The 72,089-nt window shown below is 46.2% G+C and overlaps 1 protein-coding gene across 1 annotated transcript; it reads right to left on the reverse strand.

The window, feature by feature from the left end:
* Positions 1 to 14,809: 14,809 nt before the first annotated feature.
* On the reverse strand, positions 14,810 to 55,758 carry SLC15A4 (solute carrier family 15 member 4). Its single transcript, XM_069756041.1, has 8 exons — positions 55,131 to 55,758; positions 34,267 to 34,553; positions 32,380 to 32,542; positions 29,166 to 29,237; positions 26,543 to 26,711; positions 24,934 to 25,089; positions 20,541 to 20,699; positions 14,810 to 16,619 (listed from the first exon to the last, which is right to left on the reverse strand). Exons 1-8 carry the CDS (start codon positions 55,689 to 55,691, stop codon positions 16,477 to 16,479), a joined length of 1,710 nt encoding a protein of 569 aa, XP_069612142.1. The 5' UTR covers positions 55,692 to 55,758; the 3' UTR covers positions 14,810 to 16,476.
* Between the last annotated feature and the right edge of the window lie 16,331 nt (positions 55,759 to 72,089).

Consider the following 72,089-nt stretch of genomic DNA (forward strand, 5'->3'; position numbering starts at 1 on the left):
TTTCCTTGCCATTGCTTCGGTCTTCCGACTCTCGTTTAGTAGTTGTAGAAAAGTACACTGCATTAGGCCTACAAAATGGGTATGGGGTGGAGAGAGATGGTGTGTTACACTCCAAGGTGTTCCCCAGGTTGCCTTTCCTGAGCTTCTATCTTCAGGCTCTCATTAAAGGGAACCTGTCACCCCGTTTTTTGAGATTGAGCTATAAATACTGTTAAATAGGGCCTGCGCTGTGTGTTCCTATAGTGTATGTAGTGTACCCCGATTCCCCATGTATGCTGAGAAATAACTTACCAAAGTCGCCGTTTTCGCCTGTCAATCAGGCTGGTCAGGTCGGGAGGGCGTGGTGACATCGGTGGTTCTTCCTCAGCTTTACGTTGGTGGCGTAGTGGCGTAGTGGTGAACAAGCAGCGCGCGATCTGCGCTGTAATCCCTTGCATCGGTGGGGGCGGCCATCTTCCTGGGGCCGCGCGTGCGCAGATCGAGTGCTCTGCTGCACGGGGCTTCAGGAAAATGGCCGCGGGATGCCGCGCGTGCGCATTAGAGATCGCGGCGGCCATTTTCCCAAAGCCGAGATGCAAACTCGGCTTTGGGAAAATGGCCGCCGCGATCTCTAATGCGCACGCGCGGCATCCCGCGGCCATTTTCCTGAAGCCCCGTGCAGCAGAGCACTCGATCTGCGCACGCGCGGCCCCAGGAAGATGGCCGCCCCCACCGACGAAAGGGATGACAGCGCAGATCGCGCGCTGTGTCTTCACCACTACGCCACTACGCCACCAACGTAAAGCTGAGGAAGAACCAGCGATGTCACCACGCCCTCCCGACCTGACCAGCCTGATTGACAGGCGAAAACGGCGACTTTGGTAAGTTATTTCTCAGCATACATAGGGAATCGGGGTACACTACATACACTATAGGAACACACAGCGCAGGCCCTATTTAACAGTATTTATAGCTCAATCTCAAAAAACGGGGTGACAGGTTCCCTTTAAATTGTGGTTAAATGGAACAACTGCATTTGGCGTACTAGTTGGTTTGGGGCCTACTATCGGTGTCTGCCACTCCTTGCTGTTCTCCTGGTTTCCTGTCCTGAAATTCCATTTTCAGGCTCTCGTTAAGTAGTTGTTAATGTTAGACTGCATTTGGCCTACTAGTTGGGTTGGGGCCTACTATCGGTGTCTGCCACTCCTTGCTGTTCTCCTCCACTGAACAAAGCTGTGCCGCCTGTTTACTACGGTTGCCAATTTTGAACTGCATTTCGACTACTTACTGATTTGGCCCTACTCTCTGTGTCAGCCTCTCATTCCAGTTGTCCTCCACTGCAATGCCCCCTGGTTATTCCTGTGTTACCAATTTTGAACTGCATTTAGCCCACTTTATTCTTTGGGCCTATATCTGTGTTTCCACTTCATCGTGCCCATTGCCCAGCCAGTGATAGATGAGTCTGCTGGTACATTGACCCATAACGCAACATTCCCCGTGCATGCTACACAACAACATTGTGACCCTGCTGAAAGTCAGGTTGCTCTTCCCGCATACCATACCACCTTACACGGGGACAAAGAGGAAGGTGCAGATGAAAGTGCAGGTTCCTTCATCAGGTGGGGGGAGGAATACTAGTTGGTGACGTCACTGGCACAGGGCCTCTCATAGTACGCAAAAGTGTTGCTGCCGGTGTACTTTGAGGGGCCCTGTGCCAGTGCCAATGCCAACAAGTGGGCCCCCCCTGCTTGCTCAGGATCACAGCACTTGCAAAGTTGAAATACTTACCTCTCCCTGCTCCACTGCCGTGACGTGGTCCAGATTTCCTGGGCCCACTAATTACTTGAACCAGCCCTACCCCACACAACTTTAGCCAAATGACCCCCAATTTCAAATGCCTTCCAATTATTATAAGGTAAATTACGCTTGACAAGCTTCATTAAGAAGAATGGATGGTTTTGACATTAAAATGGGCACTCTAGGTGTTTTCCTGGCCCCCACTCACTGCCGACTATGCTGCCCCATTGACTTGCATTGGGTTTCGTGTTTCGGTCGATCCCGACTTTTCGCCATAATCGGCCGATTTCACTCGACCCGACTTTTGAGATAGTCGGGTTTCGCGAAACCCGGCTCGACTCTAAAAAGGTCAAGGTCGCTCAACTCTAGTTAATACCATTTAACACATTTACTTTGTATCTGCATTATTTTTTAAACTTTTTTTTTTTTGCAAGAAAGTTAGATGGGTTACAAGTTGATCAACGATTTCTCATTTTTCCAACAAAATTGACAAAACCATTTTTTTTTTTAAACGGACCACATCACATTTGTAGTGACTTTGGGGGCCTATATGACAGAAAATATCCAACAGTTACACCAATCTAAAACCTGCACCTCTCAAACTGCTTAAGACCACATCCAAAAAGATTATTAACCATTCAGGTGCTTCACAGAAATTAATGCAATGTAGAAGGGAAAAAAAAAAGGTTTTACTTTTTTTCCTTCACAAATTTTTTTATTTTAGCCCCAATTTTTTATTTTTTTATTTTCACAAGGGTAAGAACAGAAAATGGACCCTGAAATTTGTTGCCCAATTTTTTGAGTATGCCAATACCCCATATATGGTGGGAAAACTACTGTTAGGGACCATGGCAGGGCTCAAAAGGGAAGGAGCATCGTTTGACTTTTTGAATGCAAAAATGGCTGGAATCGAGAAAAGATACCATGTTGCGTTTGGAAAGCCCCTGATGTGCCTAAACAGTGGAAACCTCTACAACTGACCCAATTCTGGAAACTTACCCCTCAAAGAATTTATCTAGATGTGTGGTGAGCACCTTGAACCTCCAGGTGCTTTACAGAAGTTCATAAACTGAAAAAAAAAAAAAAAACATCTTTCAAAGAAAAATGTTCCCCAAATAACTACTGTTTGGGTGCATGGCAGGGCTTGGAAGGGAAGGAGCATCCTTTTTAGTATTTGAATGCAAAAATGGCAGGAATCGAGAGCAGCCGCCATGTCACATTTGGAGAGCCCCTGATGTGCCTAAACAGTGGAAACCCCCCCCCCCCGCAACTGACCCTATTTTGGAAACAAGACCCCCTCAAGAAATTTATCTTGAAGTATGGTGAACACCTTGAAGCCTTTAGGTGCTTTGCAGAAGTTAATAAGTAGAGCCAAGAAAAAAAAATGTATCTAATTTTACCCACAAAAATGTTTTTAGCCCCAAGTTTTTATTTTCACAAGGGTAACAGGAGAAAATGGACCCAAAACTTGTTGGACAATTTGTCCTGTGTAAACCTATACCCCATATGTGTGGGAAAACTACTGCTTTGTGCACGGCAGAGCTTCGAATGGAAGGATCATCATTTAACTTTTGAAGCAGAAAATTGGCTGGAATAGATAGCTGACGCCATGTCTCATTTGCAGAACCCCTGATGTGCCAAAACAGTGGAAACCCAACACAAGTGACCCCATTTTGAAAACTAGACCCTTAAAGGAATTTATCTAGATATGTGGCAAGCACCTTGAAACTTCACATAATTTGGATCTGGGAAAAAAAAAAAAGTATTGTTTTAGCCCCAAACTTTCATTTTCACAAGGAAAGCAAGAGAAAAATGGAACACAAAATTTGCTGTGCAATTTATCATGAGCACACAGATACCCCATGTGTGAAAATTACTTTTGAGGCACAGTGCACAGCTCAGAAGGGAAGAGGCGTCATATTGCATTTCAAATTTGTCAGAATGGATGGATGGTGCCATGTTACATTGGCAGAGCCCCTGGGGGGGGGGGGCAAAACAGCAGGAACCCCCATGAATAACCATGTTTTACGAACTACATCCCTCAATAAATTCATCTAGGGGTGCAGTGAGCATGTTGACACCACATGTGCATCACAGAATTTTATATCATTGGGCGGTGAAGAAAGAAAGACTAATTACATTTTACTACTAAAATATTATTTTAATGGATTTCTTTTCCAATTTTTGGGAGGCAGAATTTAAAACCAGAAATTCAGAAATTATATTTTGATTTTTTTTATGCCTTTTCGCGTGACGTAGTTTGTAAACCAACTGTATGCTTCAGGTTAGTGCAATTATAGCAATATAGCATATTCATTTTTCCACTGATTAAGCCACCATACAGCTCATTTTTTGCAGAACAAGATTGATATCCATGTTGCCTTTTGAATACGCGTTTGTTCTTCAGTTGGTCAAGAATAGAGATTAGCGAATATACTGGTTACTCGAGATTTCCCCGAGCACGCTCAGGTGTCATCAGAGTATTTTTTAGTGCTCGGAGATTTAGTTTTCATCACCGCAGCTGAATGATTTACATCTGTTAGCCAGCATAAGTACATGTGGGGGTTGCCTGGTTGCTAGGGAATCCCCACATGTAATCAAGCTGGCCAAGATGTAAATGATTCAGTGAGGTGATTAAAACAAAATCTCCGAGCACTAAAAAAATACTCAGAGGACCTCCGAGCATGCTCAGGGAAATCTCGAGTAACGAGTATATTCGCTCATCACTAGTCAAGAACCATGCACTATTGTCATACAAGTCAAACGTTGATTTTTGAATGGCTGATATTTGCCTCTTACATTAGCTCCTACAGATTGTCTGCTATCTTTTCAAGACAGTGAGGAAGGGTCATTCTTTGCTTAATATGTTGATTGACTCTTGTATGGGTCCTGTGGCTTGTTGAATTTTTTTTATATTTAATAAACCACCATTAATTCCTTCACTACGTCTGGCTTTGAATTGGTTAGCAGCGCGGACATAATCCACAAATCTTCCTTTATAACATTCCTGTTATGGTTGCGTGTCGACCCGTGGATCTGCGGCAGCCGGCATATACACGCTTTCACTACACCATGATCAGGTGAGCAGCTCTTTCCTAATATGACACTTGTAAATCGTGAGATAAGACCCTATCTGTGCTTTTCTTTTTCCTGCAAGTTTTTATTTCATCTTCCCCTTGACATGACTTGAGACTCCTTCCAAAACCACAGCCAGGAACAATCTACAATACAGCATCCAAGACACCATGTGTTAGGGGTCGAGTTCCCGCTTCTGCACAGCGAGAATCTCGGGCCGCTTCTGCTGCGGTCTCCCATTCTTCTCCTGCCGCAGGTAAACCTGCTCAGCGGAGACGTCGGTCCTTGCGTCTGGCTCAGTCTCACTCTGTGCTTAGGCTTGCTGTTGCTTCTCCAGCTTTTGCCATTAAAGCCAGTGCTGGGCAGCAGCGAGCGGACGCTTTTGGGACTAAGTCCTCCTTTTTCCCTTCTGAGCATGCCCAGGGTGAGATCTCCCGTTGGAGATCAAGGGTCACATGCTCAGATGCTGCAGTGGTTCCCATTGGTCCTCCTGGCAGGTCCTGAAAGGGCTAACTTCTGTGGCAGCTGCCCATTGTTCCTTTATTGGAAGGTCCTGAAAGTACTACAGCTATATAAGCTTCGCATGACCGCACGGCCATGCGCTAGTGTACAATTGTATACGTGTGTTTGTTGTGAGTGCAAGTCGTTCATTAAATACCCCTACCCTATTGTATGACTGTTCGCGTATGGAGTATGGCTGCTATCTAGCGCCCGACTAACCACTCGTGTCACACACGTATCAGCGTCTATTGCTGTGTCCGCCAGTGCGGCGCCATGCGCCAGTAGTGCGCTTCCTGACCCACGTCTGGGTGCTTAGGTGTGTCTGCCAGCACGGCACAGTTCGCACTTCGGTGCTCTAATTATAATAGTTACCTAACACACTCAGTTGCGGTGTTGTGTCAGCAAGTGGTCTAATCGGACTTCAATCCTGAGTCTTGGGGTTGTGTTCGCTGACTCCTTGCTTGCACTCTTTAGTGCGGTATTGCGGACCTGTGGTTTTACCGGGTTCGCTTCCACCGCCATATTACACTGCCATTTACTAGCAGCAGGTTTTCACCTGCACGGTGGACCCCGGACTGCGAACGCATCTATTACATCTTTCTTGGTGCGTTCCGCCAGTCCTAACACCATGGCTCCATCACAAGGGACACAGATTTGACATTCTACAGGATGCAAGCTTATTAGACCACGGCTGAAAACCAAAAAAAAAAATAGATCTGCTCCATTGAGCCCCATGGATATGTTTGTGAAAGCTAGGAATGGAACTCACCCGGCACCTGGCTTGTACCTTAATGGAATGTCAGTTTCCTAAGCTTCTCTTTACCTCTGTGCATGCCAGGTGGGGGTAGTTGGCCCTGGAAGCTCTGAAATCACAGTTGCTCTTATCCTGGCGAGTCAGCAGAAAAGGTGAGACTCAGTAATTTTCACAGTCTTGGGTATTTCGCTTTGACGGTTCTATATGTATTTGCCAGTTTTGTGGTTCAATAACATCTTGCCACACTGTTTTACCCTCACCCTGTTTTGTCTGGGTAGTATTATGCGCAAGGTTAAAGGAGAGCGAGCGTTCGGTGGGATGAGCCCTGGTCCATCCGGTCTTGAGTCAGAGGACCAGAGCACCTGCTGACCTCCGTGTCTCCACAGGGACATTCAGCAATTGCCAGAGATGGCAGGGCATAAACCCAAATCAGGGACTGTCTAATGTACCCATGACAGTTAGGACTAGAGATGAGCATCGATTTATGAGACTCTGGTTCAGCGTGCAGATCAATGGTGACGGAATGAGACACTGCACATCGCTTACATTCTAATTGACTGCGAAGTCGTCAATGCTCGTTTCATGACAAACATGAATAGCAATCAAATGGGAGAGCGGGTGGAAGTAGGAAAACGCTGGAGTCAATTTCTGGTAACAGCAGCATAAAGATACAAAAGATTAAATCACTTTGAGAACCACTCCACAAGTCTCTGCGTATTTTTAACCCCTTTACCCCCAAGGGTGGTTTGCACGTTAATGACCGGGCCAATTTTTACAATTCTGACCACTGTCCCTTTATGAGGTTATAACTCTGGAACGCTTCAACGGATCCCGGCGAATCGGACATTGTTTTCTCGTGACATATCGTACTTCAGGATAGTGGTAAAATTTCTTTCATATTACCTGCGTTTATTTGTGAAAAAAACGGAAATATGGCGAAAATTTTGAAAATTTCACAATTTTCCAACTTTGAATTTTTATGCCCTTAAATCAGAGATACATGTCACACAAAATACTTAATAAGTAACATTTCCCACATGTCTACTTTATATCAGCACAATTTTTTTAACCAAAATTTTTTTTGTTAGGGAGTTAAGGGTTAAAAGTTGACCAGCAATTTCTCATTTTTAAAACACCATTTTTTTTTTTTTGTTTTTTAGGGACCACATCTCATTTGAAGTCATTTTGAGGGGTCTATATGAAAGAAAATACCCAAGTGTGACACCATTCTAAAAACTGCACCCCTCAAGGTGCTCAAAACCACATTCAAGAAGTTTATTAACCCTTCAGATGTTTCACAGGAATTTTTGGAATGTTTAAATAAAAATGAACATTTAACTTTTTTTTCACCAAAAAATTAATTCAGCTCCAATTTGTTTTACTTTACCAAGGGTAACAGGATTATATGGACCCCAAAGGTTGTTGTACAATTTGTCCTGAGTACACAGATACCCCATATGTGGGGGTAAACCACTGTTTGGGCGCATGACAGAGCTCGGAAGCGAAGGAGCTCCATTTGACTTTTCAATGCAAAATTGACTGGAATCGAGATGGGACACCATGTTGCGTTTGGAGAGCCCCTGATGTGCCTAAACATTGAAACTCCCCACAAGTGACACCATTTTGGAAAGTAGACCCCCTAAGGAACTTATCTAGAGGTGTGGTGAGCACTTTGACCCACCAAGTGCTTCACAGAAGTTTATAATGCAGAACCGTAAAAATAAAAAATAGAAATCACATTTTCACAAAAATTATCTTTTCGCCCCCAATGTTTTATTTTCCCAAGGGTAAGAGAAGAAATTGGACACCAAAAGTTGTTGTACAATTTGTCCTGAGTACGCTGATACCCCATATGTGGGGGTAAACCACTGTTTGGGCGCATGGGAGAGCTCGGAAGAGAAGGAGCGAAATTTGACTTTTCAATGCAAAATTGACTGGAACTGAGATGGGATGCCATGTTGCGTTTGGAGAGCCACTGATGTGCCTAAACATTGAAACCCCCCACAAGTGACACCATTTTGGAAAGCAGACCGCCTAAGAAACTTATCTAGATGTATTTTTTAGCCCCCAGTTTTGTATTTTCCCAAGGGTAACAGGAGAAATTGGACCCCAAAAGTTGCTGTCCAATGTGTCCCGAGTACGCTGATACCCTATATGTTGGGGTAAACCCGTTTGGGCGCATAGGAGAGCCCGGTAGGGAAGGAGCACTGTTTTGCTTTTTCAACGCAGAATTGGCTGGAATTGAGATCGGACGCCATGTCGCGTTTGGAGAGCCTCTGATGTGCTAAACAGTAGAAACCCCCAATTATAACTGAAACCCTAATCCAAACACACCCCTAACCCTAACGGTAACTCTAACCACACCCCTAACTGTGACCAACCCTATTCTCAACCGTAAATGTAATCCAAACCCTAACCATAACTATAGCCCCAGCCCTAACCCTAGCGGGAAAATGTAAATAAATAAATTTTTTTAATTTATGTTTCCCTAACTAGGAGGGTGATGAAGGGGGTTTGATTTACTTTTATAGCGGGTTTTCTAGCGGATTTTTATGATTGGCAGCTGTCACACACTGAAAGACGCTTTTTATTGCAAAAAATATTTTTTGCATTACCACATTTTTTGAGAGCTATAATTTTTCCATATTTGAGTCCAGAGTCATGTGAGGCCTTATTTTTTGCGGGACGAGTTGACGTCTTTATTGGTAACATTTTCGGGCGTTTATACCGTTCCGAAGAATAAAACTGCTTCATCCATTTTACAAAGCGCGGATCAGTACTATTACAGCGGTACCTCATCATTTTTTTAATGTTTTGGCGCTTTTATACAATAAACTATTTTATAGAAAAAAATTATTATTTTGCATCGCTTTATTCTGAGGACTATAACTTATTTTTTCGCCGATTATGCTGTATGGCGGCTCGTTTTTTGCGGGACAAGATGACGTTTTCAGCAGTACCAAGGTTATTTATATCAGTCTTTTTGATCGTGTGTTATTCCACATTTTGTTCAGTAGTATGATAAAGCGTTGTTTCTTGCGGTGTTCACTGAAGGGGTTAACTAGTGGGACAGTTTTATAGGTCGGGTCGTTACGGACGCAGCGATACTAAATATGTGTACTTTTATTGTTTTTTATGTATTTAGATAAAGGAATGTATTTATTGGAACAATATATATATTTTTTTAATTATTTAGGATATTTTTATTTATTTTTTTTTTAATCACATGTCATTTTTTTTTTTACTTTTCCCCAGGGGGGGACATCACAGTAAAGTGACAGATCGCTGATCTGACACTTTGCTGTGCACTCTGTCAGATCAGCGATCTGACGTGCATAGCTCCAGGCTTACAGGTGCCTGCTCTGAGCCACCTCCCTGCAGGACCCAGATGCAGCCCCGCGGCCATTTTGGATCTGGGCCTGCTGCAGGGAGGAAGGTAGGAGACCCTCGAAGCAATGTCATCACACATCTCGTTGCTCCGAGGGTCCCAGGGAAGCCTGCAGGGAGCTCTCTCCCTGCGTAATGCTTCCCTATACCGCCAGAACACTGCGATCATGTTTGATTGCAGTGTGCCAGGGGTTAATGTGATGGGGCTGTCCGTGACCGCTCCTGGCACATAGTGAAGGATGTCAGCTCCGATAGTCAGCTGACACCCGGCCACGATCCCCTCCGTGAGCGCGGCTGATCGCACTGGACGTACTATTCCGTCCTTGGGAAGTAAGGCCCACCCCACATGGACGGAATAGTACATCCAATGGCAGAAAGGGCTTAATCACTGATGTACGGATTGTTATGATTACAGGGTCACAAAATATGTCAGTGTAATTTGCTGACTTGAGAGAAAAGAAAAAAAAAAAGCACATTAAAAATGACAATATTTAAAGTGTTTAGCTTTTTCTTTTGTAATTTTATAGAATAAAAACAGGGATTTGTGTACTTACCGCAAAGTCCTTTTCTCCGAGTGCTGCCACTAGGAGGGGACAGGGCTGTTGTCCAGCTTAAGCCTGGCTTCAGAAGGGGGTATATGGAGGTGACACCTGTTTGGGGAGCTCGGAACACTGAAGGGATCCATCGCCCTCTAATCCATGGGGGGAAAATTTTTTTTTACCAGACCCATGTGCCTGCCTCCTATGGACACCAAGCATGAACCCCTTCAGGCTGGAGCCAGTGTTAGGTGTATAGTGCAGAGGAGCTAATTTTTCTATATTCACTTAGTATCAGCCTCCTAGTGGCAGCAGCATACACCCACGGTCCTGTGTCCCCCAATGAGGTGAAGGAGAAAGTCTAAAGGTACCTTCACACTTAGCGACGCTGCAGCGATACCGACAACGATGTCGATCGCTGCAGCGTCGTTGTTTGGTCGCTGGAGAGCTGTCACACAGACAGCTCTCCAGTGACCAACGATCCCGAGGTCCCCGGGTAACCAGGGTAAACATCGGGTTACTAAGCGCAGGGCCGCGCTTAGTAACCCGATGTTTACCCTGGTTACCGTTGTAAATGTAAAAAACCAAACACTACATACTTACATTCCCGGTGTCTGGTCATGTCCCTCGCCTTCAGCTTCCCGCACTGACTGAGCGCCGGCCGTAAAGTACAGCGGTGACGTCACCGCTGTGCTGTGCTTTACGGCTGGCCGGCACTCACCAGTCAGTGCGGGAAGCTGAAGGCGAGGGACGTGACCAGACACCGGGAATGTAAGTATGTAGTGTTTGGTTTTTTTACATTTACAACGGTAACCAAGGTAAACATTGAGTTACTAAGCGCAGCCCTGCGCTTAGTAACCCGATGTTTACCCTGGTTACCAGTGAAGACATCGCTGGATCGGCGTCAGCGGGAGATCCAGCGACAAAATAAAGTGCTGGACTTTCCCCAGCAACCAACGATCTCCCAGCAGGGACCTGATCGTTGGTGGCTATCATACAACGATTTCGTTAACGATGTCGTTGCTACGTCACAAAAAGCAATGATATCGTTCAGTGCGACGGTACCTTTAGGCCATGTTCACACAGTGCGTTTTTTTCTGCGGAACCGCAGCGTTTTTGCCGCTGCGGTTCCGCAGCTGTTTTCCATGCAGGGTACAGTGTACTGTACCCTATGGAAAACAGGAACCACTGTGCACATGATGCGGGAATCGGGAAAAAAAGCCGCGCTGAATAGCCGCGGTAAAAAAGAAGTACCATGTCACTTCTTTTTTCGGAGCCGCAGCGGTTCTGCACCCATTGACCTCCATTGTGAGGTCAAACCCACAGATGAAAAAAATATCTGCGGGTTTTACTGCGGTTTGTGGTGCCGAACTGCTGCAGCAGGAAGTGCGGGGAAGCGGGCGGAAGTGCGTGGGCGGAGTGTGGCTGCCCCCCCGTGCTCCGATCCCGCCCCCCGTGCTCCAATCCCACCGCCCCGTGCTCCGATGCCCCCCCCGTGCCCTAATCTCCCCTCCCTTATACTTACCCGGCGTCCCGGTGTCCGTCCGGCCGTCTTCTCCCTGGGCGCCGCCATCTTGCAAAATGGCGGGCGCATGCGCAGTGCGCCCGCCGAATCTGCCGGCCGGCAGATTCGTTCCAAAGTGCATTTTGATCACTGAGATAGGTTATATCTCAGTGATCAAAATAAAAAAAAAAAAAATAGTAAATGACCCCCCCCCCCCCCCTTTTGTCACCCCCATAGGTAGGGACAATAAAAAAAAAATTAAGAATTTTTTTTTTTTCCCACTAAGGTTAGAATAGGGTTAGGGGTAGGGTTAGGGGTAGGGTTGGGGTTAGGGTATTTTCAGCCATTTTAACTGCATAAAAAAAAAAAAAAGGATCAAAAAAAGGATAAAAAAAAAAGGACCAAAAAAAGGATCAAAAAAAGGACCAAAAAAAGGACCTGCGTTTTCTGCCAAGAGCTGCAGTTTTTTAAAAAACAGTCCTGAAAAAAAAAAAGGATGGAAATCAGGAACGTGTGAACATACCCTTATTCTCCCTCTAGATTACAGAAACAAATAAACATTCTGCTGTATACAATGTATCAGCACAATCTGCCTGTAGAGGCAGAGCCTTCAATACAGATTGATTACACAAAAAAAAAAGAAAAAAAAAAAAAGGTATGTTTAACATTTGCCTATTTTGCTACTCCATATTGTTTTTTTGCACTGTACCGATCTATCCTGCAATACAGTGGCCACATGACACTTATGGCCTCTGACTAATTGACCCCTCTACTCACTTTTCAGGATTATATGCTAAATATGAGGCAAAAAGCACTATGTAACTGCAGCTGAATATTATAGTTTTCTGCAAGTATTGCAGCCTGTGAGCAGTTAGTTTCATGTCCAGATATCACCAGTTTGTAACGGATCCATCAGCAATCAGTTATCTTAGGATGGGGGGGAAATTGTGCAAACTTTTTGCTTGGCAAAAATAAGTAGACTGCAATTGGATTTTTTTGTTTTTTTTAAATTGAGGTTTATGGAAAACTGATTAAAGTTTTTTTTTCCTCTATTTGAAACTTTTTTTTGCTTACTGGATCTGTTTCAATAAAATTACTGGAACATGAATAGCCTTAGATAGCTAACTTCCATGTTCGTCTTATCGTATAAGCTAAAGGTCAGTCATTTAGACGAATGGCGATTCATGGACTACAGACTGCTGGAGTTCTCCAAAACAAGCACTGCTTGTACCAGCTGGCTCGCCTTTCTAGCTCATACATGGTGGACCCCTTCTATAGAATGGGTTTATGCAGGCCCATCACATCCCAGAAAGACGTAGGAAGGTGTACTGGGGAATGGTGTCCCATGGGTACTTCCTGGACTAGCAGTGCTGGAATAGGGGAGTACAGGAGATCGTGATGGACCAGTGGAAAATGAGGAAGGCTCCAATAAAAAAGGCACCTATTGGCGAGATGTATTGACCTTGTATGATATGGTTACCTATTGGACTTACAGAGTTCAGTGTGATTGGTTCTGATGTCGTATTGGAATGAATTGAACCTTAAGGCTATGTGCACACACTGCGGAGGATTTTGCTGCGGATCTGCAGCACTTTTCCTTGAGTTTACAGTACCATGTAAACCTATGTAAAACAAAATCCGCAGTGCACATGCAGCGGTTTACATTCCGCAGCATGTCAATTCTTTGTGCGGATTCCGCAGCGGTTTACACCTGCTCCTCAATAGGAATCTGCAGGTGTAAAACCGCAGGTGGAATCTGCACAAAAAACGCAGTGCGGTTTTCCTGCGGATTTACCAAAATTAGTGCGGAAAAATCCGCACACCATTCTGCAGCTTTTGCACATACCCTAAGGCTGTGTGCACACGTTGCTGTTTTTTTTCACGGTTTTTTCCCGATAAAAATAAAAAAAAAAAAAAAAAATAAAAAAAAAAGCATACAATAAGCATCCCATCATTTGGAATGAATTTCGCATGTTTTGTGCACATGATGCGTTTTTTTCCACGAAAAAAAACGCATCGCGGTAAAAAAACGAAGCATGTTCATTAATTTTGCGTTTTTTGTGGATTTCCCACTACAAAATGCATTGAGAAATGTCCGGAAACCGCATCAAAAATTCACCAAAAACGCATGCAGATTTCTTGCAGAAAGTTTCAGGTTTTTCTGCAAGAAGTCCTGAACATGTGCACATAGCCTAAAAGATCAGGTATCCCATGTGCTTGCTCATATAGTCTCAATCCCCTGATGACGCCAGTTTGTCTGGTGAAACATGTTGGCGAGGCTTAAGATTACATTTTGTAGTGAAAGGTGTACGGTTAATACAGCAATATGGGACAGTAGGTTGTGGCCGCACCAAAAGCAATCCCGATACCATACTAGGGCGATTGGTAAGAACGGGACACTTAATCTAGTGGTAACTACAATGGTATAATACCCATTTCTCTCACTTATATTAGTGTCCTGGAACACATGCAAATTTTAGATTTAGGCAAGTTATTGTAAGTCTATAATTAGGGATTTCTTTACTTCTGGCAGTTTGTGATTAATTGTAATTGCCCTATGCAGACTGTGGACAGCATTTATTTGTCCACTGCCAAGTAAAGGCCCACCTGGTATTTGCCAGATGGCCAGTCCAGGCCTGTTTGTGCATGATGTAACCCATGTACCTGATATTATATAAAGCCGCAAGGATCACTTGTCTGATTACAAGATCATAGAGGTTTTAATATATATGGGCAGCACGGTGGCGCAGTGGTTAGCACTGCAGCGCTGGAGTCCTGGGTTCAAGCCCCACTAAGGACAACATCTGCAAGGAGTTTGTATGTTCTCCCTGTGTTTGTGTGGGTTTCCTCTGGGTTCTCCAGTTTCCTCCCACATTCCAAAGACATACTGATAGGGAATTTAGATTGTGAGCCCCAACGGGGACAGCGGTGATAATGTGTGCAAACTGTAAAGCGCTGCGGAATAGGATAGCTCTATATAAAAATAAAAGATTATTATTATAATATATGGGAGAAAAGACATTTTGGGCCCTGAAACACATGGCTGATTGCATTCGACACACAAAAACGCAGACTGAGCAGTGAGTGCTCTGCGCCACCTACTGCGAAGAGGACAGAATTAGCCAGTCCCTTGGGGTATACAGAATTTACTGTCTCAGGATTTCATGTCCACGTACAGGTGCTAATAAGTAAACCTCAAACTGCTTGATCTTTCTGGCAAGTTTTTTTTTTCTGCAAAATTTGAAAAAGAAAAAAAAAAAAAGGAAGAGGGCCAAAGACAAATAAAAAATAGTTTTATTTTCTTTAGACAAAACATTTTAAAAATCCACCATTTCAAAAGGCACAATCATTCAGGTATATACAGAATCTATGTAACAAAGTAGAATTTCTCAGTTTACATTAATTTGTGCACAGAGAAAAAATAAAAATAAAACGGAAAATACAGCAGATCTATTAACCAAGAATCCCAATCCTGATATTGAATCATGATCACTGTTGTACACGTGCGCATGACTGGCAATAGACTGAACACCTCCAATTTGTAATATACAACTCCATAATCATGGAGATTAACAATCAGGCTGCACTCCCACGATCAGGAAGTAGCCGCGGATTTTCGCTGGGTCCTAAAAGAGGTGTTCTAATAACGCAGATAAATCCGCATGTATTCACTGAACCATATAGATTTACCTAGTCAATAGATTCTATTGTGGAAATGGTTGTGGAGACTAGGGTCTCCGCTGCACATCGTAAACCCGCACCGTGGAGGAGATAGGAGCACAGTGGGCACGGGGTTTCCATAAATCGGCTGGGGAGCTTCCGGAGTGGTCCTACTTCATGTGAAGCAGAGCTGAAGTAACAATTCTGGTGATCTTTGGCATCATTAATAGCCATCTCCATCAATTGGTTCATCAGAACGTAGATTTTTATATTTTTTTTGGGGGGGTGGACGATTTATCGATCAATACTGCATAGAAGCTACATGTGAAGTGTGAGGAGAGGTCACAAAGCAGATTATAAAGGGTCTGCCAATTCTGCAGAACCAGCGCCAATCTTGTTCATGGCAGTATCTGGGATTGAAGGTTACACAAACATTATCTTTTTTGTTTTTTTTAGAAAAGCAGACTTTAGCCCTTTAAGGGGCTGTCCATGGTTAGAATAAACTATGGTTTTAAAACACACATCTTAAAATGAACCTATAAATACCTAACATTTGGTTACAGTCTTCCCCACAGCGGGTAAACCTTGCCCCATAACAACTGTAGAGTACCAGCTTTACACAATTGTACCGAGCAGTGGGTGCAGAATATGGGGACCTGACACCAACTGTTAGGAAGCCGTTTGAAGAAATAAATAGGAGGAAGACGCCTTTATAGACCTACGGTGGCCCAGCCTCATTCCAGTGAGCAAACCTTACCTGAAATACCACATGAAACCCACGACCCAGAATGGCGCCGTTTATGGAAGAAAGCAAACCAGATTTCTAGTCTCTTTCTCCTCTTTACCATAAAGACCATCACCAAGTTACAAGAACATAATATAAAGGAGCTTTACATGAAAGAAGGTGATCTTCATGTGCACACCAATACACCCATTGTGGTTAGTATCAGATCAACACCATTTATTCCATTACGCTAGGAGACATTATCAGGTCCATGAGTAGGCCACTAAGAAAGCATCAAACTAGGCATGTAAGTGTCAATGCTACCCTGCTGTCAATCCAATGACCGGACAGCTACCTGCAGGAGGACCACCATTATCAGCATCATTGAGGCCAAGATGGGTCCTGCAGAATACGAGTAGTGCAAAGTAAGCAGACTTCTCAGAAGAGCACTTGAAGTGGTGCACATTGCAGACGGGCATCGGGTTAGGATAAATACACGGGCACTGGTTACAGCAGAGCCGTCCACGTAAGTGCCCCACTCCAGAAACATGGATTCCTGCTAGAGCTTGCCACTCGCTCTACTCTGTCTAGTCTGTTGGCGCTCGTATTTCACAGAAATTATAAGAAAAATCAGGAGGGTTACAGCCTGGATGGCAGCCAGAAGGAAGAAATAATAGTTCAAATGGCATTTATTGATGTTCCCTGCAGGAAAAAAAGAAAAATTAGATTTTATTATGGACGTTCTAGAATGGCAAAACACAATGTCAATCAAGTAACATTACACTGTTGATACGAAGCTCTATCAGGGTTTCTTACCGCACCTATTCACTGCCTTAGAAGGAACCTGTTCGTTTATTCATGTGGCCCAAGTCACAGGCAGTAGCAGGGCCAGACTGCAGCCAGGTATGTTTTCCACTGAAACGCTCTAGCATTAGGGAAACCATAACTAGAAGATCCAGTCCTGGACCATAGCCAGAGACCAGACTAGCCCACCACAGCCCCAGGTAACAGACACGTGTGTCCCAGGTATGTATGTGGGCAGAGACCGGTCAGATGCATGGAGAGGTGTCTGGCACTGCCCCGGTCAGATTTTCCTAAAGCCACCGCGTGCATGAGCATCACCTAGAGCAGCACTGGAAGAAGCCAGATGGAGGTAGTGATGGACTAGTCTTGTCACTGGCTATGGCCCCCGGCTGGACCTTCTAGCCTTTTGTGAACCATCAGAGCATTTCAGAAAATTATACCTGGCAGTAATCGTGCAGCAAGGCTCTGAAGCATACTTCCCATGGGTGGTACAGATCAGCCAACCGGTTCTCTTTACACAGCAAAAGCTTTAGTTGGTAACCAAAACCAGAAGCGAGACTAGGCCAATAGTCTCAGCCTGAAATACTAGGAGGAATTGGTGACAAGTTTCCCTTACCCATCTAAGGGCAGCATATAATGGGGGGACTTCAGCAGTGTGAAACTTACCAGGCTACTTGCTGTAGTTTTGACATCACAGATTTTAGCTCCTGCTCCTCTCCATGAGGAGTTCTGTATAACTGACAACCAATAACTGCCAGCTACAGAGCCTTGCGAAAGTGTTCGGCTCCCTGGAACTTATCAACCTTTTCCGACATATCATGCTTCAAACATAAAGATACCCAATGTACATTTTTGGTGAAGAACCAACAACAAGTGGAACACAATTGTGAAGTTGAACAAAATTTATTGGTCATTTTAAATTTTTGTGGAAATTCAAAAACTTAAAGGTGGGACGAGCAATATAATTCGGCCCCTTTACTTTCAGTACAGCAAACTCACTCCAGAAGGTCATTGTGGATCTCTGAATGATCCAATGTTGTCCTAAATGCCTAATGATGATAAATATAATCCACCTGTGTGTAATCAAGTCTCTGATAAATGCACCTGCTCTGTGATATTCTCAGGGTTCTGTTTGAAGAGAGCATCATGAAGACCAAGAAACAGAACAGGCAGGTCCGTGATACTGTTGTGGAGAAGTTTAAAGCCGGATCTGGATACAAAATGATTACCAAAACTTTAAATATCCCAAGGAGCACTGTGCAAGCAATCATATTGATATGGAAGGAGTATCATACCACTGCAAATCTACCAAGACCCAACCATCCCTCTAAACAAAGAGGCCCATGATCACTCTGGATGAACTGCAGATCTACAGCTGAGGTGGGACAGTCTGTCCATAGGACAACAATGAGTCGTACACTGCACAAATCTGGTCTTTATGGAAAAGTGGCAAGAAAGCCATTTCTCAAAGATATCAATAAAAAGGGTCATTTAAAGTTTGCAACAAGCCACCTGGGAGACACCAAACATGTGGAAGAAGGTGCTCTGGCCAGATGAAACCAAAATCGAACTTTTTGGCAACAATGCCAAATGATATGTTTGGCATAAAAGGCAACACCGCTCATCACCCTGAACACACCATCCCCACTGTCAAACATGGTGGTGGCAGCATCATGGTTTGGGCCTGCTTTTCTTCAGCAGGGACAGGGAAGGTGGTTAAAATTGATGGGAAGATGGATGGAGCCAAATACAGGACCATTCTTGAAGAAAACCTGTTGGAGTCTGCAAAAGACCTCTGACACTTCCAACAAGACAATGATCCCAAATAAAGCAAAATCTACAATGGAATGGTTTACAAATAAAAGTATCCAGGTGTTAGAATGGACAAGTCAAAGTCCAGACCTCAATCCAATTGAGAATCTGTGGAAAGATGAAAACTGCTGTTCACAAACGATCTCCATCAAACCTCACTGAGCTCGAGCTGTTTGCCAAGGAAGAATGGGCAAGAATTTCAGTCTCTTGATGTACAAAACTGATAGAGACATAAACCAAGCAACTTGCAGCTGTAATCGCAGCAAAAGGTGGCGCAACAAAGTATTAAGTTAAAGGGGCCGAATAATATTGCACGCCCCACTTTTCAGTTTTTGAATTTCCACAAAAGTTTAAAATAACCAATAAATTTTGTTCAACTTCACAATTGTGTTCCACTTGTTGATACGTCACCAAAAATGTGGTATCATTATGTTTGAAGCATGATATGTGGGAAAAGGTTGAAAAGTTCCAGGGAGCCGAACACTTTCGCAAGGCACTGTCTATTCATAGGGCGAGTAGAAAACTGGCAATCAGTGGGGTCGTGTATAGCTCAAGACTATTGAGAGACATCTAGCAAGAGTTCAGATGTGAGCTGCAACAGAAAATGCAGTGTTCTCTCAAAACTACAGCAAACACCCCACATGTGTCCCAGGATCTTTACTCCTACACCCTGCAGCTCTCGGTAGGGGCAGCAAAAGCTGGTGACAGGTTCCCTTTGGATTGAAAGACAAACTTCAGTTTCAAGTCCACTTTGTGATTTGTGCCAATAGTTACATAAGCTAAGCAGTAGCAATTCTGCATATCTTTTTCATGGTTATTTTGGAAGCTTATGGACTTTTTGCCCCCAAAATGTGATTAAATCCCAACATGAAAAAACCTTCACCCTTTTAGATTAGTGTTTTTAGATAGAAATGGTAATACGATTTGTTATTGAGGTCAGGTTTCTATAGGTCACATCATCCCTAGAGGTTAGGATAAAAAGAACAATGGGGAACAAGGGCAACATTAAGGTACCGTCACACATAACGATATCGTTAACGCTTTTTGTGTCGTAGCAACGATCACGCTAACGATCTCATTATGTGTGACAGCGACCAACGATCAGGCCCCTGCTGGGAGATCGTTGGGGAATGATCAGGACTATTTTTTGGTCGCTGATCACCCGCTGTCATCGCTGGATCGGCGTGTGTGACGCCGATCCAGCGATGTGTTCACTTGTACGTGCTGCTGCCGAGTTTCCCTGCACTGACTGTCAGCGCCGGCCGTAAAGCAGAACACAGCGGTGACGTCACCGCTGTTACTGCCGGCGCTGACACAGTCAGTGCAAGGAAACTCTCGGCAGCAGCGTGTGCATTAGCAGCCCTCCTGCCGAAAGCAGTTTTAACCCTGTGGACGCCGGCAGGGTACGTGACAGACATCAGAATGTGATTATGTACTGGTTTTTTTTTTTACTTTTACAATGGTAACCAGGGTAAATATCGGGTAACTAAGCGCGGCCCTGCACTTAGTAACCTGATGTTTACCCTGGTTACCCGGGTGCTGCAGGGGGACTTCGGCATCGTTGAAGACAGTTTCAACGATGCCGAAGTCGCTCCCCTGATCGTTGAAGAGAGCAGTCTGTGACAGCTCCCCAGCGACTTACCAACGATCACGGACAGGTCGTATCGCTGGTCGTGATCGTTGGAAAGTTGTTCAGTGTGAAGGTACCTTAAGCAATCAACCTGCAGAAAGCTAGTAAACCATAAGAGAGTAAATCGAAAATAAAATTTACACTAAAATGGGGGAAGAAAAAAAAAAAAAAAAAAAAGGCCACTGTTCACTTGTGACTATGTCGTGGCATATTAAAATCAGGGATCCAGCAGATCAGAGACTGGTACATGATCATGATATAAAGTTTATATTTACAGTAGTAGCTAAAAGGATAGTTGTGGGCAAAGCAAGTACCGATACACCGAAAGGAGAACTGCACACGAGCAGCAGCAGTGTCGGCCATTGTTAGTGACTAACCTAGGTCTGCGTGACTGCTCATCCAGCCGATGGAAGGCAACGAGACCAAGACAAGTAGCCCAGAACCAACAAACGATCCAATACCAGAAAAGAAGAAGAAGAGTCCCATAATGGCGCTCTGCATGGCTTTAGGTGCCGCCGAGTAAGCAAACTCCAGACCTGAGGACGAAGAAGCAGAACATTAATAGAGAACGCCATACATTTACCGGGACACTTGCCAGATACCAGACTACACAAGCCCCTTTAGGTCCAGTGCTCAGTACTGTACTGCTGCAGTTTCTCCGCCAAAGTCATTTATAACAGCTGTAGAAGTACCAAGACAGACGTGTTACATAGATCCATTCCCAGGTATGGTTAGAAAGACTGCTGTACCAAAATATTAAGTGCGAACCAGGCTTAAGTTATTTTCCATGAGTCCCAGCTTTGGCTAATAAGTAAATGACCACACTGTCACCATGTTGGGTGCAAGGGTCATGTTATCCACTATAGGAAGTTTGGGGACTCACCAGGTCTGATCACAGATCCTGCTACTGGCTTGTTTTTCAATAATGCACCAAAATAAGCAGCTGAAGACAATTGGCGTCCATTATATAGGAATGCTGGGTGCGTCTGTTGTATGCATTGTATCTAGCTTACTGAACGATATTCTGACTCCCATGATCTACAGATCAGTCAAGCGACTGTACACTGACCTCGGGTACAATAAAGGGAATCTGACAGCAGGTTTTGCTACATAATCTGAGAGCAGCATAACGTTGGGCAAGAAACCCTGATTCCAGGGATGCGTCACATACTTGTCTCGCTGCAGTGTAGCATAGAGGGTGGCAGGTCTCTGCCTTTTCATGTAGCACTTTATCTCCCATGCAAGCTAGTCCCCGATGATCCAGCTTCAAAGAAAGCGTTGGGACACCGATATAAGGAGTGCAGGGCACGTTATATTTTAGGGGTAGACGTGGACTGCCCTTGTAAGGGCGGGAGCTTGGGGATTCAGCTTTATTGATAGCCCCTATGGGTATTGACAGGGTTTTGTCTCCCGACGCTGTGGCATGATGGATTCTTTCATTCCAGCAAGTTTTGGCTCCACTTTACTGGTCCTTAGAAATTGGTGAGACTGTTCCATTTTATATATTTGGTCATGTTTCACACCATTTGACCCCTGCTCCTTTTTTTGTGATACCTGCTGATATTTATGCAACCAAGGTTATCCATTTATTTGTTTTGGCACCCAATTAGTGCTTTTGCATGTCTGTTACCCTTATCAAATAAGGTACCTTGGGTTGATTAATGAACACACTGGGCCATTGCGAGTGTTGTTTTAATCAAACCCTTAGGAGTACTAATCCAGTTAGGATGTAGTACCTGACAGGTCACATTATGTAGTACCTTTTTATATTCCTCTTTAGGTGACACTATTTTGTACTTTGTTTTCTTTTATATATATACACACACATTAAAGTTATGTTTTAATTCCTGCTTATGCCATGTTCCCAGATATTTGGTAGGATCATTTGATGCGTTCAAATCGTTGTTATATATTGCTTTTTTCATCTTAATGTAGACAGAGCTCAGAAAGCTGAACCCTGTATAAGCCTGCTCACTCTCCTGACTGGCAGGTTCCCTTCTACACCGTGCATGGTCAGCAAGCTGCCAATCAATGGAGGGGGCCACATACATTAGCCTGACTGCAGTGATAGTCTCCTGCTGGTAAAATATTGGTTGTATTGAAACTACATTACACAGCCTAATAAGTGACAGGCAGAATCTTGAGGTCAGGGGAAAGCTGCAGTTTCGCCAGCATCCCCATGTAGTAACTCCTGCCCTGACAAGGCCAGTGCCCAAGTGTAGACCTAAACTGATTGTACCCCTTAATCCCTCCCAATGGGTCTCAGCTACAATAGAGGCCTGGAGAGGGTTCATGTGCACTATATGTATGGTTTATAGCAAGTGTCAGTTTGAGCATAGCTTATTATATATACTGGAATACTCATACTTACTCATTTGTGAGCATTGCGATTACTACCATAGATGGTTCCATATAGCGGTCTGTGCACTCAGATTATATAGCAGAGTCCTGTGACGCCCTGCCCTTTAATGAGCCATTTATAATTAGTGGCCAGTGACCATTGACTATGGATAAATCATGACAGACACTAGCAAGGTGTTGCATTATGCATTTGTATAGCAAACACCAAATTTATATTACAACTCTGCAAATATTTTGGGCAGGTGAGGATAAAGAAAATTAATGTTAAAAAAAAAAAAAAAAAAAAAATTAGAAAATAATTCCTATATGGAGTCCCAGTAGTAAAGAAAAAAAAAATCTATTTAGATCTATCACAACTACCCAGAAGTATAAAGAAACTCAGGATATTACAGATATTATACTATGAAAGTCTATAAATTATTATACTAAAAACAATACACCAGAGTGCTGCTATAAAGTGCAAGAAAATGGAAACTAGGGCTGGGCTGGGTCTCTGGTTTCACTTCCCTGTGCACAGAGGAATAAAGGCTTCACCGATGAACATGTCTGTATAAATCCGGTCAGATGTGATCTGTATGAAGCCGTGCAGGCTGGAGGGCCTGAATTTATGTAGCAATGTGATGTAAGACATTGCAGTACTGCTCACATCCTGCAGGCGGCAGCATAGCACAAGGTCTGCATCAGACATACAAAAACCTGAACCTTCACTTCTAAGGCAGAGCACAAATGCAACACTGCCAGGCTGCAGTAACTAATGAGTCTGAAGGTGCCGATATACACAACCGGTCATCTGACCAGCAGCTATCCAGCCCAGCTCGCCTGTACACAATCTGTTATAGCAGGTTTAATAGGCATCAGACCTGGAGCCATTGGGAGACAGTGTTTCCCCTCGGTCAAACTTGGGTGCCAAAGTCACCACTGACTGGCATCCAATGAGTTAAACTGTGGAGAATTCGTGCCCTCACTAGCCGCTGCCGGACTAATCAGCCAAGACCCAACAGCTGGCCGCACGGGTTCACACACTACCCATGTGTGACCGACCCATCATGGAGATCTCACCGACAACTGACATACAAGACACAAAGGTTACAGAGACTAATGAATTTCATTCCAGAAGTGAGAAGTGTTGTGGTCAGAGGAACCATAGAAATAGGGTATGTTCACACGTTCAGGATTTCCATCCTTTTTTTTTCCTGACTGTTTTTTAAAAAACTGCAGCTCTTGGCAGAAAACGCAGGTCCTTTTTTTGGTCCTTTTTTGGTCCGTTTTTGATGCGTTTTTTGATGCGTTTTTTTGATGCAGTTTTCTAGCCAGAGTCTGTGTGTTTTCTAGGAATTTTTTTAGGGTTAAAATGGCTGAAAATACCCTAACCCTACCCCTAACCCTAACCCTACCCCTAACCCTACCCCTAACCCTACCCCTAACCCTACCCCTAACCCTACCCCTACCCCTACCCCTAACCCTACCCCTAACCCTACCCCTAACCCTACCCCTACCCCTACCCCTACCCCTAACCCTACCCCTAACCCTACCCCTAACCCTACCCCTAACCCTAACCCTACCCCTAACCCTACCCCTAACCCTACCCCTAACCCTAACCCTACCCCTAACCCTAACCCTACCCCTAACCCTACCCCTAACCCTATTCTAACCTTAGTGAAAAAAAAAAAAAAAAATTCTTTATTTTTTTTATTGTCCCTACCTATGGGGGTGACAAAGGGGGGGGGGTGTCATTTACTATTTTTTTATTTTGATCACTGAGATAGGTTATATCTCAGTGATCAAAATGCACTTTGGAACGAATCTGCCGGCCGGCAGATTCGGCGGGCGCACTGCGCATGCGCCCGCCATTTTGCAAGATGGCGGCGCCCAGGGAGAAGACGGCCGGACGGACACCGGGTGAGTATAAGGGGGGGAGATTAGGGCACGGGGGGGGCATCGGAGCACTGGGGGGGGGCATCGGAGCACGGGGGGGCGGGATCGGAACACGGGGGGGGGCAGCCACACTCCGCCCACGCACTTCCGCCCGCTCCCCGCACTTCCTGCTGCAGCGGTTCTGCACATCAAACCGCAGTAAAACCCGCAGATATATTTTTGATCTGCGGGTTTTACTGCGGTTTGGACCTCACAATGGAGGTCTATGGGTGCAGAACCGCTGCGGCTCCGGAAAAAGAATTGACATGCTCCTTCTTTTTTCCGGGAGCTATTCAGCGCGTCTTTTTTTTTACAATTTCCGGACCATGTGCACAGTGTGTCCTGTTTTCCATAGGGTACAGTGTACTGTACCCTGCATGGAAAACAGCTGCGGAACCGCAGCGGCAAAACCGCCGCGGTTCCGCGGTAAAAAACGCACTGTGTGAACATGGCCATAAAGTCCAGGTTGCGACTACAAGTCTCAGCACAACTTACCTGCTATACTGGCAAAGATTTCACTGACCCCAATGAGCAGATACTGCGGCAGCTGCCACCATACAGGGAGATCGGCGGCAAAGTAAGTGACATTGTTAATTATCTGGGTGTGTTTATGGTCTTTGACAATAGCCAATCTTTTGCTTTCCAAAATACCTGGATATGAGAAACAAGAGAGCAGAACAATTATAAGATTCTCTCAAAGTTTTATTTAGTTCGCAATAGGGGCCCCCTCATCTATTCAGTCAGCAATAGGGGCCCCCTCATCTATTCAGTCAGCAATAGGGGCCCCCTCATCTATTCAGTCAGCAATAGGGGCCCCCACATCCATTCAGTCAGCAATAGGGGCCCCCACATCCATTCAGCCAGCAATAGGGGCCCCCACATCCATTCAGCCAGCAATAGGGGCCCCCTCATCCATTCAGCCAGCAATAGGGGCCCCCTCATCTATTCAGCCAGCAATAGGGGCCCCCTCATCTATTCAGCCAGCAATAGGGGCCCCCTCATCCATTCAGCCAGCAATAGGGGCCCCCTCATCCATTCAGCCAGCAATAGGGGCCCCCTCATCCATTCAGCCAGCAATAGGGGCCCCCTCATCCATTCAGCCAGCAATAGGGGCCCCCTCATCCATTCAGCCAGCAATAGGGGCCCCCTCATCCATTCAGCCAGCAATAGGGGCCCCCTCATCTATTCAGTCAGTAATAGGGGCCCCCTCATCTATTCAGTCAGTAATAGGGGCCCCCTCATCTATTCAGTCAGTAATAGGGGCCCCCTCATCTATTCAGTCAGTAATAGGGGCCCCCTCATCCATTCAGCCAGCAATAGGGGCCCCCTCATCTATTCAGCCAGCAATAGGGGCCCCCTCATCCATTCAGCCAGCAATAGGGGCCCCCTCATCCATTCAGCCAGCAATAGGGGCCCCCTCATCCATTCAGCCAGCAATAGGGGCCCCCTCATCCATTCAGCCAGCAATAGGGGCCCCCTCATCCATTCAGCCAGCAATAGGGGCCCCCTCATCCATTCAGCCAGCAATAGGGGCCCCCTCATCTATTCAGTCAGTAATAGGGGCCCCCTCATCTATTCAGTCAGTAATAGGGGCCCCCCCTCATCTATTCAGTCAGTAATAGGGGCCCCCCCTCATCTATTCAGTCAGTAATAGGGGCCCCCTCATCTATTCAGTCAGTAATAGGGGCCCCCTCATCTATTCAGTCAGTAATAGGGGCCCCCTCATCTATTCAGTCAGTAATAGGGGGCCACCTCATCTATTCAGTCAGTAATAGGGGCCCCTCATCTATTCAGTCAGTAATAGGGGCCCCCCCTCATCTATTCAGTCAGTAATAGGGGCAGCCTCATCTATTCAGTCACATTCAGACAAGTCTTTGGTGACTGCAAGTCTAGAAAAATCATGAGCAAGAGGGAAGAACGTCCTTTTGACACTGACGACAGGCATTTTATATTGTTCAAGATGCAGCCAAAGAAAAAAAAAAAAAAAAAAAAAAAAACCACATAGTTTATGTACAGACCAAATGTATGCACGCAGTGGGAGATCGGGGCAGATATCTGAATAACAGCAGCGTATCGGCATATCCGTGCCCACGCCATCACTTACCTGCTGCTAGAACGGAGCAAGTTACAAAGAACATTCCAACCGCAATCCTCTTCAGCGAGGAGGGTAAGAAGCCCCTTCTTTTCAGGACTGGGTCCACCACCTTGTCCTTCAGTGGTATCAGGATCAAAATAAGCACAGCATCAAACATGGTGAGCCAGGCAGCTGGGAACTGGAACACAAAGGGGTCACGAAGAATGAGGCCCAGTATGTGACAGCCATGACTTACCCTGCTCATCATTAAGGGCCACCCCCTAGACTCCCAAGCATAGAATACCAAATCTCCCACAAAAATTATAAATCTATATTTAGAACATACGGCCGTGTAACACACGCTCCCTGTGAAGCCTGTAGCCATTGCACATGTGAAAAGTAATGAAGGGTTTAAGATTTGTAGAAGATGCCCCTGCTGTCAGGTGCAGGGACGAAGAACCTGTCTTTTTGCTCGGCCTCAAGAGGTTTCCCAATGTCATATGGTGGAACCCACATCCACCACTAATGTAAAATCCTGTGACGATGGGATAGCTTAGAAGATGGAGGGACACTAGATCAGGTACATGTACCACATCAGAACCCCTTCAGAGCAGCGATGGTTTTCGTTCTGCATTTTCTCACCACAGAGGAAACAAATCCATCCATGACCCCCTCCCCTTCATATTCATTCACCCCTTCTGTAAGTGCGTTCTGGTAGGACGGGCAGGAGAAATGGCCGGATTGTAATGACTGTTCAGATTCTAGGATCCCGCAAAAATTGCAGAAGTGAAAAAAAAAATAAAAATCATAACGAGCAACAAAAGATTCATGATGGTGCCAGGGCACTGGGCTATACGTGTGGCGTTACTATTCTCATTGTGTACTGGAGCACAAACCATTACACTGCATGTTGTACCGAGGGGCCCCCTCCTACTGACCATAGTCGTTTCCAGCCTCTGGATCCTCAGCCCACCCAGCGATTCCATCCCTTTGCACACTGAATTTTCTTCATCCAAGGCAGACATTCCACACATCTGAGCCTGAGGAAGGGTACATTACCCAAAACTTTGCTATATTTCACAGGAGTAAAAACTTTTTGGCTATGAGGGTAGAAAATGTAAAAGCATTCACAAACATTGTGTTATGCCTCTGCATGCTACTGCCTTATAAAAGATTGATTTTCAGACAAACCATTAGTCACCTCCACCCTAATGTTTATAATGGGTGTCCTTCTGGTAGGTGCCTATCAAAAATGGCCACACATCAGCTAGAGGCTGAAAGTGTTCCTTATACAGAGGCGCTGCTGCCATTCAGGAGGCTTCAGAGCCAAGCCTCCTCAATTTGGAGGGCCTGGACAGCTTTACCCATGTAAATAGGGGTCCTCTAAAGGGTTGTCTGGTGCCACGTAGTACTGCAGTGGTGATAAGTCAGCAGATACAAACTAATACACAATCTGCAGACATCCAGTAGAATAGATCATGTGGACGGTACTCCCAAGCTCCCAACCAGCCGTGAGCACCACATCATTTGTGTCTTGGAAGACTTCTTAGGGTAAGTTCACATTGGGAGTTTTTGCTGCTTTTTTATGCTAATTTTCAGCTGCTTTTTACAGTACCAGCAAAGCCTATGAGATTTCAGAAATCTCATGCACAGTTTTTTGTGTCTTCAGTATTTTGTGCTTTTCTGCGTTTTTTGGACATGGAGCATGTCAGTTTCAGTATTTTTCACCCATTGACTTGAATGGGTGGTAAAAAAAAAAAAAAAAAAACACTGAAAATACGTTAGGTTGACTTTTCGTATTTGCTGCAGAAAAGTCAAGGAGAGCCAGATGTGACGTCCCACTTGGCTCTGCTACATCTAGATGGCAGGCTGCATGATCCGACATTAGTGTTTCACACGCTGTCATATGCATGACAGCGCGGCAAACACTGCTTCTGATCAGCGGGGGGAATGGTCCCTGCCGGTCAGAGAGCAGCGGTTCCCACCTCCGGTCACTGGTGTCAGCTGATGGGACTACCAATCCCATCACCTACTAACGCCAAATACAGTGACAGCAGAAGCGGTGGATGGGAGTTTCTGCCGCTCCTGCGCTATACCTAAACATTTAAAAAAAAAAAAAAAAACCACACACACCAGAAACGCACCTAAGCCTGTGTTTTTGGCGCAGCTTTTCTCCTGCCAAGATGATCTTGTTTTGCTGCAGAAAAATAAAACATTCTGCAAAAACGTCCTGTGTGAACTTACGTTACTGGATAAGTGTGAAGGGTGGATGGTCGGCACCATTAGAAATGAATACTAACATGAAGGGTAACAGTCCCAATAGGATAACCTGCACACTGACTTCAGGGGTTTTCCTAGAACTCACATGATCCCTTATTTAGCAGTTGCATTGCCAGTGTGACTACTGGAAGTAGCCGAGCGCTGTCCTCCGCCTTCTCCGGCAGCCCTATACCAGCAGATGGAGCTGAGGTAGAGCACGCACACATCTGAGCCGTTCAGACAGCGCTCTGCAGAGCCCAGAATCAGGGTGCAGAGCCCCTTTCTCAGCATCGCCAGGGGTCCCAATGATCAGCCCCCCAGCAATATGTCCCCAATTTTTGGGATCGTGGAAAGACTGTTTGGGAAAACCACTTGAATAAAAGGAAAATCTTACCGTGTGATTTTCACTACTAAATATCTGTGGAATTCTCAAATGTAGACTCTGAAGAACATACGTGGTCTGCATCTACAAGGCATAGAACATATGGTCAGTATTTGGATAGGTACATGAAAATGTGGGCACAACCTTCATTGCTACCAGGTTTAAGTTTAACCCCTTTACCCCCAAGGGTGGTTTGCACATTAATGACCAGGCCAGTTTTTACAATTCTGACCACTGTCCCTTTATGAGGTTATAACTCTGGAACGCTTCAACGGATCCCGGTGATTCTGACATTGTTTTTTCGTTACATATTGTACTTCATGTTACTGGTAACATTTCTTTGATATTACCTGAGTTTGTGACAAAAACGGAAATTTGGCGAAAATGTTGAAAAATTTCACAATTTTCCAACTTTGAATTTTTATGCAATTAAATCACAGAGATATGTCACACTACTTAAGTAACATTTCCCCATGTCTACTTTACATCAGCACAATTTTGGAACCAAAATTTGTTAGGGAGTTAAGGGTTAAAAGTTGACCAGCAATTTCTCATTTTTACAACACCATGTTTTGTTTTTTTTTGTTTTTTTATGGACCACATCTCATTTGAAGTCATTTTTAGGGGTCTATATGATGGTTATTTTCTAAGTGTGACACCATTCTAAGAACTGCACCCCTCAAGGTGCTCAAAACCACATTTAAGAAGTTTATTAACCCTTCAGGTGTTTCACAGGAATTTTTGGAATGTTTAAATAAAAGTGAACATTTAATGTTTTTATTTTTTTTTTTTTCCACAAAAAAAATTACTTCAGCTCCAAATTTGTTTTATTTTACCAAACATAAAAGGAGAAAATGGACCCCAAAAGTTGTTGTACAATTTGTCCTGAGTACGCTGATACCCCATATGTGGGGGTAAACCACTGTTTGGGCGCATGACAGAGCTCGGAAGGGAAAGCGCGCCATTTGACTTTTCAAGGCAAAATTGACTGGAATTGAGATGGGACGCCATGTTGCGTTTAGAGAGCCACTGATGTGCCTAAACATTGAAACCCCCCACAAATGAACCCATATTGGAAACTAGACCCCCCAAGGAACTTATCTAGATGTGTGGTGAGAACTTTGAACCCCCAAGTGTTTCACTACAGTTTATAACGCAGAGCTGTAAAAACAAAAAAAATCTTTTTTCCACAAAAATTATTTTCTAGCCCCCAGTTTTGTACTTTCCCCAAGGGTAAAAGGAGAAATTGGACCCCTAAAGTTGTTGTCCAATGTGTCCTGAGTACGCTGATATCCCATATGTTGGGGTAAACCCCTGTTTGGGCACACGGGAGAGCTCGGAAGAGAAGGAGCACTGTTTTACTTTTTCAACGCAGAATTGGCTGGAATTGAGATCAGACGCCATGTCGCGTTTGGAGAGCCCCTGATATGCCTAAACAGTGGAAACCCCCAATTATAACTGAAACCCTAACCCAAACACACCCCTAACCCTAATCCCAACAGTAACCCTAACCACACCCCTAACCCTGACACACCCCTAACCTCAATCCCAACCATAAATGTAATCCAAATGCTAACGCTAACTTTTGCCCCAACCCTAACCCGAAAATGGAAATACATATTTACATTTTTTTTAATTTTTCCCCTAACTAAGGGGGTGATGAAGGGGGGTTGGATTTACTTTTATAGCGGGTTTTTTAGCGGATTTTTATGATTGGCAGCCGTCACACACTAAAAGACGCTTTTTATTGCAAAAAATATTTTTTGCGTTACCACATTTTGAGAGCTGTAATTTTTCCAGATTTTGGTCCACAGTCATGTGAGGTTTTGTTTTTTGCAGGACGAGTTGACGTTTTTATTGGTAACATTTTCGGGCACATGAAATTTTTTGATCGTTTTTTATTCTGATTTTTGTGAGGCAGAATGACCAAAAACCAGCTGTTCATGAATTTCTTTTGGGGGAGGCGTTTATACCGTTCCGCGTTTGGTAAAATGGATAAAGCAGTTTTATTCTTAGGGTCAGTACGATTACAGCGATACCTCATTTATATATGATTTTTTTATGTTTTGGCGCTTTAATACGATAACTATTATAGAAAAAATTATTTTTGCATCGCTTTATTCTGAGGACTATAACTTATTTTTTTGCTGATGCTGTATGGCGGCATTGGTTTTTGCCTCTTTTACCGTGTTCACTGAAGGGGTTAACTAGTGGGACAGTTTTATAGGTTGGGTCGTTACGGACTCGGCGATACTAAATGTGTACTTTTGTTTTTTATTTCGATAAAGAAATGTATTTATGGGAATAATATTTTTTTTTTAAACACATGTGAATATTTTTTTTGTTACACTATAACATTGCCCGGAGGGGGGGGGGGCATCATGTTTCTGACACTTTGCTGTGCACTGTGTCAGATCAGCGATCTGACGTGCACAGAGCAGTGAGGCTTCCCGACGCTTGCTCTGAGCAGGTGCTGTGAAGTGACCTCTCTGCAGGACCCGGATGCAGCCCTGCGGCCATTTTGGATCCAGGCCTGCTGCAGGGAAGAAGGTAGCAGACCCTCGGAGCAATGCGATCACATCGCGTTGCTCCGGGGGTCTCAGGGAAGCCCGCAGGGAGCCCCCTCGCTGCGCGATGCTTCCCTATTCCGCCGGAACACTGCGATCATGTTTGATCGCAGTGTGCCGGGGTTTAATGTGCCAGGGGCGGTCTGTGACCGCTCCATAGTGCCGGATGTCAGCTGCGATAGTCAGCTGACACCCAGCCGCGCTCCCCCTGTGAGCACGGCCGATGGCTATGACGTACTATCCCGTCGGTGGTCATCAGGGCCCACCCCACCTCGACGGGATAATACATCACATGTCAGAAAGGGGTTAAATAGGAAAAAAAAAAAAAAAAAAAAAGCTTGAATCAATGTACAGTTTAATGAAAAGCCTGGAAATTTCTATTCTATTTGTTCTCTAAATAGAGAAAAAAAAAATCCTTGTGTACATCCAGAAGCCGAAAACACATCCTGGTCATCAGCTGTGCAGGCAATTGCAGATTTTCAGACTCTGGATAAACAAGGTCGCTCAGCAACATTAGAGAAGTGTTTTCCAGAACAATACCTTTATAAGTCAGTTATAACTGTACAATCAGAATTAGAAGGGCGCAGTGCACACATCAGACTACACAGCCAAGTAGGACATTATATATTAGCGATGAGGCCAGGACCGGCGGTACATACCTGAAAATACACCGTCCAGTAAGGAATAAGTGCCAAGAACACTGGTATTATCTTCACAAGGGCTTTCACATCTTCTACTTTATCTTCACTGAACGGCCCACCACGTGAAGCCTTGGCCATGTCCAAGATGCTTGGGCTTTGCCTTTGGGAACCATTGCTTTGTCTGAGTTTACAAAACAAAGAAATAGTGTATAATACTAGCACTCAAAGATTTAGGTTTTTTTTTTTTTTTTTAACTTAAAACCTTTTCGGTTAAATATATATTTTTTTGCCACAGTAGGAGTTCATTAAGGGTTTAACCATTCAGATTCTGCAGCCTCTATACATCACAGTACATAGCCAGCTACAGAACACCGTTCAGCAATTTTGTTTGGCCAATGTGCTCATCTGAACGCATGCTTTATAACCCCTCTCTCGAAGTGGCTTTATGACAAATTAAAAGAAGAGCAGATAAGGGTTAGAGACCCTGATGTCAGGCTAGTTCACTGACTGATGCAGGGTTTATCATTCTGCTGTGTAACGCAAGACAAAGGCTGCAAAAGCCAAATCAGACCCAAGTTTTATTTTTTATTTATTTATTTTTTTAGAAAACCTTGTGTTTCAGTGTATAGCAGACTGAATTAGCCAGCGAGCTCCTCTGGTGGTACGGTACACACAATACTGTAAAAGCTCAAACTGTCAAAAAATAAATAATTTCTAGGCCTATAGCAAAAATGCATGGCTTTATTAACAAAACCTCCCCACCATCCAGATAATTGACACCAAATTTCATTAGGCCACAGGGGTTTCTCTGGTCCAGACCCCACAGAGCACTGCTGCTTCTGTTTTTGCCTTACTAGAATTATACATATGGATTACTGACCTTAATAGCTATGCAAGTTCCTTAAAAGGGGGTCCATCAGGTTCGGGACAAGAGTCAGACATTAGAATTGGGACCAGCCATTATTTCCTGGTATATTTCCAGTCACATGCAAGCGATTTACATACATGCGGTCACCTGCAGACTAGACGGTTTCACATCCGTTTAAAGAAGCTTAAAAATCGAGAGTAACTGGCAGAGTCTAGTCGGCAGGTGACTGTGCTGGCAATACTGTGGAAGTAGCAAATAGATCAATGGCTGCACTCAACTGTACTAAAGCAAGGAAGTGTGCGATACATGAGATGTGAAATCTATGAAAAAACACATGAGATGCTTAGCACAAGATTTGGCCAAAAAAATGTGAGCCCATCCACCATCGTCAAGGTAATCTCAGATCGGATGGGTCCCTGACCTGACTGCCTAGTGTGAACACTTACCTATGGCTAATAACATGGTAAAGCCTGCATCTATAGGAAGGTCGGAACCAACTGTGTTTGGACGTAATTAAAATCACAGCATGGCGAAGGGCGGGGCGTTCAAGTCAGAAAAAGATAGTACATAGCAAATATCACCTATTTAAGTTGTTGATGACCTTTGACACTCAGTGCAGGAATGAATGTGTTGCATGGATTTATGTCTTTTTACATCAACTAAGGAATTTGTACCTCAGACCATGTGGGATTCATCATAACAGAACCAGACCCCAGAGTGAGTGCAGACATTGATCTATTTGCTATGCAAGTCTTTTTTGGTTATGCACCAGTTCAGACTAGATTGCTGTTCAGTCAGTTTACCTATATTTGCTAAATAGTGTAGAAGTGCCATGGTACAGCTGTCTGCCACCAAAGACTGACATGTCCCAAGACTGAACGAGCCCTTTAGTGGGGTTGATTACTACTCAGCTCCTGCTTAGTGTGCATGCAGATTATATACTTGGGCATATCCTTCTATATAGCTGTATTTACAGTGAATAACAATTTCCACACATTCATCTGTACTAGTAACAGACAGACCAGTCTTCCACTTACAGTCTCTGGCTTGCTGGCTTCCTTCTACAGCAGGCGTAGCCCAGGATCCTGAACATGTCGGTAAAGGTACTGCCATCAGCAGGCTTGGTAACAAATACAGTCTTCCCGCACATGAACACCAAGAAGGAAACCCCAATGCAGACGGTGGGAATTATATATCCAGTGAGGAATCCGATGTTCTGCTGAATGTACGCGATCCCACCAAGAGATATGATGGCCCCCAGGTTTATGCTCCAATAGAACCAATTGAAAAATCTTCGAGTCGCTTCTGGTCCACGGTCTTTCACCTAAGCAAAAGAGCAGACCATATTAAATGACAAATTTTTTGGGGTCCAAGAAAAAAAAAAAAAAAACCTCAGGAAAGCAGTGGAATGAATTGGTAACAGTTACTTGTCACTTGACAGGTTCACTTTAAAGTGTCCATGTGACTGCAGACTTCTGAATCCTTTTGGTATGTGCTCACATTCAGTATTTGCAGCAGAAAAATCTTTCTAATACAATTACTGATGTCCAGTCAAGAAAAACTATGCATAAAACATGCGCATTTTGTATGCATTCCACAATTTCTAGTTTTAAAAAAAAAAAAAAAATGGGGTGGGAAAAAAATAAAATAAATAAAAGCAGAAATGCAGAGAGAATTTACATGCTGCAGATCTGAAACAGCTTCAAGTCTGTTATTTATTCCTAAGTGTGCATGAGACTAGGAACAGTAAAGTGCTGTGGTTTTCCATACAAAGATGAGTGGGAAATAAATGCAGCAAATACACCATGTGAACATGGCTGTACAGTGTGCGCCCCAGCAGGACTCCCATATTGCTGGGAAAAGCAGACAGACGTCATGTGACTGCAAGTGATTTGCATATTGAGAGAGGCAAAGCACGTCTAGTCGGCATGTGACCACATGTAAGGCCCCTGTCACACATCAGTTTTTTGCCATCAGTTGCAATCCGTCGAATTTTGAAGAAAAAAAACAAAACAAAAAAAAAAACAGATCCGGCGACTAATGCCGCTGGATCCGTTTTTTCTCATAAACTTGTATTAGCGATGGATGGCCTCACCTTTCATCTGTCGTTTGCCGAATCCGTAGAAAATTATTTGTCCGGCGGCCGGAGACAACGGACAAAGTAATGTTTTTTGTGTACGTCAAAAAAACGGACAGTGATGGATCCGTCGCCAGCCGTCGTTTGCTAGAATGGAAGCCTATGGCGCCGGATCTGTCAAATGACGGAATCCGGCGACTGATTCTGTTTTTTTTTTTTAACTGAGCATGCTCCGATCTAATTAGCCAGATTCGCTAGTCGGATCCGTAAAAAAAAAAAAAAAAATCTGGATCTGTCGCATCAGTTTTTCACAATCTGCGATGGATCTGTCGAGCCAACGGATTGTGACTGACCGCAAAAAACTGATGTGTGAAACTGGCCTAAGCAAACACTTGCCACAACAAGACAGCCGGCTCCTCATCGGCAATAACGGAGAACCTCGACAAGGCCCATTGTAAGGATTTAGAAGTCAGTAAGTGCAGAGGTGGCAAAAATCAGGCAAGCCCTTTAACCTTCAACAGGCCACTCACTCAAAACAAATAGTCTCACGATTTTCTTTTTTTTTTTCACAATTTGCAGTCTATTGAGATCAATTCTTGCCCCATCATGAGTCCAGTTATCATTTCCACTCGTTGAGCGGCCAACATGCCTGTACGATTGGATACAGAGATCTTCTCCATAGCACATTGGAGGCTGGTTCATTCATTCCCACGGACGAATGATATCCAGCCCCTCACCATGCAGACTGCCCTTACTAACATTCGGGATAGAATGGATCGACCTAAAGAGCTCACTAAATTGGAACGCGGTTCTGTAAATTGGTCACCACGGCAAAATGTCAGTTCACTGAATTTCCTCGATCAACTGAGTAGTATTATTGGAAAAATGGAAGAATTTTAGGTATCACAGCAGCTCAGCCACAAAGCAGATGTCACGTAAAGTTACATATTGGGTCAGTGCCGAGGTGCATGATGTAGACTAGCCAATGCTATGTGAAAGCTAAACATTTAGGGTATGTGCACACGATGCAGATTTAGTGCAGAATTAGTGCAGTCCTGCAGCGGATTTTTCTGCTGCAGAACTGCACTGTGGTTTACAGTACAATGTAAACTAGATGGGTATTTCCTGAAGGAACTACAGATAGTGCTTTGGAATAGTGCCCGGGCTGCCCCTGCAAGACTTTCACACTTGGGTGCCCCTCAGGCGCTGGTTTGGTTTGCGGGGTCACTGGGTCCGATTTGGTGGGCGGGGCCCCTCGGGGTCCGATTTGGTGGGCTGGACACCTCAGGTAACAATTTGGTGGGTCGGTCACTTTAAGAGCTGATATTATCTGGCAAAACTGTGTCCTGGTGGGGTCATGTAGAGTTCGTAGGCTTTGGCATAGTAACTGGGTCTGAGTTCGCATATCAATGAGCTAATCAGCCAGGTGGCAGTTGGCAGTTATTTTGAAATTGCCTCAGAAATCAGCCATTATCTCTTATTGTTGGAACAATTTCCCCATTGAAATGCATTGAGACGAAATTTTCAAACGCCAATTGCGCCAAAACTACAAATCCGATCGACACAAAAAATACTTAGCACACCTCCCAGGAACGCTGGCTTCGAAATGACACCTCACTGGAGTCTGTGCGTGCAGCAGTTCGGGCCGCATTAATTGCGGACTGAATAATAAGAAGAAGTTGACTACGGTGGAACAATAATATAGTGCTTTTTACAAAGCACTATAATCAATGTGAAAAAAAAAAAAAGCTGTGCACATGGTGCAGAAAAATCTGCGCAGAAACGCTGCAGATTTCAAAGAAGTGCATGTCACTTTAGTGCGTTTCTGCGCCCCTCCATTAATAGAAATCTGTAGTGGCAAAAACGACACTAAACTGCACAAAATCCGCATCAATTCCGCACAAAAAAAACGCACCTGCGGATTCTGCCAGGAGATGCAGATTTAGTGCAGAAAATTCTACACCACATTTCCTACGTGTGCACATAGCCTAACAAGTGGTAAAATGGTGCGCCAGGAGCTACATGGCATAGGTTTACAAGTCTGGTCAGCTACATGAAAGCCTTACATCACCAAGCACAACGCAAAGTATTCAATGAACTGGTGTAAAGAATACATACACTGGGACAGTTTGTGGCGTGATAAATCACTATCTGGCAGTCTGATGGAGGGGGCTGGGAAATACCAGGAATATGTTATCTGCCTGACTACATTGTACTGTGCCAACTGAAATGTTTGATGGGACGAGGAATAATAGTTTTATTGAGTGGTTATTAAGAACTTGGCCTCAGCCCTGTATTTTCAAGGGAAATCTTCATACTCGAGCATGCCAAGACATTTTGGACAATTGTGTTTTTCTAACTTTATGGAAACAGTTTGGAGAAAGCCTTTCTGTGCTTTATGACCGTGCCCCAGTGCACAAAGTAAAGTCCACATAGGGATAATTAGGCAAGTTTGGTGTGGAAGAACAAGTCTGACCTGCACAAAGCACAGACTTCATCCCCCAAACAACTTTGGGATGAATCACCCCAGAGATTGAGCCAGACCCCTTAGTTTGACAGCAGTGACTGACTGGATGTCTGTCACCACTAACAGGACCGCCTCCTGGGCTGAAAGCGTGGGAGTTTATTAGCATAAAGTACAAAGGCCTCAGCCATATACTTTAATTCAGGGCTCCTGAACCAATTGCTCATGAGCCACATGTAGCAATTCCTCAGCAAATTAGTGAAAGGCAGAGACAGCCACAAGCAGGATGAAAAGGAGGAGGTTAAAGCCATCTCCTCCATACTGGTAACATCTGCCTCAGCGTGCAGGTGACCACCTCCTGATGTGCGCTCAGCATTAAAGCAGCGAGTGGACACAGGACGTCACAACTGAGCAGAATTTAAGTGCCGTCTCCACTGCTCATGAGGCAAGTGCTAGTATCAACCAGTGCACATACTTCAGACAGCAGTAACAGGCTGGTTCTGACCATGTCCAACACCGCTGATGAGCAGTCTCGCTGCCTGTGAGACAATTACAAGAATTCACTTGAAAACCTGTGGACAGTACAGAATTCCCCACAGTCACCCATCCCGTTCTAGAGAAGCAGTATGAGCGTCTAAGTGTGGGCACCTAGTCCCGATTCATCAAGACTAGCGTTGCTCACGCAAGCCATAATGGGACAGAGTCAGAAGCTCCCGATTCATGAAAGCGCATATCTCTTCATGAATATTTAGCGTCTGACGAGTGGCGTTCAGGTACTGGAGTGAAGTTTCTGGAGTAGACCTGTGGTCCTGCCGTGCCCCATTTTGTCAGAGCTGGGAGAGTGGCATGAACACCCCAAGAGTTTCTAAATCTTGGGAATTCAAAACACTTACACTAGAATTCTGGTGAACCCATAGTCATAGGCAACACATGTGGCCACAATCAAGCTGAATAGCCCCCCCAACCCCAGGATGCTGAACATTGACATCTCTATTAATAAAGTGTGAAAAGAACATAATGAACTCTCCAGGTACTCACCCCCCAGTGTCCAGCGCTGTCTCCCACTGCTGCAGTAGTCCTGGTGTGGAGACCAGAGGGATGAAATTGCTCCAACTCTTCACAGCTCTAGCCAGTTACTGAATGTAGAGCTTGAGCAGAGATTGACTGCATGCAGTGGGGAGCTCAAAGACTGGCCATAGGTGTGACAAGCGCTGCTGCCATATTGCCCCTCTAGTCAACACCAGGAGTGACAGAAGCCAGCTCTGGACTCTAGTGGGGCCAAGTACCTGCCGAGTGTCATCGAAAGTGTGTAAGTGTACAAAAGCCACCACTTTACAGATAGATCTCCCATTCTTAAAGAGGTTGTACCCCAAGAATTAGTGCTCTGATGGGATATGATTAGCACTTATGTGTGAGAAATTGTATAGTTACACGTGCATTAGACCTGAAGTCAGACGTCCATATATCAGTCATTACGGGAAGCAGCACATATGTCTCCTGACCCAAACATGACAGCCTCATATGCACCGTATCATCCAGCAGGACAACCTGCACTTTGGGGAGCTGTCCCACTGTCTTGCTGGAAGAAGGGTTATGTCAGGACTTCAGTTGCATCTGTCTTCTCAGGACACAGACACTGCTGAATAGAAGGATGGAGCAGGGAACAATCAGATCCCTTGTCTAGTCTACTAGTCTATGTAGAGGCAGATGATCCTGTCAGGACCCTGTGGCGCTTTGGGTCCATTTTGAAAAAAGGGCAGTATGAATGTTTTGTTTTGAATGTAGAAGTGTGACAATCACATAACATGAAGGTCCTGACAGGACAGTCAGTCAAGATTATGTGAGACTGAAGAGCTGAGGAGAGAACCAGTCACTTGGCAGCAAAGAGAAGCAGGACACATGCAAAAGGTGTGTACACTGTGGGGGCAGCATACTGTGTGGGGCACTAGGGGTCATGGGTGCGAGACCATTGTGAGGAAACACTAAGATTTCATTTGCTAGGAGCAGTGTATGTGGCCGCTTATAAAAGAAGGGTGAGGCAGAGTTACCAACTGTGTAATAAACAGACAAATCCACAGTATCTTACCATCATTCTTATCTTTTAACCCCTCTCTGACCTTAGACGTACTATCCCGTCGAGGTGCCCTAGGCCTATCTTACCCTCGACAGGATAGTACGTCATAGCGATCAGCCGCGCTCACGGGGGCAGCGTGGCCGAGTGTCAGCTGCTTATCGCAGCTGACATCCGGCACAATGTGCCAGGAGCGGTCATGGACCGCCCCCGACACATTAACCCCCAGCACACCGCGATCAAACATGATCGCGGTGTGCCGGCGGTATAGGGAAGCGTCGCGCAGGGAGGGGGCTCCCTGCAGGCTTCCCTGAGACCCCCGCAGCAACACAATGTGATCGCGTTGCTGCGAGGGTCTCCTTACCTCCCTCCCTGCAGCAGGCCCGGATCCAAGATGGTCGCGGCATCCAGGTCCTGCAGGGAGGGAGGTGGCTTCACAGAGCCTGCTCAGAGCAGGCGCTTGGTAAGGCTGCAGCGCTCTGAGACAGATCGGTGATCTGACAGAGTGCTGTGCAAACTGTCAGATCAGTGATCTGTGATGTCCACCCCGGGACAAAAGTAAAAAAAAAAAAACAAATCCTAAATAATGAAAAAATATATTATTCCCATAAATACATTTATCTAAAAAAAAAAAACAAAAGTACATATTTAGTATCGCCGCGTCCCTAACGACCCCACCTATAAAACTATATCACTAGTTAACCCCTTCAGTGAACACCTTAAAAAAAAAAAAAAACCCGAGGCAAAAAACACTTTATTCTCATACTGCCAAACTAAAAGTGGAATAACACGCAATCAAAAAGACGGATATAAATAACCATGGTAACGCTGAAAAAGTCATCTTGTCCCGCAAAAAACGAGCCGCCACACAGCATCATCAGCAAAAAAAATTAAAAAGATAGTCCTCAGAATAAAGCGATGCAAAATTATTTTTTCTGTAAAAGTTTTTATCGTATAAAAGCGCCAAAACACAAAGAAATGATATAAATGAGGTGTCGCTGTAATCGTACTGACCCGAAGAATAAAACTGCTTTTTGAATTTTACCGAACGTGGAACGGTATAAACGCCTCCCCCAAAAGAAGTTCATAAATAGCTGGTTTTCGGTCATTCTGCCTCACAAAAATCAGAATAAAAAGCGATCAAAAAAGGTCATGTGCCCGAAAATGTTACCAATAAAAACGTCAACTCGTCCTGCAAAAAACAAGACCTCACATGACTCTGTGGACTCAAATATGGAAAAATTATAGCTCTCAAAATGTGGTAATGCAAAAAATACTTTTTGCAATAAAAAGCGTCTTTCAGTGTGCGACGGCAGCCAATCATAAAAATCCGCTAAAAAAAAAAAAAAAAACGCTATAAAAGTAAATCAAACCCGCCTTCATCACCCCCTTAGTTAGGGAAAAATTAAAAAAAGGTATTTATTTCCATTTTCCCATTACGGCTAGGGTTAGGGTTGGGGCTAAAGTTAGGGTTTGGATTACATTTACGGTTAGGAATAGGGTTGGTGTTAGGGGTGTGTCTGGGTTAGGGGTGTGGTTAGGGTTACCGTTGGGATTAGGGTTTTAGTTATAATTGGGGGGTTTCCACTGTTTAGGCACATCAGAACGTGACATGGCGTCCGATCTCAATTCCAGCCAATTCTGCGTTGAAAAAGTAAAACAGTGCTTCTTCCCTTCCGAGCTCTCCCGTGTGCCCAAACAGGGGTTTACCCCCACATATAGGGTATCAGGGTACTCAGGACAAATTGGACAACAACTTTTGGGGTCCAATTTCTCCTGTTACCCTCGGGAAAATACAAAACTGGGGGCTAAAAAATGATTTCTGTGGGAAAAAATTTTGTTTTATTTTTATGGCTCTGCATTATAAACTTCTGTGAATCCCTTGGTGGGTCCAAGTGCTCACCACACATCCAGATAAGTTCCTTAGGGGGTCTACTTTCCAAAATGGTGTCACTTGTGGGGGGTTTCAATGTTTAGGCACATCAGTGGCTCTCCAAACGCAACATGGCGTCCCGTCTCAAATCCTGTCAATTTTTGCATTGAAAAGTCAAACGGCGCTGCTTCGCTTCCGAGCTCTGTCATGCGCCCAAACAGTGGTTTACCCCCACATATGGGGTATCTGTGTACTCCGGACAAATTGTAAAACAACTTTTGGGGTCCATTTTCTCCTGTTACCCTTGGTAAAATAAAACAAATTGGAGCTGAAGTAAATTTTGTGTGAAAAAAAAGTTAAATGTTCATTTTTATTTAAACATTCAAAAAAATTCCTGTGAAACACCTGAAGGGTTAAACTCCTTGAATGGTTTTGAGCATCTTGGGGGTTGCAGTTTAGAATGGTGTCACACTTGGGTATTTTCTATCATATAGACCCCTCAAAATGACTACAAATGAGATGTGGTCCCTAAAAAAAAAAAAAAAAAAAAAAAAAAGTGTTCTAAAAATGAGAAATTGCTGGTCAACTTTTAACCCTTATAACTCCCTAACAAAAAAAAAAAAAAAAAAAATTGGTTCCAAAATTGTGCTGATGTAAAGTAGACATGTGGGAAATGTTACTTAAGTATTTTGTGTGACATATCTCTGTGATTAAATTGCATAAAAATTCAAAGTTGGAAAAATGCGAAATTTTCCACATTTTCCCCAAATTTCCGTTTTTCACAAATAAACACAGGTAATATCAAAGAAATTTTACCACTATCATGAAGTACCATATGTCACGAGAAAACAATGTCAGAATCACCAGGATCCGTTGAAGCGTTCCAGAGTTATAACCTCATAAAGGAGCAGTGGTCAGAATTGTAAAAATTGGCTCGGTCATTAACGTGCAAACCACCCTTGGGGGTAAAGGGGTTAAAGTTGGGAGGTTTTTATAAGCCTATGAGGCTGTCAAGTTTGGGAGACTCATTGTGCATCAGTTCGAGCTCACACTAAAATATGGGTCAACTTATTTCTGCCCAGGGCCTAAATGTAAAGACTCGATGAAACTCGTAACTCCTTAGTCCACATTTAAATTTAAGGAGTGACCGTTGGTCTCCTATAGCGACCTTAGCAGTCATGTAGTCCTTTGAAACTTAATTTTGGGTCAAGAGTCCAGTCAGTGCTGAAAGCAGTCTGTGCTGGGACTGATACACAGACGTCTTCACTTCCTTTGAACATCCTTTAAAGGGACTGTCACCTTAATTTGGAGGGAACAATTTTCAGCCATAGGGGCGGGGTTTTCGGGTGTTTTATTCACCCTTTCCTTACCCACTGGCTGCAATATTGGATTGAAGTTCATTCTCTGTCCTCCGTAGTACACGCCTGCGCAAGGCAATCTTGTCTTGCGCAGGCGTGTACTATGGAGGATAGAATGAAATTCAATCCAATATTGCAGTCAGCAGGTAAGGAAAGGGTGAATCAAACACCTGAAAACCCCGCCCCTATGGCTGAAAATTGTTCCCTCCAAATTCAGGTGACAGAGTCCCTTTAAGGCTAAATGATTTTCAGCCCATGTTAGACGATGTGCTGTGGAGATTCCCAGCATGCTATAGTCTTGTCCGATTTACAGGCCAGAGTAGTGCATGGAAATACAGTTTGCTCAGCCATTCGCTATGTGGATTGAGCTGCACACAGCTAGTAAGTTTCTACAATTTGCAGACATGACTGGCCAAGGTTTACAACAGCCATCGGAATGTAGCACAAGAAAGTAATACTCATCCCCTGACCAACATTAACCTGGAACAGAGAAACCATTTAATAACCAGTTATCGGTCGCAATATGGCTGCTATGATCCTTTGCACAGATTGTGGCTCACGACCGACTCAGAGTGGAATGTGGGTTAAGGTAGAAAAGCTTGGGGACCACTGGTTTAATCTGATTTAGATGGGGTCTTGGACTGATGGGGCCAGCTACCCAAAGAAGGAGAAGGAGAAAAAAAAAAAAAAAAAAAAAACCACACAAAACTTTCCTGCTTGATAATGGGAAACACATCAAGAGTGCTTACCATTCTTGCGAGCATGGACTTCACCCCTAATGTCACTGTTTAAATTGTCTTAACTTGTACTGAATTTATTGTCTGTACATGTCCCTGCTTAATTGTAAAGTGCTGCGGAATATGTTGGCGCTATATAAATAAAAATTATTATTATATTACCATTAGAGATGAGCAAATTTGTTTGGAAAGGATTGCCAAATTTGAATTTTCCATACTTGTGCTGCATTGGCACCCTATGTGTGCCAAATTTATGTTTGAAGATCGGGTCCAAATATATTCGGTCATTTTAACTCCTATTGACTCCAACGACGTTTGGCGAACACTGCAAAAATAAATATTCGCTGCCGATCTCAATCCAAACTCAAAAATTTCACTCAACTCTACATACCATAGACTATGGCACCAGACAAGGCCAAAGCGTCAATCAAGGAACCAAGAGGGCAACCATGAACACTTACTGCCGTAAAATGAACGGATACCAGTCTGATAGCGTTTACTGGACACATGTGAGCTCAGCAGACACTTACTACACCACTCACTGAGCAGCAGTACTGGATCCCTCTAGAATTTAGTCCATTCACAATAGATGATGGAACAGAAACCTGACAGCATCAAGTGCCAACATTTAGCTTGAAACATCTTAAAGAACCGCCAAAAGCAATACACCAAATCCAAATTGTTACCAACACCACGGTATAATAGCAGCCTGACAGATAAGAATTTTTTTATTTTTTTTTAATGCACATGTACTATTTCTTTCCTCCATATCATCACTTGATCTATACGCTACAGAGTTGCTGTATACACTGAAAATCCCAGTCTCCTGTGAATTTCATTATACAGCTCTGGAAGAGACCACCGCACAGTTTTATAAAAATCAGCTTCTCTACAGGTATGACACCCATTCCATTCCAGTGTCAGTTGAATTCCAACCAGAGTACACCGCATTCTACTTAATGTCCTTCTGATTAGGTGATCACCTGAACCAAATCTTATTTATTGGAGGAAAGTATAAAAAAAATAATAATAATTCACTGCTGTGGTGTTCACAATCCTCTTGCAATAGGACAAGCTGGATGGCAAAAGAAGCGCTAGTAATATTCCAAAATAGGAATAAAAAAATAAAAATAAAAAAATAAATAAAAACACAACCATGCCAAAGAAATTGAAAAGAAAAGTCTTGAGGGAGGAAAAGAAGGGCTCAGTTCAGGCTTTACTAGCAGAGGGACACAGTGAGCGTCATGTTGCCTCCATCCTTAAAATTTCTAAGATGGCAGTCAATTACAACAATCTCAAGCAGCTGACATTGGGGACAACAAAGCTACAGAGCGGCAGAGGGTGAAAACGACTCCACTGACGGGGATGACCGTCATCCTATTCGAATGTCACTCAGCAGCCGAAGGATGATATCAAGTGACCTACGAAAGGAAAGGCAAACTGGGGTGAAGTGCACGGCAAGAACAGTTCTTATCGGGCTCCTAGAGGCAGTGCTCAAGTCATGTGCAGCTAGAAAAAAAAAAAGCTATCAATGAGAAGCAAAGGAGAGCAAGGCAGAAGTTTGCCAGAGACCATAAAGGAATGGAGTAAGGTAATCTTCTCTGATAAGCCTAATTTTTAGCTTTGCCCAACACCTGGTCTTCTAATGGTTAGATGGAGACCTGGAGAGGCGTACAAGCCACAGTGTCTTGAACCCACTGTAAAATTTGGTGGAGGATTGGTGATGATCTAGGGATGCTTCAGCAAGGTTAGAATTGAGCAGGTTGTTCTTTGCGAAGGACGTATGAATCAAGCCGCATACAAGGTTATCCTGGAAAAACACCGGATTACGTACCGGTAATGCTCTTTTATAGAGCCACGACAGCACCCACTTGAGAGAGGGGATCCGCCCCTAGGAACAGGAAACCCTATGGAGAGAATAAAAGGGGCAGTCCCCCTCGCTCCCACAGTTGGGTTTACAGAGATTGCGAGGAACCGCCCACCAGACTTTAGTAGGTCATTCAATATCATCGTTTATAACTAGTTAACTTAAGCATGGCTAACTACAAGAACCAAACACCCTTAACCGTGCTCCTAATAAAAAAACCTATAAGGGTGGGAAGTGAAGGGGTGCTGTCGTGGCTCTATAAAAGAGCATTACCGGTACATAATCCGGTGTTTTCTCTTCGCCACGACAGCACCCACTTGAGAGACTTTCAGAGATAGTCATTTGGGAGGGATCACCGTGTTAAGGACTGATCTACCGAAGGATAAGTCAGATGAGGCAGATAGATCTAATCTATAGTGATTATAGAAGGTAGTAGGAGAAGACCAGGTTGCGGCCTTACATATCTGTTCTATCGGAACCTCCGCTCGTTCAGCCCAGGATGATGCAATCGCCCAGGTGGAATGTGCTCTTACGGTCTCAGGCGGATTCTCCCCTTTGGATGAATAGGCCAGACATATTGCATCTCGAATCCACCGAGATAAAGTACCCTTCGTGATTCCAGCTCCTTTTCTATGACCCTGGAAAGAAACAAAGAGAGCCCTGCTCTTCCTCCAGGCGCTAGTCCTATCCACATAGGCTAATATGGCTCTCCTCACATCTAATGTGTGGTATTTTTGTTCTTCCTGACTTGTAGGGTTATCATAGAAGGAGGGAAGGAAAATTTCTTGCGATCTGTGAAATTTAGTGCATACTTTGGGTAAGTATGAAGGGCCTGTCTTAAGAACAACTCTATCTGGGAATATAGACATGAAAGGAGGATCTATCGATAGTGCCTGTATGTCAATTACTCTTCTCGCTGATACTAAAGGCGACAAGAAGAGCTGTCTTGAGGGAGACATGTTTTATGTGAGCTGAATGTAGAGGCTCAAAAGGGTGATCTGTAAGAGCTTCGAGAACTAAATTAACATCCCAAGGTGGTACATGGGGAATTCGGACTGTCTCTGACCTCTGGCATGCTGCAACAAATCTGGCTACCCACTTATTACCTGCGATATCAAGACCATATAAAGCTCCCAGCGCAGAAATGTGTACTTTAAGGTACTGACTGCCAGACCTAGATCGCGCCCTTTTTGAAGAAATTATAAAATTATAGGAATATGAGTTTCGTTTGACAGGGCTGTTGGGTAGAGGTTTAGAATTTTTTTCCACACTCTTGCATAGATGGAGGTAGTGGACTTTTTTCTACTTAGTAGAAGAGTGTCAATCACTTTGTTTGAGAACCCTCTCATCTTTAGCAGCTGCCTCTCAAGTTCCAGGCTGTTAACCGTAGACCCTTCACCTGAGGGTGGTTGAAGGGGCCCTGGAAGAGAAGATCCCGATCCTCCGGGAGGATCCATGGGTCTGAGTTTGACATGGCTCTCAGCCAGGAAAACCATGGCCTCTTGGGCCAGAATGGAGCAATTAGGATCACATTTGCTCTGTCCTCCCTTATCTTCCTGATCACTGTCGGAAGTAATATCACCGGGGGAAAGGCATATGCCTTCTTGAATACCCATGGTACTTGTAGGGCGTCGAAGATATCTGGATTGTCAGATCGGAACAATGATGCAAATTTTTTGACTTGCCTGTTTTGTCTTGTCGCAAAGAGATCTATCTCGGGAGTGCCCCACTTTTTTTATTATCATACAAAAGATACGATGATTTAGAACCCACTCTCCTTGGTGGAGAGTGTGGCGACTGAGGAAATCTGCTCTCGAATTGTCGATTCCTCTCACATGTAGCGCCGATAGGGACAGGAGGTGTTCCTCTGCCATGGCTAGAATATCGTTGGCTATAGACATGAGTCCTTCCGATCTTGTTCCTCCTTGGTGGTTTATATATGCTACCGCTGTCATGTTGTCTGAGAAGACTCTTGTATGTGTTCCGTGTAACTGTGGAAGAAATTCAGATAAGGCATGATAAACAGCCTTCAGCTCTTTATTAGAAGAATCATCTGATTCTCTAGGAGACCACAGACCTTGTACTATTTGGTTTTCTAAATGTGCTCCCCAACCACTAGGACTGGCGTCCGTGAAAACAGTTTTTGATGGTTTAACCACCCAGGGGACCCCACTGGAAAGAGGATTCTGATTTAACCACCAAGTGAGAGATTGTATCACGTCTGTAGTTAAGGAAATACGAGTATCTAATCGGCCATGTAACCTTTCTTCCTCACGAAGTATTGTATGCTGCAATTTCCTGCTATGGAATTGGGCCCACGGAACAGCTGGAATACAAGAAGTGAAGGAACCAAGAAGGGACATACCTTCTCTTAGGGAAATTAGGGGGTGGTTAATCACTGATTGTACTTTGTTTATGATTGCCATTTGTTTTGACTCGGGAAGAAAGCACATTTGATTTGTAGAGTCTAGAATAATTCCTAAAAAATTTTGCTCAGTTGTGGGGGACAATTTAGATTTTTCCCAATTCACTAACCACCCCAACCCCTGTAAGGATTAAATTGAATCAGATAAGCGTTGATGACATTGAGAAAGAGAGTTCCCGACTATCAATAGGTCATCTAAATAGGGTATTATGAGGGTATCTTTTAACCTCAAATATGACATTACCTCTGACATTAGTTTTGTGAAAACTCTAGGGGCTATTGATAGTCCAAAGGGCATTGATGTGTATTGATAATGCCGTATCTGACCTTTGACCATAACTGCCACCCGTAGATATTGTTGATGCTGTCTGAAGATTGGAAGATGATAGTATGCATCTTTAAGGTCAAGAACTGCCATGAAGCAATGGGGAAACAGAAGCTTAATAGTTGACCGGATGGATTCCATTTTAAAAGTTTGGTTCTCTAAGAAGACATTTAGTCTCTTAAGGTTAATTATTGTTCTATATGATCCGTCGGGTTTTGAAATAAAAAATAAAGGGGAATAAAATCCCCTTCCTTTTTGATGAAAATGGACTTCCACTAATACTCCTTTGGACAGGAGAGTTATTATTTCCTGTTCCAAGGCCTCTTGTTGTGATGGTGAACCTAAGGAAGTCAAACAAAACGAGTCCGGGGGGGGGGAACTTGAGAAAATCTTAGTTTTAGGCCTGTAGTTATCAGGCTAGTTGCCCATGAATTAGAGGTTATTGCCAGCCATTGTGTGGAGAAGAAGGACAACCTACCACCAACGGGTAGATCTGTCCTAGCGGGGTTTATCCTCAGGTTTGAAAGGGCGTTTTCCGAAGAAGGCTCCTTTCTGCTTAAAGTCCTTATTAGCCCAACAGTCCTGGTTTTTATAGTCCCGTCTTCTGTTGAACATGGGCTTTCGGAACACTCTCCTATAAGATGGAAGATAAGTGTTATTGGGGAACCCTTTCTTCCTCTCACCCGCTTTGGTAAGAATGTCATCCAATTGAGTACCAAATAGGTACTCACCCTGACAGGGCAGACCACATAACTTGGATTTTGTTTGTGGATCTCCTTTCCACCCCTTTAGCCACAAGGCGCGGCGAGCCGCGTTGGTTAGACCTGCTGATTTGGCTGCTAATCGGATGGAATCCGCCGAAGAATCTGCCAAAAAGGCAGTAGCTCCTCTAATTAACGGGATAGATGACATGAGTTTATTACGGGAAAGGCCACCTTTTAAGCCTTCTTCCAGATCATTCAACCAAACCATCATGGATCTAGCAGTACATGTGGCCGAGATAGCTGGTTTAAAAGCTCCTGTACAGGATTCCCAAGCTCTTTTTAAAAGGGAGTCTGCTTTCCGATCGAGCGGGTCTTGCAAGGATCCTGAATCTTCAACAGGCAATAAAGATTTCTTAGAAGTGGATGCCACTGCCGCATCTACTTTTGGGGCTTTTACCCATTTGGAGAAATCCTCGTCATTAAAGGGATAGCGACATTTTGAGGAAGACGGCAACCCTCTTTGCCCCTGGCTTTCCCACTCTTTTTTGACTAACTCCTTTATTGCTGGAATAATAGGAAAGGAAGTTCTCTTTTTCTCGGACAGGCCAGCAAACATCACGTCCTGAGGTGTTTTAAGGGTCTTAGTATCTTCCATACCCATGGTGTTGCGTACAGATCTGACTAAATTGTCAATGCTTTCTGTAGGGAAACATGTATCCTGTTCACCCTCCGAGGATATAACCTCTTGGGAATTGTCCGACTCCTTATCCTCAACCTCAGATGACTGTTCAGATAGATGAGAGCTGTATTTCTTCCTACTTCCAGGAATTTTATCCGAGTTTCGAAAAGCTCGCAACTCCTCTCTTATGCTACGTATATCATCCGACCTTACTGAAGACTCCTCACGTAAGGTGGATTCGATGCAAGACTGGCATAACTTTTTTAAATAGGTATCCGGGAGTGGCTGAGAGCATAAAGCACATTGCTTATGTTTGGATTTCCCTGTTCTTTTAACCTAGGGAATCAGATGAAAGAGGGAGTACAATCAGCTTAAAATAGGGTAGACATACACTCACCCCTGAAGCTGTCATAATACCGGCTGGAGAGGAGGAGACGGAGGCACAGATGGAGGAACCGACCGGTCCGATCTTTTTTCCCTGGCGCTCTTGGAGGATGATCTGCGGCTGCTAGTCCGGCTTCCTGGTGTAACAGCGTTAGCTTCAGAAGAAGGCAACGTTGTCTCTTGATGAGATGCCATGATGGACGCCGGGAATCAACGCCGGCGTCCTTTTGTTATGGGGGCCGCCATCTTCTTCCTGCCGCACCCGGAAGTGACCACTACATCCGGGTTGCGGCTCAGCTGTGCGCGCCTGCGCTTCTATCCAGCGATCGCGCAGGCGCCATCCTCCTCCTCCATCACCCCGGAAGTTGTAGTAATACTTCCGGGGGAGAAATCACTGGCCCCACGCTGCCTGTGCGCCACCCGAGGCTGGCGTCACAGGATCTTACCCCAGCGGTCCAGCCCGCAGGTCTGCTGGATACTTCTCCGTGAGCCAGGTGCCTCCCCGAACCTGGCCTCACGGTACCTGCCAGCAGAGGGGGGAAGCTGAGACAGGACCCCCGACGCTGCTTCCAGCCCTGGAGCCCTTGCCGTCCCTATTCAGGTAAACCGCGCAAGCGGCATCCAGGCTGGGAATCCTCTTCTCTCCAGGTCTCCCGTAGGAACAGGAAACCAACTGTGGGAGCGAGGGGGACCGCCCCTTTTATTCTCTCCATAGGGTTTCCTGTTCCTAGGGGCGGATCCCCTCTCTCAAGTGGGTGCTGTCGTGGCGAAGAGAAAACAGTGGATTCCTTCTGCTCAGGCGATGTTCCCCAACTCTGAGGACTGTTTTCAGAGAAGGACAATGCTCCATGCCAACCAGCTAGGTCAGTCAATATGTGGATGAAGGACCACCACATAAAAACCCTGTCATGGCCAGCCCAATCTCCAGACCTGAACCCCATTGATAACCTCAGGAATATAATCAAGAGCAAGATGGATAGTCACAAGCCATCAAAGAACTGCTTAAAGTTTTCTACCAGGAGTGGCATAAGGTCACCCAGAAGCAGTGTGAAAGACTGGTGGAAAGCATGCCAAGATGCAGGAAAGCTGTGAATAAAAATCATGGTTATTCCACAAAAATATTGATTTCTGAACTCTTCCCGAGTTAAACACATTAGAATTGTTGTTTCTAAATGATCATGAACTTGTTTTCTCAGCATTATTTGAGGTCTGAAAGCTCTGGGTTTGTTATTTTGACCCTTTCTCATTTTATGAAAATAAATACAAAGTTTATTGCTTGGAAATTCGGAGACATGTTGTCAGTAATTTATATAATAAAAAGAAAAATTTACATTTTACTCAAAATTCTACCTATAAAGAGAAAAATCAGACAAACTGGACATTTTGCAGTGGTCTCTTAATTTTTGCCAGAGCTGTATAAGAGAACTGCAAAGATTGGGCATAACTGCTGCACCTACTTCATGTACCAGGCATTCAAATTATATCAAATCGATCACAAGTTTATATACATACAACTTTAAACCATTTACGGTACTATTCCCCATGACTAATCTGTTACTTCCTATGTTAGTACTGTGAGGTCCAGACTGTCAAGGCAACACAAACCAGTCTGCGCGGTGGAGTTCATGGTGAAGGGGCAAGGGGAACTTCATTCTTAGTTGGCATATTGAAATAGAGAAGTAACTTTCCACAGTGTTGAGTTTGGTGTGACTCACCGTCAGCCTCCGCTACCTAGCCTGCAGGACAGCGGGAAACCTTCCGTACCCAATAGGACCTAGCAAAGTGGTCATGTAATGGCAAGTCACGGTGAGAATGGGAACTAAACTTTATTATGAAGTGGGAGCTACAGTTCCACTCACAGATGCAATCCACACAACTTGCAATCAATGGCATCTTCATAAATTTCCATGGTGGAGAAGCTGTTCACCACGTTGGCTGTAGCAGAAGAAAAGCAATTCACAAGTGGACTCAAGCATCAAGAATCATGGAGGGAAAACCTCTCAGGAGAATGGTTGGGCAAGATTTATTTTGGTGAAAGTGTGAGTGAGTGAGTTGCAAACCCCCCAGTTCTTGAGGTCAATACTAAAACATGGATTAGGAAACTTCAAAATAGTATAATTCCTATCCTTAATGAAAACTGAGGCCAATGGTGGCAGTTGTGGTTCTCCTGCACAGCTGGTGGCCATGAGCACCATTGTAAAGAAGGAAATAAGAGTCACAGTGCTATACCAACACTGTCTTTCCATTCTTAGGAGTTGGTGAGGGTCCCACAGGGCAGACCCCACTGATCATAAATGGTTATACAGTTAGTACGTTTGAGTATTTTCTGGGTTAAAAGCAAAGTAGCTGGTAAACAATATAGAGGATGCTACTATAATAGAAAATAAAGTCTCAAGATGAAGAGTTTTCCCTTTAAGATCTTGGACAAATCACTGTAACCTCATCCAGGCGAGGGATTCACTGTACACAAAGCCCCTGGCGAATCTCATGACCGGAGAGCCTTCTCACCACTACAATCCACCATGATGAACCATAGGAACGCCAGAATACACTGCCGCTTAGGGAAAAAGCAGATTTATGGGCACTGATCATAGACAGAGACCTTAAAAAGGAAGAGGTCACAACAGGTAAAGCCAATAACCTGCAGCTTAATATTAGAATGGAGCCCGGCCCCTGTACTGAAAGTGCTGAAGGAACGCTGTGGAGTGGGCCAGAAGCCCTCTACATACTGATAAAGTCAGAACACTTGCTTGTAGCGGCTGCTGTGAAAAGGGATTTTCCAAGCGATTGATTCATTTATCTAATCCTTATACCTTTTAAAAAGGACCAGACGAGAAAAAAAAAAAATTATATATTTTCATGTCCTTATGTGCAAGACCATAGAGTTCAGAGAGGGTGTACCTAGTATTCCTCATGACTGTAGGAACTCCACATTCACCGGTGACCTCAGACAACCCTGGACTGAAGAATGCTCAGCCCTGTGCACACCTGCCAACAGTGATCCCCTTATAGAACATCCCCAGAGCAGAGAGGCCCAGCACTGACATCTGGACGTAAAGCAGAGTATAGCTAGAAGGTTGGAGTGAATATAAACCCTAGACAGCCATATCCTCATGCCAGGCAGTGTCCCGCACAGACGCCCCTGTGCCACCCGCGCTCTCGGTTTACCAGTACAGCCCGTCACCAGAGACCTGTGGGCGGCCACTGGAGACTGTGCCCTGCGTTGGCAGACACTGGAGGTGGGTACTTTTTAAAGAAATAAATAAAATAAAAACCACACACACACACACACAACCCCCCCCCCCCCCCAACAAAACCTTAAGTTAAGGTTAAGACAAGGTTACACCTCACCCTGTGAGAAGCCGCCATTCATTCCTGCAGGTATAATCTAATCTGTCTGCTTGGTCAAAATGTACACATCTACGAGTGATTGAAGAGGAGGGGAGACCAAAAAGACATTTTTGCATAAAGTCACATTCAAATTATATGGGTCAAACTAAAGTTAAAGTAAATTCATATTTTCCCCAGTTCCAGATTGTTATAGGGCAGAGAAGCAGCTGATTAACTCACTATACTGGGATAATCAAGGTAGAGAAACTCAGACATGCAGCACACCCCACAAAGATGTTTAGCCGATGGGAGAGTATGAGAGGACCGGACATAGGTGGGCCAGGTGTAGAGGGAGCGCCCCCCCCCCCCCCCATTGTCCCCATACAAAGAGGGGGGGTCCGGCATACAGGGAGCGCGCCCCGTCTCCCCCATACAGAGGAGGGCCCGGCATACAGGGAGCGCGCCCCGTCTCCCCCATACAGAGGAGGGCCCGGCGTACAGGGAGCGCGCCCCGTGTCCCCTATACACAGAGGGGGGCCCGGCATACAGGGAGCGCATCCCGTGTCCCCCATACACAGAGGAGGCCCCGGCATACAGGGAGCGCGCCCCATCTCCCCCATACAGAGGAGGGCCCGGCGTACAGGGAGCGCGCCCCGTGTCCCCTATACACAGAGGGGGGCCCGGCATACAGGGAGCGCACCCCGTGTCCCCCATACACAGAGGGGGCCCGGCATACAGGGAGCGCGCCCCGTGTCCCCCATACAGAGGGGGCCCGGCATACAGGGAGCGCGCCCCGTGTCCCCCATACAGAGGGGGCCCGGCATACAGGGAGCGCACCCCGTGTCCCCCATACACAGAGGGGGGCCCGGCATACAGGGAGCGCGCCCCGTGTCCCCCATACACAGAGGGGGGCCCGGCATACAGGGAGCGCACCCCGTGTCCCCCATACACAGAGGGGGGCCCGGCATACAGGGAGCGCACCCCGTGTCCCCCATACACAGAGGGGGCCCGGCATACAGGGAGCGCGCCCCGTGTCCCCCATACAGAGGGGGCCCGGCATACAGGGAGCGCGCCCCGTGTCCCCCATACAGAGGGGGCCCGGCATACAGGGAGCGCACCCCGTGTCCCCCATACACAGAGGGGGGCCCGGCATACAGGGAGCGCGCCCCGTGTCCCCCATACACAGAGGGGGGCCCGGCATACAGGGAGCGCACCCCGTGTCCCCCATACAGAGGGGGCCCGGCATACAGGGGGGGCCCGGCATACAGGGAGCGCGCCCCGTGTCCCCCATACACAGAGGGGGGCCCGGCATACAGGGAGCGCACCCCGTGTCCCCCATACAGAGGGGGCCCGGCATACAGGGGGGGCCCGGCATACAGGGAGCGTGCCCCGTGTCCCCCATACACAGAGGGGGGCCCGGCATACAGGGAGCGCGCCCCGTGTCCCCCATACAGAGGGGGCCCGGCATACAGGGAGCGCGCCCCGTGTCCCCCATACAGAGGGGGCCCGGCATACCACAGAGTGGAAGCCTTGGTGTATACAGTGGGGGTCCCGGTACATAGTGCACCATGAACACTGTGGCACAGACGTGGCCTGGCATAACGTACCTGGTCAGCCCCGAACGGAGTGATGTTGGCCTTGACAGCGCCCACCCCCAGCGCCACGACCACCAGTCCGATGAATAAGGGGGTGCCGCAGTACCGGGGCGTCTGGTCGTGGCACGGGATGTGGGAGCCGTTCTCGGTGCCATTGGGGGTCGTGCAGTTCTCCACCGCAACCATGGAGATGTCCCCGCAGAAGGCCGGCCGGGTGCCGGGGTAGGTGATCAGCGGGAAGAGCAGCATGCCCAGCAGGTACAGCACCATGCTGAGCAGGATGGTACAGAAGCGGCCGATCAGGGCGTCCGCCAGCCACCCGGCGAACGGGGACACCAGGTAGGTGATGCCCATGAACAGCAGCAGCGCCTCGCTGGCCTGGGTGCCCTCCCAGTTGTACAGGGATCCATTGAGGAACAGCACCAGGTTGGATGTGATACCATAGAAGGCCACTCTCTCCAGCATCTCGGAGAGCAGCACCGCAGCACAGGCCAGACGGCGGCCCGAGAACACCGAGCCCAGGGCGGGCGGAGAGCTGCCCAGCAGGGGGCTCCGCTCATTAGAGTCTTCCATGGCCAGCACTGCGCTTCATGGACCGGGAGCCCCGAACAGCTCACACAGGAAGTATGCGGCGCTGACGTCACGAAGTAGCCACAACCCCGCCTACTTCTCAATTAATTCTCCAATCATAGCGCTAGCCCCTCCCACCTGTCGCATGACTGCTCTCTACGCTCCCTATACCCGCGCACTCGTGACTGCAGCCACTCCCCTCTCATCACAGTGCTGAAATGCGATTGGCTGAGGTCGCTGTTGCCCTCTCTCTGTGAGGCCGCTCATTGGTTGTTAGCAGTGGAAGTCATGTGATGTTATTAGGAGCTGTACACAAGAGATCACGTGACTGAGGACCAGGTGTGCGGAGACTACGCAGCAGTGCGCTGTGGCAGATTGCCGGCCTCCTGTGCTCTATCCGGAACTGTCCTCTGTAGATGGGACCGTCCGCCGTATCCGGCACTGTCTGCTGTATCCAGCACTGTCCCGCGGTATCCGTGTCTGTCCCCCTTTATTCGGCGCTGTCCCACTGTATCCGGGTCCTTCGTGCTGTATCCGGCACTGCCCCGCTGTTTACGGGTCTGTCCCGCCGTATCCGACGCTGTCCCGCCGTGTCTGTCCTGCTGTATCTGGCACTGTCCTGTATCCGGGTTTGTCCCGTTGTATCTGGCACTGTCCCGCTGTATTTGGCACTGTCCCGCTGTATCTGGCACTGTCCCACTGTATCTGGCACTGTCCCGCTGTATCTGGCACTGTCCCGCTCTATCTGGCACTGTCCCGCTGTATCTGGCACTGTCCCGCTGTATTTGGCACTGTCCCGCTGTATCTGGCACTGTCCCGCTGTATTTGGCACTGTCCCGCTGTATTTGGCACTGTCCCGCTGTATCTGGCACTGTCCCGCTTTATTTGGCACTGTCCCGCTGTATTTGGCACTGTCCCGCTGTATCTGGCACTGTCCCGCTGTATCTGGCACTGTCCCGCTGTATTTGGCACTGTCCCGCTGTATTTGGCACTGTCCCGCTGTATCTGGCACTGTCCCGCTGTATCTGGCACTGTCCCGCTGTATTTGGCACTGTCCCGCTGTTTCCGGGTCTGTCTCGCTCTATCTGGAACTATCCTCTGTATCTGGGACCGTCCTGCTGTATCCGGCACTGTCTGCTGTATTCGGGTCTGTCCTGCTGTATCTGGGACCATCCGGCTGTATCCAGGACCGTCCAGCTGTATACAGAGTTGTCTGCTGTATCCTGCACTATCTGTTATATCCGGGACAGTCTCGCTGTATCTTTGTCTGTCCTGTTGTATCCCTGACCATCACATTGTATCTGGGTCTGTCTCGCTGTTTCCAGCACTGTCTGCTATATCAGTCACTGTCCCGCTGTATTCAGCACAGTCCTGCTGTGTCCCACACTGTCCGCTGCATTAGGGAGTGTCCTCTATATCCGGGACTGTCCCACTGTATTCAACACTCTCTGCTATGTCTGGGTCAATCCCGCTGTATCCGAATCCATCTTGCTGTTTCTGGCACTTATCCTCTGTAGCTGGCACTGTCCTTCTGTATCCCGACACTTTGTGCTGTATCCGGGACCGTCCTGCTGTATCCAGCACTGTCTGATGTATCCAAGTCTGTCCCTCTGTATCAGGCACTGTCTGCTGTTAGGTATGACAAGATCCACGATAGGGCCAAGTCTGTGATGCCAAGGGATGAGAGGGTCTGTAATAACCACTGTGTCAAAGGCAGAGGACAGGAGGAGGAGGACAGAGTAGTGTCGCTTGGCCTTGGCGGTTAATAGGTCATTGGTGACCTTAGTTAGGGCAGTTTCAGTGGAGTGGTGTGAACAGAAGATTGTAAGTGGTCGAAGAGGGAGCAAGAAGAGAGGTGGGAGGACAGTTCAAGATGGACGTGTTGTTCCAGTAGTTTTGAGGCCTAGGGGAGAAGTGATATAGGGCGATAGCTAGATACAGAGGATCGGTCAAAAGAGGGCTTTTTGAGGCTACGTGTGATTGAGGCATGTTTAAAGCTTGAGGGGAAAACACCAGTTGTTAGTGATAGGTAGAAGAGATGGGTTAGGGCTGGGATGAAGACTGTGGTGAGATTTGGGATGAAGTGGGATGGGATCGGGTCAAGTGCACAGGTGGTGAGATGCAATCTTGGAGTAGAGTGGAGAGTCGATCTTTTGTAATGGTGGAGAGGTTGGTTTTGGAGGAGAAGGGCTGGGCAGCTAGGAGGAAGGGCTCTGGGGGTTGTCGACCAAAACTGTCTCTGATGTTATCAATCTTCTGCTTGAAAAATGAGGCAAAGTCTTCAGCTGAGATGAGGGGGGAGGTGCTGAGGGAGGAGAGAATTGAAGGTGTTGAATAACTGTTTAGGGTTGTAAGACAGGGAGGATATGAGAGATGAGAAGTAGGTTTGTTTAGCTGTTGCGAGTGTGGCCTTGAAAGTAGTGAGGGACTGTTTGAATGCGATGAAGTGCTCGTTGGAGTGGGATCTTTTCAATCTCTGCTCAGCAGCCCTGGAAGCTCCCCTCAGTTTTTTTGGTCAGGCTGGTGTGCCAGGGCTGTCTGTTGATTTTGCGAGCTTTGGTATGTGTGAGAGGGGCAACAGATTCCAAAGCTACAGCTATTGTGGTGTTATATAGAGCGGCATCCACATTGTGTAGAGATATTTCTGTAAGAAGGAGGAGGAATTCAGAGAGTGAGTGTAGATCAAGGTGTTTAAGATTTCTGCGAGGGTGTGCAAGTTTGTGGGGTGGAGATTGTAGACAGGGAGTGGAGAGGGAAGAGAATGTGCGTAGGTTGTGATCAGAAAGAGGAAGAGGTGAGTTAGAGAGGTTAGAGGGGGAGCAGAGGTGGGTGAAGATGAGGTCCAGTGTGTGGCCATCTTTGTGAGTGGCTGCAGAAGACCATTGAGTGAGGCTGAAGGAGGAAGTGAGAGATAGAAGCTTAGTGGCAGCTGAGGTGGAAGTGTCAATGGGGATGTTGAAGTTGCCCAAGATGATAATGGGGATGTCAGCGGAGAGGAAATGAAGTAGCCAGGTGGTGAAGTGGTCAAATAACAGCCATTTGGAGGGGGAGTAGATGCGCACAGAGTGCACTTCAAAAGGAAGGGAGGGTGGCAGTGGGATTGGGGTGAAGTAGCAGTTATATGACAGGAGAAAACCAACTCATGCACCATGCTTGCTGCTGGGGCGGGTGTTGTGAATTCTGCTCTTGGGCTCCCTCCGGTGGTTATGAGTGGTAGTGCTGCTGTCTTTGGATCGCAGCATTTATCAGGTGTGTTCACTTATTGCAATTTGGGCTGGGCTATTTAGTCTTCCTTGAGCCTTTAGTCAGTGCCAGTTGTCCATTGTTTTTGGAGGATTCACATCCATACCTGGTCTCTCCTGTTTTGCTGTTCATTTCTTCAAAGATAAGTTCTGGCTTTGTTTTTGCTGTCCACATGCTGTGGACCTTATAGTTCAGTGCATTTTCATGTTTTGTCTTGTCCAGCTTTGTCTGTGAAGGATTTTTTGCAGCCTAGCTGTGTCTCTGGAGATGCAGATATACCCTCCATGTCTTTAGTCAGATGTGGAGATTTGTATTTTCTGTGGTGGATATTTTCTAGTGTTTTAATACTGACCGCATAGTACTCTGTCCTATTCTTTCTTTTTAGCTAGAATGGCCTCCTTTGCTAATTCCTGATTTCAGTCTGCGTATGTCATTTCCCTCTCCTCTCACAGTCAATATTTGTGGGGGTCTGTCTATCCTTTGGGGATTTTCTCTGAGGCAAGATAGTTTTCCCGTTTTTATCTTTAGGGGAAGTTAATTCTTAGGCTGTGTCGAGGTGTCTAGGGAGCGTTAGGTACATCCCACGGCTACTTCTAGTTGCGGTGGTAAGTTCAGGTTTGCGGTCAGTACAGGTACCACCTTCTCCAGAGTACGTCTCATGCTGCTCCTCGGCCACCAGATCATAACAGGCGGGTGTGTGGGAAAAGTGGAATCCACCATACGAAAGTGCAGCAGGAGAGGCTGTGTAAGAAGTGGTGAGCCAGGTTTCGGTGATGACGACGAAGGAAAGTTAGTAATAAAAACATCATAGATGTAGGAAAGTATTTTGCAGACAGAGCAAGCGTTCCACAGAGCTCCTGCTAGTGTGACTGGGGAAGCGGGTCTGGGCGAATGGGTATAAGGTTAGAGAGGTTACGGAAAGTTGTGATAGAGCGTGGATGGGAGGTAGAACTGACTGTGGGGATGTGGTGAGGAGGACCAGGATTTGGAGTGATAGCAGCAGTGAGAAGGAGCAGATAAAGTGGGAGCAGGAGAGGGCATGAGGTGGCTGTCTGTGTTTGGAGATAGAGGATTGTATGTTGAGGAACAGCTCTGAGAAGGTGAGATGGATGGGGAGGATTGAAGAGGAGATGAACAGTTCTTTACTAGGTCTAGGGATTAGGGGGGTTATTAGAAAGTGAAGGATTATAGGGGGTAAGAGCGAAAACAAACAGAAACATTGTTTACAGTGACTGTGTCCAGTTACCTTCAGTTCCAATTCTGGATTAATTCATATCTCACACTTGTATGATACACTTATAGGGTACACACTGCAGACTAAAGTCTTGGCAGACTTGTGCTATGCAATATATGTGCTACTGAGTGCATTCAGGTGTGAAGCAGAGAGGAGTGGTCTCTGTTCATCTTGGTCAGAGAATTAATAGTGGACAAGAGGCATACAATCAAGCCAAAGTAAACAAAGTCATAAATAACACTGGGGTAAAGCAGGGGTCAGTTGAAAGACATACCATGTGAATACTAGGAGCAGAGGTAAGAGTCTGTGTGGATAGTTGGGTGATGTACCATGTGAATACTAGGAGCAGAGGTAAGAGTCTGTGTGGATAGTTGGGTGATGTACCATTTGAATACTAGGAGCAGAGGTAAGAGTCTGTGTGGAAAGTTGGGTGACGTACCATGTGAATACTAGGAGCAGAGGTAAGAATCTGTGGAAAGTTGGGTGACGTACCATGTGAATACTAGGAGCAGAGGTAAGAGTCTGTGTGGAAAGTTGGGTGACATACCATGTGAATACTAGGAGCAGAGGTAAGAGTGTGTGGAAAGTTGGGTGACGTACCATGTGAATGCTAGGATAATTCAAATGCTCTCTAGCAAACTTCAGACGGGCCCGGACATGTACTGGCTTAAAGGGCACCTGTCAATCCCCCTGGCGTTTTTAGCTAAAAGAGCCACCTTCTGCAGCACTAATGCTGCATTCTGTCACAGTGGCTATTTTAGTTGGGGTCCCTGCCAACGCTGAACTATTTTTTATATTTTGCCCCTCATACCTGTAGTTTGTCCGGGGGGCATGTCTTTTCCCCCAGACACAAACGCCTCTCAGCCATCACTCAGGCCCTCCGGGCGCCGCCTCCACTTCTTTCATTAACGTCCCCGGCGCCTGCGCTGTAAGTTTTTTTTTTTTCGGGCATGCGCAGTTTGCGCTGCCCTTCGACTCCCATCACATGATAGGAACTTACAGTGCAGACACTTCCCAGCCTGGTGCAAGGCTACAATTTTCTTTCTTGTGTCCTTCGGCAGCTCTTTGGTCTTCACCATAGTGGAGTTTGCAGTGTGTGTGTTTGAGGTTGTGGACAGGTGTCATGTATACTGATAAGTTCAAACTGGTGACATTACAACAGGTAATGAAGGGTGGACAGATGAGCATCTTAAAGAAGTTACAGGTCTGTGAGAACCAGAAATCTTGCATGTTTTTAGGTGTCCAAATACCGTATATATATTTAAAAAAAAATTTTAGTGAAATGTTTCAAAATATAACGTATATGTGAGTGAATAATACATAAATCATATGGGTGTAAAATAGTAACATTGTCTTACAGGAACCCTGAGACCGTTACAACTAACTAACCTTCAATCTGATAAAGATATTGAAGAATTACATTTAGGCTATGTGCCCACGTTGCGGATTAGTTTGCGGAATTTTCCGCACCGGTTTTGAAAAAATCCACAGGTAAAACGCACTGCCCAACTATAAAAGTGGACTGGGAGCGGAGTGAGACTGGAACATGACCAGCAGTGGTGTTTGCTATGACACAAATCTTTTTTGGCAAAGCGCACAAAACAAGGACGCCTCTTCAGGAATCGGGAGCATCTGACTCCATCAAGCCTCCTCATCAAGACTGGCATAAGCAATGCCAGTCTTGATGTATTAGACTCAATTTGAACATAGAATGTAAACTTTTTCCCCCCACATACCAGCATCTCTGAATTGGATGACCATTAATAAATGCAATATTATTGTCAGTAGAGGAGGTGGTAAATGAAGAGCGGCCAATAGAAAGCAGCACCAGATTTGGATAGATAAAACCTTCTAGACCGGAAATAAATTGAAAAACACATTTCTATGAATTATTATTTGCCTGCGTTTCCACCACATGTGGGTAAGAGATCCGTTCTTCTGACCACATTTCCAACAGCTTGGCATGATAGTCTGGTAAATACGAATTTAGCGTGAGAAAAATATCATTATATATATACTAGCTATTGAACCCGTTCTACGCCCGGGTGGCGAGCATTTATATTGGTATATGGTCTCCATCCTGGTATGTGCTGCTCCATCCTGCGCCCCCATCCTGTCATGTGCTGCTCCCATCCTGCGTCCCCATCCTGTCATGTGCTGCTCCCATCCTGCGCCCCCATTCTGACGTGATTCTGACATGTGCTGCTCCCATCCTGCGCCCCCATTCTGACATGTGCTGCTCCCATCCTGCGCCTCCATTCTGACATGTGCTGCACCCATCCTGCGTCCCCATCCTGTCATGTGCTGCTCCCATCCTGCGTCCCCATCCTGTCATGTGCTGCTCCCATCCTGCGCCCCCATTCTGTCATGTGCTTCTCCCATCCTGCGCCCCCGTTCTGTCATGTGCTGCCCTATTCTGTCATGTGCTGCTCCCATCCTGCGCCCCCGTTCTGTCATGTGCTGCTCCCATCCTGCGCCACCGTTCTTTAATTTGCTGCTCCCATCCATATGCGCCATACGCTGCTCCATAAAGGTTTATGGCCCCCATAAAATGCTCCATAGTATATGTCCCGTACACTGCTCCATAAAGGTTTATGGCCCCCATAAGATGCTCCATAGTATATGTCCCCGTACACTGCTCTATAAAGGTTTATGGCCCCCATAAGATGCTCCATAGTATATGTCCCCATACACTGCTCCATAAAGGTTTATGGCCCCCACAAGATGCTCCATAGTGTATGCCCCGTACGCTGTTCCATAAAGGTTTATGGCCCACATAAGATGCTCCATGGTATGTGCCCCCGTACACTGCTCCATTATGGTTTATGGCCCCCATAAGATGCCCCCATAAGATACTCCATAGTGTATGCCCCGCTCCATACTATATGCCCTCGTACACTGCTCCATTATGGTTTATGGCCCCATAAGATGCTCCATTGTATATGCCCCGTATGCAGCTGCAATATATAAAAAAAAATACCATACTCACCTATCGTCGCTGGGCGCCGAGTGCTGGGGGGCCTGAGCAGGCGGGGACACCGGCGCGCTGTGGGGGTCAGGTGCCGGTATCGCCGCCAGCTCAGGCCCCCCAGCACTTACTATATTCACCTGGCCCCGTTCCACCGCTGCGCGCCGCCATCTTCCCGGTCCTCTGGCTGTGACTGGTCAGTCAGAGGGCAGCGCCGGCGCGCATTAAGCGCGTCATCGCGCCCTCTGAACTGAAGGTCACAGGCCGAGGACCGGGAAGATGGCGGCGCGCAGCGGTGGAACGGAGCCAGGTGAATATAGCTCATACTTACCCTCCTGGCGGTCCCTGCTTCTCTGTTGGAGATCGCGGTGTGCGTTCAGTGTTTACGCATACCGCGATCTCCTGGGAGCGTCACTCTGTGGGGGCCAGACTGCGCCGGCGCTTGCGCAGTCTATAAAGGCTTCGGACAGAGTGACGCTCCCAGAGTTATATTATAGATTGTTAGGGCTAGCGGAACGCACCGAATAAATATAGATGTTTTACTGTAGTTGATGCGTTCGCAGCCCGGGGTCCACCGTGCAGGAGAACCTGCTGCTAGCAAACTGCGGCCCTATATGGCGGTATGAACTAGCTCTGTTACCTCACAGAGCAGCCGTGAAAGCAAAGCACTGCACCCTGTTAGACTTTCACAGAGGCACAGGCTAACTACCCAAATGAGAGCAGTCAGTGGTCATGCACGCACACAAAACTCCTCGCCGGAGGTGCCAGCATTCTAGGGGCTTATTTCAGCCTGGTCCCTGAATACATACAAACACAATCTCCTCGCCAGAGGTGCCAGCATTCTAGGGGCTAATATCAGCCGGGTCCCTGAACATAGTCTTACATGACCACACAGGCGCAAAGCACATAACTTAGAAAGATACTAGTGCATGGCTGTGCGGCCATGCGAGCCTTAAATAGTTAAAACACCAAAAAACAGGCAAAGATGCTTACCTGTCTAAATAGGCCTCAATACAAATGCACAAGCAGGGTGCAGCGGACCCAAACAAAATAGCAAGTGCACAGGTGCAATACCTAATGAAACAGCCAGCCTTCAATAAGGGTTTGGCCGTGTGGTACACCAATGCACTAAGATAAAATACTCTGTATGTGGCGTGTTCACACAAGGAATACAAAGCGTCTGGCTACAGCCTATTAATGACGCCATATGGCGGGCTGCCCAGTGCTAAAATGCATCCCGTGCGAACAGAGGCCACAGTGTACAGAACAATTTGGGCCCAGCTGCACCCTGCAAAAAATATACGTGCAAAAAAAACATAAATATATGTAAGGTATTAGTTGATATTAGGGCCATAATATGGAAGCTGGCAACCCACGCCAAGGGTCCTTACGTATTGCCAGTCCTACTCTAACATGAAAAACACCAAAAAAGGACACATTCTAGAAAAAACACCAAAAAACAGGCAAAGATGCTTACCTGTCTAAATAGGCCTCAATACAAATGCACAAGCAGGGTGCAGCGGACCCAAACAAAATAGCAAGTGCACAGGTGCAATACCTAATGAAACAGCCAGCCTTCAATAAGGGTTTGGCCGTGTGGTACACCAATGCACTAAGATAAAATACTCTGTATGTGGCGTGTTCACTAGTGTTGAGCATTCCGATACCGCAAGTATCGGGTATCGGCCGATATTTGCGGTATCGGAATTCCGATACTTCCCGCGTATCGGATACCGGAATCGGAAGTTCCCAGAATTCAAACTGAACGCAGCAGCCAATGAGGAATGATTGGAAGTGTGGGCACATCCTGTTTAGCATGGTGGGCATGTAAGTACTGGCAAGGCTGTGATTGGCTGCTGAAATGATGTCACTCTGCACTATAAAAAACGCTGCCGCCATTTTGCGCTCACTCTGCTGTGATTTCAGTTAGGGACAGGACGCTGTGTTCTAACTGAGGGCCAGTTGAGATAGCTAATTGCTTTATTTTCCTTTCCCAAGGCTAATTTAGCAAAACGCTGTGTGTTCTTCACTGTTCACCTTGCTCTTGCCTTGCAGCGCTGTTTTAACAGCGTTCTGCAAGGTCTCTGTGTGTGTGTGTGTGCAGCTCACTCTGTAGTCTGTGTACAGCCATATACCCGGTTGTATTCAGCTCAGGGGGGGGTTCACACTGCCTCACACAGTTGTCCTTTTTTGCTCATAGTGCAGCCTGCTGCACATTTTTTCTCAAATTTCCTATTAGTGTTTTTCCACCCGTCTCCAGCTAAATTGTGGAAAAACACTACATAGGATAACTTAGAGGGGGGTTTTTGGGCCTTGCAGCGCCGTTTACGGCTGTCTGCACGGTCTCCGTGTGAGCGCAGCTCGCCCTGTAGTCTGTGTGCAGCCATAGCCGGTTGGATTCAGCTCAGGGTTCATTACTGCCTCATACCTTGAAAAAAATTTTCCTTTTTTTTCAAATAGTGCAGCCTGTTTAAAATTTCAAAAAAAAATTCTTATTAGTGTTTTTCCACCCGTCTCCAGCTAAATTGTGGAAAAACACTACATAGGATAACCTAGAGGGGTTTTTTTGGGCCTTGCAGCGCCGTTTACGGCTGTCTGCACTGTCTCCGTGTGAGCGCAGCTCGCCCTGTAGTCTGTGTGCAGCCATAGCCGGTTGGATTCAGCTCAGGGTTCGTTACTGCCTCATACCTTGAAAAAAAATTTCCTTTTTTTCAAATAGTGCAGCCTGTTTAAAATTTAAAAAAAAAAATTCCTATTAGTGTTTTTCCACCCGTCTCCAGCTAAATTGTGGAAAAACACTACATTGGATAACCTAGAGGGTTTTTTTTGGGCCTTGCAGCGCCGTTTACGGCTGTCTGCACGGTCTCTGTGTGAGCGCAGCTCGCCCTGTAGTCTGTGTGCAGCCATAGCCGGTTGGATTCAGCTCAGGGTGCGTTACTGCCTCATACCTTGAAAAAAAAATTCCTTTTTTTCAAATAGTGCAGCCTGTTTAAAATTTAAAAAAAAAATTTCCTATTAGTGTCTTTCCACCCGTCTCCAGCTAAATAGTGGAAAAACACTACATAGGATAACCTAGAGGAGGGTTTTTGGGCCTTGCAGTGCCGTTTACGGCTGTCTGCACGGTCCCCGTGTGAGTTAAACTTGCTCTGTAGTCCGATCTGCAGAGAAAAAAAAAGGAAAGTTCACCAAACACAACTTAAGACTTGTGTAGGCCACATTTGAAATATAATAAAGTTTAGTCCACACTTTACAACATTAGTGTTTCTTACACCTGTTAGGAGGAGCATTTCAGGAATAAGCACACTAAGGCCTTAGTACTTTTCTGCTTATCTTTATCTGTCAACCAAGATGAAGAGGGCAGGGAGTAAGGCACGTGGGCGCGGAGCAGGGAGAGGACGTGGTGATTCTGTGCCTGCTGCGGGCACCGGTGACTCGTCGTCACTCAGTTTCAGCAGGGAACAGTCCTTCATGCGCAGCTTTGTCGGAGAGCGCCGTGCACCGCTGCTGCGTGAAGACCAAATTGAAGCCGTTGTCGGGTGGATGGCAGCTAACGCCTCGGCATCGACTTCAGTTAGTGCCACATCCTCTCAGGCACAGAGCACTGGAGAGCAGCCATCTGTCTCTTCACCACCTGCCAAATTGGCCAGGCAGTCAGAGAGCCCAGGACAGGAGCCGTCTCTACTTCTGTTCTCTGAATCTCTTGGCTTGGAAACAGGGGGTCAGCCAAGCAGCATTGGAGAAATGGAAGAAGAGGCAGTGTGCAGTGATGCCCAACAGCTTTGTCTCTCTGACTCTGAAGAGGCGGGTGGGCCAGTGCCTCCGGTGACCACAGCGCAGTACGCATCTGATGATGAAACTCAGGTGCCGCTTTCTGGTGCGTACTGTGCTGCCGAGACTACCCAGGAGGAGCAGTTGGTGGCAGAGGGTAGTGGAGATGATGAGGTCGTTGACCCATCGTGGCGTGAGGAACAGGAAGGTGGTGGGAGCAGCTCTGAGGAAGAGATTCCCCTTACGGGCCAGAGAGGGAGGGGTAAGACTGCGGAGCCTGTAGCCTCCACTTTGGCACCCGTTAGGAGCCTGTCTCTTTCCAAAGCCAAAAAGTGCGCTCCCAAGACTTGCAGTGCCTGGTCCTTTTTTGACACAGTTGCAGATGACATTTGTTTTGTCAAATGCAAGCTGTGTCATCAGAAAGTAAAAAGAGGGAAAAATGTCAGCAACCTCAATACCACAAATATGTGGAAACATGTGCGGACCAGGCACGCGGTGGAGTTACAGAAACACACTGAAGATGTAGGCCAACCAACAGCGGCAGCTACCACCTCTTCAGCTCGTGTTGCCTCTTCCTCCAGCTCACGCACAGCTGGTTTGGCGTCCTCCCAGGATCGCCATGGAAGAACCTCTGGCACTGTTGTCCAGAGACCTTGTGTAATTCCACCCACAGCACCACCTTCCCAGTCATCCTCACACTCCCAGTCTACTCTACAGCCATCGGTAGTACAGGCATGGGAGAAAAGGCGGGCATTCTCGGCCAACCACCCCCGAGCACAGGCTCTGAATGCAGGCATTGCCAAACTGTTGTCCCTGGAAATGCTCTCATTCAGGCTGGTGGAGACTGACAGCTTCCGTGACTTGATGGCATTGGCAGTCCCACAGTACAAGGTGCCCAGCCGCTTTTACTTCAGCAGGCAAGCTGTCCCTGCCCTGCACAGGCATGTTGAGGGAAACATAAAACATGCGCTACTGAACGCCGTCAGTAGCAAGGTCCACCTCACCACCGATGCGTGGACCAGTCAGCATGGACAGGGGCGATACGTTTCCCTCACTGCCCATTGGGTTAATGTTGTTGAGCCAGGTACAGATCGTGCGAGTGGCGCAGGACGTGTCCTGCCCACTCCAAGGATTGCAGGAATCCAGTCTGTACGCATTGACTCCTCCTCTTACACAAGTTCCTCAGAATCATCTCTTCAAGAGCCGTCACAGTCCACCTCCACATGGACCCGTGAACGTTTACCTATGACCGACATGAGCACAGCCGTGGCCAAACGTCAGCAGGCCGTCTTGAAACTAGTTTCATTGGGGAATCGAAGCCACACAGCGCAGGAGCTCTGGAATGCCATCAAGCAGGAGAGCGATGTGTGGTTACTGCCAGCGAATCTCCAGCCAGGCATGGTAGTGTGTGACAATGGCCGAAATCTGGTGGCAGCTTTGGCCCTTGGCAACATCACTCACATCCCATGTCTGGCACATGTGCTCAATTTGGTTGTGCAGAGTTTTATGAGGGACTATCCGGATCTTGATGCCCTGCTGCACAAGGTCCACCTAGAGTGTGCTCACTTGCGGCGTTCCAGCTTGGCAAGATCCCGCATTGCTGCTCTGCAGCGCCGATTCCGCCTTCCGGAACACCGCATCATATGTGACCTACCTACCCGGTGGAATTCCACGTTACATATGTTGGAGCGGTTGTGTGAGCAGCAGCAAGCAGTTATGGAGTACCAGCTGCATCAGGCGCAAAGAAGTCGCAGTCAGCGCCGATCAGACTTCACAACCACAGAGTGGGCCACTATGAAGGACGTCTGCCAGGTTTTGCGTCCTTTTGATTGTTCCACGCGGATGGCAAGTGCAGATGATGCACTAGTCAGCATGACTGTCCCCCTTATCTGCCTGCTTCAGCAAATTTTGCAAGGGTTAAGGGATGATGTTGTGGAAGAGGTGGAGGATGAGGAGTCACCTTTTCCATCAGCTTTTGGAGAGTCAGCGCCACGTGGTTCCTCACAAAGGGGTACGCAGGGGCCACTTTGTGAGGAGGATGAGGAGGAGTCAATGGAGGAGGAAGAGCTCCGTCCAGAGGAGGGAGCGACACAATTGTCCAGTGGTCAGTGTGTACAGCGAGGGTGGGGTGATGACGAGCGGGCAGAGATAATGTCTCAAGCAGGGGACAGCGTTTCTGGGCCAGTTGGCAGTCTGCAGCACATGGTGGATTTCATGCTGCAGTGCCTGAGAAAGGACCGCCGCATCGACCACATTCTCAACATGCCTGATTATTGGGTGTTCACCCTCCTCGATCCTCGCTACCGGGACAACGTCCAAAACCTCATCCCAGCGTTGACCCGGGAGCGTAAATTGCGGGAGTACCACGACACACTGGTGAATTCCATCATCTTCTCCAGTCCAACTGAGAGGAGTGCTGCTAGTGCTTTACAAAGCAGCTCAGTGCGTCGAGGCAGTGGGGGAGGCTCTGCCCAAAGAGGGAGCAGAAGCAGTGCCTCTGCCCAAGGCAAGCCCAGTATGGCACAACTCTGGCACACTTTTGTGTGCCCGCCCCAAATGTCTACACCATCACCGGCGGCTCCAGTCAGCAGGAGGCAACGGTTCCATCAGATGGTGACAGACTACATGGCTTGCCCTCTTACTGTACTCCCAGACGGCTCTTCCCCGTTCAAGTTTTGGGTCTCTAAGCTGGATACATGGCCAGAGCTAAGCCAGTATGCATTGGAGGTGCTGGCTTGCCCTGCGGCTAGTGTCTTATCGGAACGTGTCTTTAGTGCCGCAGGTGGTGTACTAACAGACCGTCGCATGCGACTATCCTCCGATAACGTTGACCGGCTTACTTTCCTGAAAATGAACCAGGCCTGGATCTCGCAGGAATTTGCCACTCCTCTGCCTGATTAAGTAATTGGGTGTCATCCAGGTCTCCTGCTGTGTTCATCTTTCTACCACCTGAACTGCTATTCCTGGGCTCCAACACCGCCAGTTGCGGCTCAGAAGTGCCGGCTGCACAGCAAAAACATACGACCCAGTGTTATTGGGTTTCAGTAACGTCAGCTGATCCCCAGCTGTGTAGCCAGCAATGTGTCATGCGACCACCACGCTGGCACAACAACCTAAATGTAAGGGAACCTGTCCCCCCCCCCCCCCCCCCGTCGTTTGTTACTGAAAGAGCCACCTTGTGCAGCACTAATACTGCACAAGGAAAAGGTCGCTCTTGAAATTATGCTCCTTGCAAACGCTGAACTACACACTCATGTAATGTGTCCCCTCACACCGTCCAACCGTCCCGGAGATGGGACTTTCCTTTGTAATGTGACGCAGCACAGCCGTCATTGCTACCCCCTTGGCACCGTGCGCTGCCTCCTTAGCGCTGTTTGATTCTGTCATGGACCCTGCGCTGTTATGTTATCCCTTGGCCATGCACAGTTTGCGCTGCCCGTCCTCTGACATCATTTGTTGTCGTCCTGGCTGCGCCTGTGCGTCCACGCTGCCCGAAATCCCACCTCGCAGTGTCGTCTAATGTGATCCCACAGTGGGCCTGGTATCCATGGCCATGCGCAGTGCATATACTAGCCTCTCACTCCCCTTCTTCACGCTTCTTCAGACTAGGCGGCGTCAGCTGATCCCTAATAGCATGCCACGGCCGTGACGCCGCACAGTCTGAAGAAGCAGGAAGGAGGTGAGTGAGAGGCGATGATATGCACTGCGCATGCCCATGGATCCCTGGCCCGCAGTGGGATTACATTAGATGACACTGCGAGGTTGGATCTCGGGCAGCTTGGACGCACAGTGTTGTGAGTTCTGTTTTTGGGCTCCCTCTGGTGGTTACTGATGGTACTGGGTGATTTGTGTTCTGCTGTCTCTGGTGTCCACCTGTTCTATTAGGATTTGGGAGTTTCCTATTTAACCGGGCTTTCTTGTCATTTCCCCGCCGGCTATCAAGGTTATCAGAGTGTTTTGTTACCTCAGCTTCTGGCTTCAGTAATCTTCAGGACAAGCTAAGTTTTGATTTTCTTGTTCCACGTTTTGCTTTATTTTTGTCTTGTCCAGCTTGCATATAATTGTCTCTTTGCTGCTGGTTGCTTTAGTGGGCTGTAATTGCTCCTCATGTTCCATGAGTTGGAACATGAGTTCAAGTAATTACAGGATGGTTTTTTTAAGGGTTTTTTGCTGACCGCGCAGTTTACTTTTGTATCCTCTGCTATCTAGTTTTAGCGGGCCTCATTTTGCTGAATCTGTTTTCATACTGTGTATGTGCCTTCCTCTCATTTCACCGTCATTATATGTGGGGGGCTGCTATTTCTGTGGGGTATTTCTCTGGAGGCAAGAGAGGTCTGTGTTTCTTCTAATAGGGGAAGTTAGATCTTCGGCTGGTGCGAGACGTCTAGGATCAACGTAGGCACGTTCCCCGGCTATTGTTATTTGTGTGTTCAGGTTTAGGGTCGCGGTCAGCTCAGGTTCCATCACCCTAGAGCTCGTTGGTGCTTGTCCTTTTGTGATTCCCTGCCATTGGAATCATGACAGTATAGCCGGCCAAAATGTTTGGGCTGAAGTAGGAGGAAAAGTAGTCTGAGGAAGTTTTTTTTTTTTTTTTCTCTCCTCTGAGGTTGCTGCCTAGCCTTAATTGCAGCCAGGCTGATTTTTTTTTTTTTTTCCTCCTCTTAATCCTTGAATGGCTCTGACCTTAGCTGTTTATCATGGACGTCCAGAGTTTAGCTTCCAGCTTGAATAATCTTGCTGCTAAGGTTCAAAATATACAAGATTTTGTTGTACATGCTCCTATGTCTGAACCTAGAATTCCTATCCCGGAGTTTTTTTCTGGAGATAGATCTAATTGTCTGAATTTTAGGAACAATTGCAAGCTGTTCCTTTCTTTGAAATCTCGCTCTTCTGGAGACCCTGCTCAGCAGGTTAAGATTATTATATCTTTCCTGCGGGGTGACCCTCAAAATTGGGCATTTGCATTGGCACCAGGGGATCCTGCGTTGCTTAATGTGGATGCGTTTTTTCTGGCATTGGGTTTGCTCTATGAGGAACCTAACCAGGAGATTCAGGCTGAAAAAGCTTTATTGGCTCTCTCTCAGGGGCAAGATGAAGCAGAAATATATTGTCAAAAATTTCGGAAATGGTCAGTGCTTACTCAGTGGAATGAGTGCGCCCTGGCTGCAAAGTTCAGAGATGGCCTTTC

This window comes from Ranitomeya imitator, chromosome 1 (genome assembly GCF_032444005.1).
Source record: "Ranitomeya imitator isolate aRanImi1 chromosome 1, aRanImi1.pri, whole genome shotgun sequence".
Classification (NCBI taxonomy): Eukaryota; Metazoa; Chordata; class Amphibia; order Anura; family Dendrobatidae; genus Ranitomeya; species Ranitomeya imitator.

Coding starts and splice junctions, on each gene's coding strand:
- SLC15A4 (XM_069756041.1), bottom strand. CDS start 55,691: ATGGAAGACTCTAATGAGCGGAGCCCCCTGCTGGGCAGCTCTCCGCCC. Junction 32,543..34,266: donor AAGCCAGCAAGCCAGAGACT/GTAAGTGGAAGA, acceptor TTGTAAACTCAG/ACAAAGCAATGGTTCCCAAA. Junction 26,712..29,165: donor TTAGTAGTGAAAATCACACG/GTAAGATTTTCC, acceptor TTTGTGTTCCAG/TTCCCAGCTGCCTGGCTCAC.